Source organism: Oncorhynchus mykiss, chromosome 1 (assembly GCF_013265735.2).
Source record: "Oncorhynchus mykiss isolate Arlee chromosome 1, USDA_OmykA_1.1, whole genome shotgun sequence".
Classification (NCBI taxonomy): Eukaryota; Metazoa; Chordata; class Actinopteri; order Salmoniformes; family Salmonidae; genus Oncorhynchus; species Oncorhynchus mykiss.
This window is the reverse complement of record NC_048565.1, coordinates 44845504-44917592: the sequence shown is the minus strand read 5'-3', so window position 1 is coordinate 44917592 and position 72089 is coordinate 44845504. Positions and strand designations below refer to the sequence as shown.

The window sequence follows — 72089 nt, the reverse complement described above, 5'->3', positions numbered from 1 at the left end:
GGCACTGGCGGAGTAAATCTAAATGTGCCAGTGAGCCTGAGAAATGACGGAAGAATTATTCTGCCGAGTGAAATGTAATAAAGCAGTTTGAAGGATACTAAACCATAGCGGGGAATCCCTGGCATCTGGCACTGCGTGTATTCTTCATGTCACATTTTATTGCTATCAATTCATCATAAACTTGTATTTATATGAATGTTGTTATTCTGAGCAGTCTCAGCCACCAAGTGTTTTTTGTGTGTTTTTTTTAACATTTATTTAACTAGGCAAGTCAATTAACAACAAATTCTTATTTTACAATGACGTCCTACCCCGGCCAAAACCTCCCCTAACCTGGACGACACTGGGCGAATTGTGCGCCGCACTATGGGACTCCCGATCACGGCTGATTGTGATACAGCCCAGGATCAAACCAGTGTCTGTAGTGACACCTCTAGCACTGAGATGCATTGCCTTAGACCGCTGCTGGGAGCACTCGGGAGTGTTACCCTTGACTTACCAGTCATGCATTGATGTAATGGAACACTAAATCAGAGTTGCTCCTTAGTGGTCAGAAGGGGATGAGATGCTACAATAGATCTACATTTGGATGGCTTCCATCCGTCTATACCGGAATAAGACAAGATAATCTATAAAACAAACTATAAACCCAACCGTTTTGAGTGTGTTTATTGTGTGTTTCACCTCCTTCCTATAAAACTTTGCAAAAGAAAGACAAATTATACTAGCAATCCCTCTTTCCCTTAATCAGTCGTTAATGCATTCTATTTAATTATTTGGGATTTGGAAGCTCTGAGAGTGGCTCCATCCCGTTAATGAGAGAAGAAGTCGTATCTAATGGGAGAGAAGGTGGCCATAGGGCAGACTGGAACAGGAAGGGGAAATGAGGCAAATGGATGTGTCTGTGTGGCTGTCAGACGCCCCTAATTTGCTCCTGTGTGAATCTTGTGGAAAACAGAGCCTCTTTCCCCACTCTTTAATTAAGAGTAAGTGGCCTTGCAGTGCTCTGTATTCACACTCCATGATTATGTATTCTCTCAGAGTACAAACATCAACTCATGTTGCTCTGGCCAGCTTTATTTAATCATGGGATTTTCACTGGTCTGCTTGACACTTATCCTGTGCTTTCAACTGTTGCACTGAAATCTCCACAAGTGAAGGGCTGCTGCTGGGACTTAGCTGAACAAAAATGGAAAATGTAATTATTTTTATTTCAGTAAGTTGGACCATATTTGTCCTTAGGGGGTTGAAGAGCCTACAGGCACACAGTCAGATAGCAAAGTTGGGATTAACAAAGATTGTCTATAGATTTTCCAGGCCAGCCAAGAGGATGACTCTGTTCCAAGGACTTCTAGATTGTATCTCCAGAATGAGAAGGACTACTTTTAGTTAAAGACAAGGACACCTGACAAGGCCTCTCCCTCCGCAAGTCTAGTGCTGTTCAATATATATTGTAAGAGCACTGCATCAAAATCCCTCTACATGTTTGCGTACATCCGATGCTCAGCCCATGTTGGACAGCACGATGAATGCAATGAATGGAAACTAACAGTGGAACTCCTTTGCAGTCTGGTTCAAGAAATCAACCTTTCAGAAAATGCACGTGTAAAAAAAAACAATCATTTTATGCTATGGCTTGAATGTACTATCCTGCTCTCAGTCTCACATTCAGCTGTGTCTGTTCATACTTCACTAGGCACTAGAGTTCCCATGATATATTGACTTTGACAGGCCAACTTCCTTTAATACGGCTAATTAATTAGAAAAACAGTAACAGTGGTGGAATAATTTTAGCTCGAAATGGTGGGAATTACCTCTGGGAGAAAATTGTGATGGTCAGGTTATTACAAGGGGTTTTAAATACTGTGTAGCCATGGCAACAGTGTTATGAAACCAGAGTGCGCTTGATGGATGTGAGATTGGATGCAGGATTTGACATGTTGAGAGCCTGGGCACAGCTAGTTCCTATAGTACTTTTAACCACAAATGCAGTAACAATACTGAGGAAAGGAAAAACACAATACATAATATGTCAATTGACCAGGTCTAGAGAAGCCCTTACTTTTCTATAAAAGCAGTGGGGTTAGAAGAATTCATTTTCATACATATAATAGTGTTCAGATGATTATGGATGAAATTGCCATTGTGCAAAAATTGATTTTTCCTAGTGCATCACTAATACATCAATGCCTCTGTACACATTAGGGCAGTTGATGGGTTTTGTAATGTTAAATGGGAGGATTATTTTCTAAAATAGAATTTAAAAAGTCAAAATAGTCCTTTTCCTTGTTATATTCTGTCTGTAAGCCTCCAACTACCCTCGGGCATTTTAGACAATGGGATTCAAATTCAGGATGAATAATACAGATCCCCACACAGACAGTAGTTTCATCAAATAGGTCCTCACAGTAGATGGTGTTGTTCAAAAGGTTTCCCAACTGAGACACAGTTCACCTTGGGTAAGAGTTTATAAATACCATAAGTAACGTGAAGTAAGGTTAGCACAGCATCCCACTGGGAAAAACTGGTTGAATCAACATTATTTCAACAACCAAAAAATCTATGATGACGTTGAATCAATGTGGAAAAAATGATTGGATTTGCAAAAAGTCATACACTTAAGGGATTTTGTCTTTTTTTCACCCAACTTTTAACCTAAATCCAATGACATGGTGAAATGTTTTGTTGATTTCATATTAAATTCATGTTAATTGAAAACGGAATTGAATGTAAATCCAAACTAGACGTTGAACTGATGTCTGTGTCCAGTGAGATGTCACAGATGCTATCCTAATTTATTACATTAAATGATGTTCACTAAATAGCCTTTTGTTCAATAACTCAGACAGTGAACGCTATGGACTGTGAGCCCATTTAGTCCATGAGCCAGACCCCCAAATTTGGGCCGGTGAGCTCACATGGGCCAACAATATCTCATAGTGAATATCTACAGTGCATTCGGAAAGTATTCAGACCCCTTCACTTTTTCCACATTTTGTTACGTTACAGCCTTATTCTAAAATGGATTAAATAAATAAAAATGTCCTCATCAATCTACACACAATACCCCATAACAACAAAGTGAAAACAGGTTTTTAGAATATTTGGCAAATGTATAAAAAAAATATATACACCTTATTTATATAAGTATTCAGACCCTTTGCTATGCAACTCTAAATTGAGCTCAGGTGCATCCTGTGTACATTGATCATCCTTGAGATGTTTCTACAACTTGATTGGAATACACTTGTGGTAAATTCAATTGATTGGACATGATTTGTAAAGGTACACACCTGTCTATAAAAGGTTCCACCAGTTGACAGTGCAAGTCAGAGCAAAAACCAAGCCATGAGGTCGAAGGAATTGTCCGTAGAGCTCCGAGACAAGATTGTGTTGAGGCACAGAATCACCTTTGGCAGCAATTACTGTGAATCTTTCTGGGTAAGTCTCTGAGAGCTTTGCACAACTGGATTGTACAATATTTGCACATTCTTTAAAAATGTCTTAAAACTCCGTCAAGTTGGTAGTTTTAACATTGCTAGACAGCCATTTTTAAGTCCTGCCATAGATTTTCAAGCCGATTGAAGCCAAAAACTTTAACTAGGCCACTCAGGAACATTCAATGTCATCTTGTTAAGCAACTCCAAGGTACAGTATATTTGGCCTTGTGTTTTAGGTTTTTGTCCTGCTGAAAGGTGAATTTGTCTCCCAATGTCTGTTGGAAAGCCGAGTGAACCAGATTTTCCTCTAGGATTTTGCCTGGGCTTAGCTCTATTCCGTTTCTTTCTAACCCCCAAAAAACTCCCTATTCCTTGCCAATGACAAGCATACCCATAACATGATTCAGCCACCACCATGCTTGAAAACACGAAAAGTGGTACTGAGTGACATGTTGGATTTTCAACAAACACAACGCTTTGTATTAAGGATAAAGTCCATTTCTTTTTCTATTTTGTTAGTTTGACTTCAGTGCCTTATTGCAAACAGGATGCATGTTTTGGAATATTTTTATTCAGAACAGGCTTCCTTCTTTTCACTCTGTCATTAGGTTAGTATTGTGGAATAACTACAAAGTTGTTGATCCATCCTCAGTTTTCTCCAATCACAGCCATTAAACTCTAACTGTTGTAAAGTCACCATTGGCCTCATGGGAAAATCCCTGAGCGGTTTCCTTCCTCTCCGACAACTGAGTTAGGAAGGACGCCTGTATCTTTGTAGTGACTGGGTATTTTGCTACACTGTCCAAAGTGTAATTAATAACTTTACCATGCTCAAAGGAATATTCAATATCTGCTTTTTTTTGTCTACAAATACACTACATGACCAAAAGTATGTGGACACCTGCTTGTCGAACATCTTATACTAAAATCATTGGCATTAATATGGAGTTGGCCCTCCTTTGCTGCTATAACAACCTCCACTCTTCTGGCAAGGCTTGCCACTAGATGTTGGAACATTGCTGTGGGGACTTGCTTCCATTCAGCCACAAGAGCATTAGTGAGGTTGGGCACTGATGTTGGACGATTAGAACTGGTTTGCAGTCGGCGTTGCAATTCATCCCAAAGGTGTTCGATGGGGTTGAGGTCAGAGCTCTGTGCAAACCAGTCAAGTTTTTCCATACTGATCTCGACAAATCATATCTGCACGGACCTCGCTTTGTGCACGGGGGCACATGCCTAAACAGGAAAGGGTCTTGGAAGCACAGAATGGTCTAGAATATGCTGTAGCTTTAAGATTTCCCTTCACTGGAACGAAGCGGCCTAGCCTGAACCATGAAAAAACAGCCCCAGACCATTATTCCTCATCCACCAAACTTTACAGATGGCGCTATGCATTTGGGCATGTAGCGTTCTCCTGGCATCCGCCAAACCAAGATTCATGCCAGACTGCCAGATGTCGAAGCGTGATTCATCACTCCAGAGAAAGCATTTCCACTGCTCTAGAGTCCAATGGCGGTGAGCTTGACACCACTCCAGCCGATGCTTGGCAATGCGCATGGTGATCTTAGGCTTGTGTGCGGCTGTTCGGCCATGGAAACCCATTTCATGAAGCTCCGGACGAACAGTTATTGTGCTGAAGTTGCTTCCAGAGGCAGTTTGGAACTCGGTAGTGAGTGTTGCAACAGACGATTCTTACACACTATGTGATTCAACAGTCTCGTTCTGTGAGCTTGTGTGGCCTACCACTTCGCGGCTGAGCCGTTGTCACTCCTAGACATTTGCACTTCACAATAACAGCACTTACTGTTGACCGGGGAAGCTCTAGCAGGGCACAAATGTGACTCACTGACTTGTTGGAATCCTATGAAGATGCCACGTTGGAAGTCCCTGAGCTCTTCAGTAACGCCTACTGTCTACTGCCAATGTTTGTCTATGGAGATTGCATTGCTGTGTAAGATTTGATACACCTGTCAGCAACAGGTGTGGCTGAAATAGCCAAATTCACTCATTTGAAGGGGTGTCCACATACGTTTGTATAAATTGTGTAGGTGCCCGTTGCGAGGCATTAGATAACCTCCCTGGTCTTTGGTTGAATCTGATTGAGAATCACTGCTCGACTGAGGGACCGTACAGACACGGCAATTGGTACAGAGATGAGATAGTCATTCAAAAATTATGTTAAAATCTATTGCACACACAGTGAGTGAGTCCATGCAACTTATGTCACTTTTTAAGAACATTTTTACCTCTGAACTAAAATAAACACAACATTGTCAACGATTTTACTGAGTTAGTGTAAATTAATTAATTATGCCCTAATCTACACTACCAGTCAGGTTTGGACACCTTATCATTCAAGGGTTCTTATTTATTTTTACTATTTTCTACACTGTAGAATAATAATGAAGACATCAAAACTATGAAATAGCACATATGGAATAATGTAGTAACCCAAAAAGTGTTAAACAAATCAAACAAATATATATTTGAGATTCTTCAAAGTAGCCACCCTTTGCCTTGATGACCGATTTGCACTCTTCGCATTCTCTCAACCAGCTTCATGAGGTAGTCACCTGGAATGCTTTTCCAACAGTCTTGAAGGAGTTCCTACATATGCTGAGCACTTCTTGGTCAAATAGCCCATACACAGCCTGGAGGTGTATCGGGTCATTGTCCTGTTGAAAAACAAATGATAGTCCCACTAAGCACAAACCAGATGAGATGGGATGACGTATCGCTGCAGAATTCTGTGGTAGCCATGCTGGTTAAGTGTGCCTTGAATTCTAAATAAATCACTGACAGTGTCACCAGCAAAGCACCATCACACCACATCCCTGCTTCAAGATGGGAACCACACATGCAGAGATCATCATTTCACCTACTCTGGGGCCCCACAAAGACACGGCAATTGAAATCAATAATGTCAAATTTGGACTCATCAGACCAAAGGACAGATTCCCACTGGTCTAATGTCCATTGCTCGTGTTTCTTGGCTCAAGCAAGTCTCTGCATCTTATTGGTGTCCTTTAGTAGTGGCTTCTTTTGCAGCAATTTGACCATGAAGGCCTGATTCCTGCAGTCTCCTCTGAACAGTTGATGTTGAGATGTGTCTGTTACTTGAACTCTGAAGCATTTATTTGGGCTGCAATCTGAGGTTCAGTTAACTCTAATGAATTTAGCAGAGGTAACTCTGGGTCTTCCTTTCCTGTGGCGGTCCTCATGAGAGCCAGCTTTATCATAGCGCTTGATGGTTGTTGCGACTGCACTTTCAAAGTTCTTGACATTTTCCGGATTGACTGACCTTCATGTTTTAAAGTGATGATGGACTGTCGTTTCTCTTTGCTTATTTTAGTTGTTCTTGCCATGATATAGACTTGGTCTTTTACCAAACAGGGCTATCTTCTGTATACCACCCCTACCTTGTCACAACACAACTGATTGGCTCAAACACATACAGGCACACCTGTTAATTGAAATGCATTCCAGGTGACTACCACATGAAGCTGGTTAAGAGAATGCCAAGAGTGTGCAAAGCTGTCAAAGGAAAATGGTGGCTACTTTGAAGATTCTAAAATCAAAAAAATATTTTGATTTGTTTAACATGTTTTTGGATACTACATGATCCCATATTTGTTATTTCATAGTTTTGATGTCTTCACTATGATTTTACAATGTAAAAACAAAGAAACCCTTGAATGAGTCGGTGTCCAAACTTTTGACTGGTACTATATATATATATATATATATATATAGCCCATTGGGGAGATGCAACAGTGAGATAAATATATTTTCAACCCCCTTTTTCGATCTTGTCTCCTCGCTGCAACTCCCCAATGGGCTCGGGAGGCGAAGGTCGAGTTACGTGTCCTCCGAAACATGACCGGCCAATTCACGCCTCTTAACACCCGAGCGCTTAACCCGGAAGCCAACCGCACCAATGTGTTGGAGGAAACACCGTTCAACTGACGACCAAGGTCATCCTGCAGGCGCTAGAGCGCGATGAGCCAAGCTGGGCCAATTGTGCGCTGCCCTATGGAACTCCCGATCACAGCCGGTCGTGACGCAGCCCGGGAACAAACCCAGGTCTGTAGTGACACCTCTAGCACTGCGATGCAGTATCTTAGACCACTGTGCCTCACAGGAGGCCCGTGTTTATATTTTTCTTCAGTATATTTAGGCTTGTCATAACAAAGGGGATGAATACTTATTGATTCAAGACATTTCAGCTTTTCATTTTTAATTAATTGGTAAAAATGTCTAAACATAATTCCACTTTGGCCTTGTGGGTTATTGTGTGTTGGCCAGTGACAAAAAGGCTCAATTTATTCAATTTTAAATTCAGGCTGTAGCACAACAAAATGTGGACAAAGTCAAGGGTTGTGAATACTTTCCGACGCCACTGTATCATTGTAAGCTTAGATTCACAGATACGGGCTATATCTAAACAATAGTCGTAGTTGGTGCTTTCAAAGTTGGTTATATTATATATCATTTCAAATGTAATTTCATGACCTTTCATTTTTTTTATGCAATTTATACAGGTAAATATTTGTACCCTAGAGGTCAAAGGTCAAGGTTATTTTTTACCTGAACATTCCAAAAATGTGTCTGATAGCTGTGAATTAAGCTTTCCAGTGATATATGATTAAAGCGTATCCGTGAGCAATAACTTGTTGTATACTGACATAGTTTGTCACAGGGTAAAATCCCTATGGGGAAAATGAATGGGATGGAGGATGAAAGAAAGAGTGACAACACAGAGAAAGCTGCCATTGCTACACTGCTATCACACATTTACCAACTCTACGGACCTAGACCTTCAAGAAAATCACTATGAGATATCGTCGGCCCAAGTGAGCCCGACAGCCCCCCTGGCTCATGGACTAATAGATGCCTTACTGGTCAAAGACAGCTCTGCAGGACCATTGCTCCAATGTGTCCGTTGTGCTATATGGCAACCAAGACCATGGATACATCTATGTCTATGTAAGGGAAGGGAAAGTCATAAAGCAGACTGGAAGTAGTAGGCAGCATGGACATCAGTGTTCATTTACTCTGTTCACCTGTCTCTCCAACTGAGGAATGGAATGACTGGTCGCCCTTAACCCACACTCTGCCAATTGCTCTCGCAGCATGGAAATGATAACTAAGTACAGGGCATGCTACTGTCGGCAAGGTGTGCGAGTTCATCAATAAGTTGAGGTATTATATGTTGCGCGAGCAGGAACCGTTGCAACCCCCATCATGCGACACTAGTCATATGACAGTGAAAATAAATGACTTTGTGCCTTCCAGGTCCCATTATCTCATTCCAAATCAAATGGGCCACAGATGTTTTCAGGGAAAGAGATATCGCACTTCTTTTTGTCATGTTGTCAGTGGCCAATCAATAAATTCTAAATTGCAGTACCCATTGCTCAAGTTTACTCCGTGTCAAGTCCTTCACTCGAAGGAGTCGTGTTAGCATCGACGAGTCATTTCCCACAGAGATGTCACTTGAGAGGGAGCCTTACTGAGAGGGAGCAAAGAGCAAGTGTCTGCGGGGGGAAAAAAGAGACTAAAAAAATAACTTTTCCATAAAAGCCCCTCTGATCTGCTTTTCTTTTCTCTCAGATGGTTGGGGTTTATTTTTGGTCTCAATGTTTCTACTAGATATTTCCTTTGTACTTTATAGAATGATTGGGATCCAGAGTTGGGATCTCTGTGAGCTGAGGTTTTCTTGTTCTGCCTACTCAGTACATCCCCCTGGTATGTCATTGTTTGACAAAGGGAAGGAAGTGCTGCATTACAGGGTGGAGGCTAGTTCATAGCCAGCTTTGGCTCTACTCTGACCCACAGGCAGTGGATGGACTGACAGTGACAAGCTAAGGAGGAAGGTATGCTGTAAGCCACAGAAGAAAGCAGAAGAAAGCAGATCATAGAACGAAGAAGTCAGTTTGGCATGAGGCTTGTAAGAAGTGACTAAAAAGGTGACTAGGTCAGTTTTACAGATATATTGATATGATCATAATAAGATCTATCATAGCTAATGTGGAGCTGACCATTGTGTGAAGTGCCCTTAAACATGTTTGCCATGTAAGTAAATTACAGTTTTCAGTACACCTTGTAGTTTCCTGAAGTCATTCAAGGTAAAGCATCTGTTCCAAAAGCTTTAAAAAATCATTCAAGAATAAAATACCCTTTGGCCGACCTCAGATACAAAAGCTTTTCTCTCTGCAATGCAAAGGAACTGTCTAGAACAAAAAGTCTATAGATGGATTTCAGCACTAGTTGCTTTCAAGGGGACATTTTCCCATTACTACAATACAAAAGCCTGCTGTGACATGTCTGCTTTCATTTAAGTTTCTCTGTGAAGTATAATGCACTGAATGCTTTGGCTGCAGCAAATAGTTGTTCTATAGAGTAAATATATTGGCATACAGATGACTTACAGTGGGGCAAAAAAAGTATTTAGTCAGCCACCAATTGTGCAAGTTCTCTCACTTACAAAGATGAGAGAGGCCTGTAATTTTCATCATAGGTACACTTCAACTATGACAGACAAAATGAGAGAAAAAAATCCAGAAAATCACATTGTAGGATTTTTAATGAATTTATTTGCAAATTATGGTGGAAAATAAGTATTTGGTCAATAACAAAAGTTTATCTCAATACTTTGTTATATACCCTTTGTTGACAATGACAGAGGTCAGTTGTTTTCTGTAAGTCTTCACAAGGTTTTCATACACTGTTGCTGGTATTTTGGCCCATTCCTCCATGCAGATCTCCTCTAGAGCAGTGATGTTTTGGGGCTGTTGCTGGTCAACACGGACTTTCAACTCCCTCCAAAGATTTTCTATGGGGTTAAGATCTGGAGACTGGCTAGGCCACTCCAGGACCTTGAAATGCTTCTTACGAAGCCACTCCTTCGTTGCCCGGGCGGTGTGTTTGGGATCATTGTCATGCTGAAAGACCCAGCCACTTTCATCTTTAATGCCCTTGCTGATGGAAGGAGGTTTTCACTCAAAATCTCACGATACATGGCCCCATTCATCCTTTTCTTTACACGGATCAGTCGTCCTGGTCCCTTTGCAGAAAAACAGCCCCAAAGCATGATGTTTCCACCCCCATGCTTCACAGTAGGTATGGTGTTCTTTGTCCTCCAAACACGACGAGTTGAGTTTTTACCAAAAAGTTATATTTTGGTTTCATCTGACCATATGACATTCTCCCAATCTTCTTGTGGATCATCCAAATGCTCTCTAGCAAACTTCAGACGGGCCTGGACATGTACTGGCTTAAGCAGGGGGACACGTCTGGCACTGCAGGATTTGAGTCCCTGGCGGCGTAGTGTGTTACTGATGGTAGGCTTTGTTACTTTGGTCCCAGCTCTCTGCAGGTCATTCACTAGGTCCCCCCGTGTGGTTCTGGGATTTTTGCTCACCGTTCTTGTGATCATTTTGACCCCACGGGGTGAGATCTTGCGTGGAGCCCCAGATCGAGGCAGGTTATCAGTGGTCTTGTATGTCTTCCATTTCCTAATAATTGCTCCCACAGTTGATTTCTTCAAACCAAGCTGCTTACCTATTGCAGATTCAGTCTTCCCAGCCTGGTGCAGGTCTACAATTTTGTTTCTGGTGTCCTTTGACAGCTCTTTGGTCTTGGCCATAGTGGAGTTTGGAGTGTGACTGTTTGAGGTTGTGGACAGGTGTCTTTTATACTGATAACAAGTTCAAACAGGTGCCATTGATACAGTTAACAAGTGGAGGACAGAGGAGCCTCTTAAAGAAGAAGTTACAGGTCTGTGAGAGCCAGAAATCTTGCTTGTTTGTAGGTGACCAAATACTTATTTTCCACCATAATTAGCAAATAAATTAATAAAAAATCCTACAATGTGATTTTCTGGATTATTTTTTCTGTCATAGTTGAAGTGTACCTATGATGAAAATTACAGGCCTCTCATCTTTTTAAGTGGGAGAACTTGCACAATTGGTGGCTGACTAAATACTTTTTTGCCCCACTGTATATCACAGTTTCAGAGTTTTCCCATCTACTGACTGACAGGAGAACCAGGAGATAAGAGGGATGTACTGTATGTAGTATGTACAGTGTGATTCATAAGTATTCACTCCCCATTAGGTTTATTTACATTTTATTGTGTTAAAGTGGCATCAAAATTGATTTAAATGCTCTAATGTCAAAGTGGAAGAAAAATGCTAAAACGGTAATATACATTTACATACATCTTAGCCAAATACATTTCAACTCTGTTTCACAATTCCTGACATTTAATCCTAGTAAAAAATCCCTGCCTTAGGTCAGTTAGGATCACCACTTTATTTTAAGAATGTGAAATGTCAGAATAATAGTAGAGAGTGATTTATTTCAGCTTTTATTTCTTTCATCACATTCCCAGTGGGTCAGAAGTTTACATGCACTCAATTAGTATTTGGTCGCATTGCCTTTAAATTGTTTAACTTGGGTCAAATCGGGTAGCCTTCCACAAGCTTCCCACAATAAGTTGGGTAAATTTTGGCCCATTCCCCCTGACAGAGCTGGTGTAACTTTGAGCCTCGCGCTTCAGTGCTTAGTTGTTGCGGAAACTGACCCACTATGCTGGTTACTTTCTGCATCCTAAACATTCCCAGTGTCTGATATAAAGCAAAGTGAAGCAGGTGTTTCTCTAGTATTTTGCCTGTGCTTAACTCCATCCCGTTTATTTGTATCCTGAAAAATTCCCATCTTTGCCAATGTCAAGCATACCCATACCATGATGTAGGGGCAAATCCAACACAAACACAACGCTTTGCATTTAGGCCAAAAGGTGTATTCCTTTGCCATTTTTAAATTTATTTTCACTATGTAATTTATGTCAATATTTTGGAATCACTACATCCTTGTCAATCCATCCTCAATTTTCTCCCATCACAGCCATTGAACTCCATAGCTGTTTTAAAATCACCAATGGCCTCATGGTGACATCCCTGAGCAGTTTCCTTCCTGTCCTGCAGCTCAGTTCAGAGGGACAACTGTATCTTTGATGTGGCTGGGTGGTTTAATGCATCATACACAGCATAAATATTAACTTGACCATACCAAAAGGAATATTAAATGTCTAATTTTGTTATTGTTACCCATCTACAAATCACTGCCCTTTATGAGGCGTTTGAAAAGCTCCCTGGTCTTTGTAGATTCATTTGTGCTTGAAATTCAATACTTGACTGAGGTATGTATGGGGGACAGAGGAAGGGGGTAGCTCATAAAAAATAATGTCAACCCCATAATTTCAGAGTCCATGTAACTTGTGATTTCTTAAAGCCAAATGTAACACGTTAACTAATTTAGGCTTGCACAAAGGGGGTGAGTATTATGTTTTTGTTATTTCATTTGTAGAATTTTCTTTTCACTTTGACATTATGGAGTTTTGTTTAGATCAATTACAATACAATCTATTTCAATCCCATTTTGTAACTCTACAAAATGTGACAATTCCAAGACGGTGTATAGTTAACATACTCACTTGCTGTTATGATGTGCCGTCAACTCGATTCATAATCGGGCAAGTACCACGCACGCACACACAACCAAGATTTAAATGATGTATGTTTTATTGGAAGCCCTGTGGTTCTCCATTAAGGAGTATTCCTAGAGTGCAATATAATGAAGAAATGGTGTGTTCTCTGCAAAATACTGTGCAGCTGATGAGGATAAACACCACCACCTATAGTGCACCGAGCCATGAGTCACAGGGTACTGCTTCACAGCCTGAGACACCTGAAAATCAAACTAAATGGTCGTCATCAAAGCCTACATGATCATCGATGTCCACCGGCTGCACGAAAGGGATCAATCTCTGCTTGTTTGACAACACCAAAGTGGAAAGTGATGAGATGTGGTGAAGCTGCAGTGGACAGACTGGACTGCATCTATGGTTTGTTGTCTTGTAGTCTACTCAATTGTTATTAGACCAGGGTCACATGAGCTGCTCCTGCTGGGGTAGTGACACTCCCCAGCTAGCATGTAACGTTCTGAGAACCATATGTTCCCTTTCAGTCAACTTCAGTACAACATACGGGGAGTATGGGGAGTCACACTCTCCTGACTTCGGTAGAAGGAGCTACAATCACGCCTGAAAAGGAAAATGATGAACGTGTGGCTTGGATTAATTCCTTCAATTATTCCGAGGAACAATTCACGTTATGAAAACAAACCATTGGCACACGAGACCGTTACGTTGCGCCAACTAAACTGTCCCTTAGTGGTAAAGCGTGCTCACCCCCTGGACGTTGTGGGCTGAATTTTGTATGGTACTCATAAGTTTCTTAATCACAAACAATGAGCTATTCTTAAATTGCTTGACCTGGCTCTAGCAATTAGTTAGATGGCTATCAAATTGTATTTGAAACGCACACCTATTAAGACGAGGTGCTGGCTAGCGGAGTAGAAAACTTGAAAATAAAAGAGAGCCACACACTCTAGGAGCTCAGATGCAAAAATGTAATTACCAACGTTTTGACAGCCAAGCTGTCTTCATCAGGGTATAATCACAAACACTGCGGGATGACTCGTTTATATAGTTATAACTACTATTCCCTGGAGGAGGGAAACGAGGTACAACATACTATTGGGAGTCGAACTCTCGCAACTTTGGTTGAATGTCTACAACATGCCTGACAAGGCCAATGAAATCCGTGCCTCGCTGGAAGCCCCCCCCTTTCACAGGTGATAAGCGTGAGACTCTGATGAATTCCTTCAATTCAATACGGCTCTTCACAGAGCCCATGAACAGATGACACGTGGCTAAACAGCTGTTGTACTCAGTTTCCCTCCTTCAGGGACAGTAGTTATAACGCCAAGTTCCCTACAGCATGATCCAATCCACATTGACGGGCTGTAGTGGAATGGTCGAAAGCTTCAAGTTCCTCTGTGTCCACATCACTAACACGGAACAAAAACCGGCTGTGCGCGTGCGCTATCGTGGTAAAATGTATTTTGTCCCCCTACACCAAACGCGATCACGACACGCAGCTAAAATATCAAAACAAACTCTGAACCAATTATATTAATTTGGGGACAGGTCAAAAAACATTAAACAAGTATGGCACATTAGCTAGTTAGCTTGCACTTGCTAGCTAAATTGTCCTATTTAGCTAGCTAATTTGTCCTGTGATATAAACATTGAGTTGTTATTTTACCTGAAATGCACAAGCTCCTCTACTACACCAATTAATCCACACATAAAACGGCCAACCGAATCGTTTCTAGTAATCTCTCCTCCTTCCAGGCTTTTTCATCTTTGAATTTATATGGTGATTGGCATCTAAACTTTCATAGTATTACCATGACTACCGGCAAAACAGTTAGTCTTTCAATCACCCACGTGGGTATAACCAATAAGGAGATGGCATGTGGATACCTGCTTCTATAAACCAATAAGGAGATGGGAGAGGCAGGACTTTCAGCGCGATCTGCGTCAGAAATAGAAAGGAGTTCTATTTTAGCCCTTGGCATCGCAGACGCTCGTTGGCGCGCGCAAGCAGTGTGGGTGCAATCATTGAATAATATGGATTCCTACATTTATTTTGAGACGTGTCCGGTCTAGTCAGCATGTAAGGAATTAAAAGTACGTATCTCAGAGCATCGTAGCACCATTAGGTGTAAAAACTTTACTTATCCAGTTGCGGCCCACTTCTTGGAGGCAGGCCACTCGATTTCGTCTCTGCGTTATATTGGCATCGAACATGTCACCCTCCCTAGGAGACGGGGTGACCTTGATAATTTATTGTTAAAACAAGAGGCTGCCTGGATCTTTAATTTAAAGACTTTGATCTGAAGCCATTCTTGTGATTATTGTGACTTTGCCATTGTAATTGTTTGTAAGCTTGTGTAGTCAAATTAATCTAGGATCGTATGCTATCCATTTGTTGTTTGTATGCTGTTCTTTGTATGACATTTTAATATTTGATTATTAACCAATGATATTAGGCCACTCTTGGCCATGATTACAGACACCTGTGTCTTTTTAAAGCCATGTTTCTTAGAGCTTGGGTGACAGCAGGATTGTCCTATGGTTATTTTGCATACTACCTTCCCACAACTTTCTGAGAATGGTACAGGATAGTTGCTTTGCTTTGGAACATTCTTTGGAACTTGACAACAAACAAAAAACTTGACAAGTTCAAACATGGTTAAATTTTGATTGTGGTAATTTTCTAGGAACATTTTTGACATTGGGAATATTCTCATAGTTAAGAGAACGTTAAACAACATTCTTCTGTGGAAATGTCATTACTTCAGCATAATGTTTCCTACAGGTTTCCTCATGGTTCTATATAGTCATGTTCTTCAGTTGTTCCAAGAATGTTAAGAGTTACTATTTCCTGGTTGGTACTGGAAGCCATTTTAGGTTTCAGACAATTGGCCTGGTTTTAGAGGAGTACCTTGCCAGCAAGTTAACTTAGCTTGCTACTTTTTTAATCAAAGGAATTAGCTAAGTACTTAGATTTTTCAGAGCAAGAAGGGATTTACTTTGATGAATCCATTATGAATCCTGATTGATTATTTCAAGCTGCTCCTGATCGGTGACTCTGACATTGGAAAGTCATGTCTTCTACTCCGATTCGCAGATGACACATGCACAATCGGAGTAATACGAACTACAGAATTAGACAGAAACACCATTCAACTTCAAATCTGGGACACAGCTGGGCAGGAGAGGTTTCGCACTATCACATCCAGCTACTACAGAGGAGCCAAGGGCATCATTGTAGTCTAGACCAGGAATCCTTCAACAATGTCAAGCAGTGGCTATGCCAGTGAAAATGTCAACAAGGTGGGGAACAAGTGTGACTTAACCACAAAGAAAGTGGAGGAGTTTGCAGACTCCCTGGGCATCCTGTTCTTGGAAACGAGTGCCAAGAGCGCCACCAATGTGGAGCAGGCCTTCATGACCATGGCTGCTGAGATCAAGAAGAGGATGGGCCACGTACTCAAGATCCAGAGTACGCCTGTCAAACCTGCCTCGGGGGGCTGCAGCTGAGAGAGAACCCCACCAACACCTCTACCCCCACCTCAAGCACCCGCCTCTGGCCTGTCAGCCCCCTCCACTTGGCCCTATTCGCCAGCATGCCCCACCTACCTAGACTAACAGAAACCGAGAGGGTGGAAAGTCTGAAAGATTGTGTGTGAGGGGAAACAAAATGAAGTTGCCTGAATTTGCACTGCAGCCGCACTACCCAAAAAATAAATCATTATCTCCCCTCCCTTATTGCTCTGGTAATTGATGATTAGTACTTCTGTCTAGGCCATCTGTTTGCAGTCAGATCGACTGCTCCTCACTGGTCCCCTCCTAGAGGCTTTACCCCACACCCTTCCCTGGACCTCCTCAGAGACAACTGATTTTGTTTGCTCTCTCATGCCCGCACTTAAATGCCCCCTCTGTGTACAGGTTTATGAGAATGTGTGTGTGTATCTCACTGCATTCCAACTTCAGGGTTGGTCTTTGTGGTCAAATTCAATTATGTTTTCTTTTCTTCTGTCCCTCTTTTTTTCTCTTTGCTTTCCTTTCCTGTTGGTTTCATATAATATTTTTATCGGCATGTCTCTTTAAGGTGTTTATTCGCTCATATGTGTCAGCCAACTGCACAAGTCTCAGTCTTGCAAAAAAGGACTGAAAAATATATATACAGTACCAGTGGGAATTTCAGTATTTCAGCATAACGTTTCCTACAGGTTTCCTCATGGTTCTATTTCAAGTCATGTTTTGAAATTGTTCAGAGTACACAAACAAAACTTTTGTAACTTTTTCAGAGAAAGTTAAACATATACATTCAATTCTCAGCATCAACAAAACTCTCTATCCTCTATCTTGTTAAGTGGGTTCAGGTGTGTTGCCCACTAATTGGCCACACCTGATCTTAATGAGCGCTTGTTTCCTTTGAAATGGGGTCTGTTTGAATAGACTAAAATGAACAGATTTGTATGCATAAAAACATGGCATGCAAGCTCCATCCTGGACTAATTCCCTAGATAGAGAATGAACGATTAGTGTTTCTATGATTAATGCCTAAGTAAATTAATATAAATGTTTTCGGTGCTTGGAGTTCTAAAAAATGTAACTGAGTGGTCTTACTGCTGGCAATGTAATAAGAATCCTCCCATAAAGGCCATAAATCATGCGCTATGATTATAGTCAGAGTATGCAATGTAGGTCAAGTCACCAAAAGCGCAAACATTTGGTATGCATGGAAAGGATACACAACCTGATGGTCATTGTAAAGCAATGCATTTCCTTCTCCATCCACATTACCTTGTTTGCATCCTTCACATGCGCCGTTGAATGGCATTCAATGAATGGGGATGGCCGACGTATTACGAGCTCCTGGACAATTGTGCTAGTTTGTGTGGTTTATTTTTTGCGCAATTGTAATATATATATATTTTTTTACATAATGTTTGCGCCATCGTTTCAAAAGAGCCTCTGGACATCAGAACACCGATTACTCTCCTCGAACTGGATAAGGAGTTTTTCTTTAATGAGTCGGACGCAAATGATATACTGCTCCTCCAGGACAAGGTACAAATCGCTGTCATTCGTATGAAGAGGAGACGCAGTTACCGAGGTCGAAGAGCCTGGTGCTTGGCAAGACCGCGTCGGTGAGTGGATAATCCGCCTTTACCCCCGTTCTACTGGTGAACGTGAGAATAAACTGGATGAGCTCCTTTTGAGATCATCCTATCAATGGGACATTAATAACTGTAATATCCTATGTTTCACCGAGTCGTGGCTGAACAAGGACATAGATAATATACAGTTAGGTGTGTTTTCCATGCATCGGCAAGACCGAACAGCAGCCTCCGGTTAGACCGGAGGGGTGGTGTGTGTCTTTGTCAATAACAGCTGGTGGGCGATCTCTAATATATAAGAAGTCTCAAGGTTTTGCTTGCTGGAGTTAGAGTATTTCATGATAAGCTGTCGACCACACTATTTACCAAGAGTTCATCTATATTCTTCGTAGCTGTCTATTTACCACCATAAACCAATACCGCACTCCACAAGCTGTATAAGGCCATAAAGAAACAAGGAAATGCTCATCCAGTGGTGGCGCTCCTAGTGGCCGGGGACTTTACTGCAGGAAAAGTCGAATCCGTTTTACCAGCATGTCACATGTGCAACGACAGGAAGAAAAATGCAATAAGTGCAATGCCGACACCATCCCCACAGTGACTGTACTTACATATCCCAACCAGAAGTCATGGATTACAGGCAACATTTTCACTGAGCTAAAGGCTAGAGCTGCCACTTTCAAGGAGCAGGACACTAATCTGGACAATTATAAGAAATCCCGCTATGCCCTCCGACGAACCATGAAACAGGCAAAGTGTCAATACAGGACTAAGATCGAAATCTACTACACCAACTGACACTAGTCAGATTTGGCAGGGCTTGCAAATTATCACAGATTACAAAGGGAAACTCAGCTGCGAGCTGCCCAGTGACGCAAGCCGACCAGATGAGCTAAATGCCTTCTATGCTCGCTTCAATGCAGGCAACACTGAACCATACATGAGAGCACCAGCTGTTCCAGACGGCAGTGTGATCACGCTCTCTGTAGCTGATATGAGTAAGCCCTTTAAACAGGTTAACATTCACAAAGCCACAGGGCCAGATGGATTACCGAGACACGTACTCCGAGCATGCGTTAACCAGCTGGCAAGTGTCTTCACTGACATTTTCAACCTCCTGACCCAGTCTGTAATACCTACATGTTTCAAGCAGACCACCATAGTCCCTGTTAGGGATGGGTATTAATACTCTTACCGATACTAAAATTAAGAACAGAATTAACATTGCTTTATTTTATGAAATGTAAAATAAATCAAATTTACAGCAAAAGAAACAGCAATGTTTTGAACAAATCACTATAGACTAATGTTGTGATGATGGAAATGTAAAACAAATTTAAATAACATTTCCTGCTAAATAAAATAGTTGTGTAGAGCAAAACGGGTGGGGCATGCACGTAGGCTGCAAAAGGTCTAGCAGTTCTTCTGGAGAAAGATCAACATATTTGCCTTCTCTGCCAGAAGTCGGGACCTCTCCTGGCTTATTGTGTTCCCTGCAGTCAAATACCCTCTCGCTAGGGGTGGAGGGTTGAGCACAGAGGTAGCTTGTTGCAATGTTTGAGGGGCACTCTTCTCCCACATCACAGGATCTTTAGCCATGGGGATGGGAGGCAGGCCTTTATAGAGCTCGACCTCTGGGTCAACACACTCGCTAAGGGTGAGGGACGAGGTGTCCTGTTGGATCGTCAACCTCAACTCCCTGTCCTCTTCTGAGAACAGCTCTTCCAAGGCACTCCTTGTCTTGTACAATGGAGGGACTGTCTCCTCCATTTCCTCTCCTTCAGACTCCTCCTCCTGCTACTGGTGCGCTGTGTCTGTCTGCTCCAGCTCCTCTGACAGCCCTGGTGTTGCTCCTGTTACATTGGCCGCAACAGTTGCTTTCCTCAGCTTGTCCCAGGTGGTGTCACTCACCGGCCTCTCTATAAATCTGGGTCCGTTGTGGCCTCATGCAGGATGGCTTGAATGTCCTCATCCTGATAGCGCTCAGAGGTTCTCCCACACCTTCTCTTTGATGGTTGCCACAAACGTATCTTCATGCTTCACAGTGAAGTGTTCTTCCAGTTTGTGGAGGACGGGTATGATCTGTCCACAGTGGCATTCTTTTCACATGACACAGTGTGGATGTACGTATAAAGGATTCTCATGAGCTGGACAAACTCCTCAGCCTTATGGAAGTCCTTGTCCTTCAGACGGTCCAGGTTGTCCTTGGTCATTGCTTTTCGCAGTTGTGGGTCCAAGGCTGCTGCTTGGATCGCTGGACACTGATCCATGAATCTCTCTATCATTAGAGTTCTATCTGATATTGACATCAAGGATGAGTGAGTGATGCGGAACGCCTGAAACAACAACAACAACCCATTACAGCACACTTGAATATTGAATTAGATTGTTAATTGTGGGAATTTCTAAATAATACTTTATAGATTAAACTGGCTTCTTACCAAGGAGCTTCTGCTTTTCCTTCAAGACTGTTTTGGACATCAAGGATCTCTTGAACCACACGACTACTGCTCTAATTCGGGCTGCCCATTTATGAATGGAAGTAATTTTGTAGATTTTCTGCGCTGCCAGATTCAATGTGGTAGGGCACCACAATGCCTATTCCCCCTCAGGAGGCTGAAAATATTTGGCATGGGATCTCAGATCTTCAAATTTCTGCAGCTGCACCATCGAGAGCCATGGTTGGCTTAACCTGTTGCATTACCTCATGGTATGGCAACCGCTTGGCATTCGACCGCAAGGCGATACAGAGGGTAGTGCGTACGGCCCAATACTTCACTGGGGCCGAGCTTCCTGCCATGCAGGACTTCTATACCAGGCTGGTATAGGCCTGAAAATTGTCAGAAAGGCCCTGAAAATTGTCCGACTCCAGTGAGACTGTTCTCACTGCTACAGGTACTCTGCATTATTGGTTAAGGGCTCACGAGTAAGCATTTCATGGTAAGGTCTTCCTACACCTGTTGTATTCGACGCATGTGGCATTTGATTTCATCACTCACTCGTTTACAATAGGAAAAGTGAATGGGAAAATAAGTTTGAAGTTTCTTCACCTGTCTGTGTCTTATTTCAATTAACAAACGTGATAACTTGAAAGGCCTGAGTACTATATTTACTATATAAAGAGGCTTGAAAATACTTTCAACGATTTTTGCCCAGTTACTCACTATCCAATCCAGACGCAACTGGTTTCAAGTGGTCTTGTGATCTGCTACTGCTATCTAGTGGACGAACTGGGAATCAGACAGGGGATATTTACGTCAATGGATAGGTAGACTTCAGCTTTCTCATCATATGTATATCCTTTCTGTAAGAGAAAAAAAATTCCTGTAAGACAAAGTATTACGTTGCACAAGCCCTGCACTTTTAAAATGGAAAGACCTTTATCAGAATTCCACAATTACCTTTCTAACAGTACTAATCATGTGTTTGTAGGACTTATGAGTTTATGACTTTGAGGACAGTATACAATATTATACATTGTTTAGAAAATGCCACCAGAGGGTGTCAGAGTTGAACAGTTTAACCTAAAATAAGCTAGATGTGTTAACATTAACATTCCCAGAACAGGCAAAGTTTTCACTTCTGTTCAGAACATTAAAAAAAGTTAAGTTTAGGGCCTCCCGAGTGGCGCAGCGGTCTAAGGCACTGCATCGTAGTGCTAGAGGCATCACTACAGACCCAGGTTTGTTCCCAGGCTGTGTCCCATAGGGCAGTGCACAATTGGCCCAGTGCTGTCCGGGTTAGAGGAGGGTTTGGCCAGGGGGGCTTTACTTGGCTCATTGCGCTCTAGCGACTCCTTGTGGCAGGCTGGGCGCCTGCAGGCTGACACCGGTCATCAGTTGAACAGTGTTTCCTTCAACATATTGGTGCGGCTGCTTCCAGGTTAAGCAGGCAGGTGTTAAGAAGCAGTTTGGTGAGTCATGTTTTGGAGGACGCACCACTCGACCTTCGCCTCCAAGCCGATTGGGGAATTGCAGCGATGAGACAAGATCAAAATTAGGGAGAAAAAGGGGGTAAAATACCAACAATAAAAAAACATTTTGTTTTTACCAGTTAGGAAACTTATGGCGTCCTTCCCACAACCAACATGAAACCAAAAACTTATGTTCCAAGGTACCAAATGTGATTGCTGGGTCACTGTTCAATGGACTGTTGCCTCCTTAGAGAGTCCATCTTACTCCCACTGTCTGGGAGTACACAGATAAACATCCTGAGAAGATTGGTCATTATTCCCCAACTACATCATCTCACCTCGGTGAGACCAAGACCAACAAAAGTAACTTCGATTTTGAAAAAGTAATTGATCACTCTGAACTACATGAGCACTGAGCAGACGTTAGTGTGCTGCAACATTGAATTTGTAATGCATGTGTTCAAAACAATATCAGGCTGTTCAAGATTACAATGGACCAGTGACTGTGGTTAGTATTTGGCTAGGAGTAGTGAATGATTCATTATCCTAACCATAAGGACTTTCATATCATTTTTGGAGGTATTGTTGTAGGGCAGTATCCTGGATCAAACAGCAGCCATTTGTTGTAATTTGATGTCTCATAACTTTCTATATTAGTGCATTGATTCCAAAAAATATCTATGGGAAAATGCATGTGTTTATCTATAACAGGCTGTCAAGTGGGACAAATACTTTACTTGTGAATCTGTTGATTCACTTCTGAACTGGTTGGGAAAGCCAAGCTTTAGCAAGATGTAATTGTCTAATTTTACTTGTACAGAAACGGTCTTTGAGTAATGTGTTCTGTGTGTAATCGCTGCAGGGGGTGAATGTGTGACAAAGATGAGCATTGAAATCCCATTCAGTTTTGGGTAAAGTACAGAATCAAAACTGCATCCTCCATCTCTGTAAGGGGGGTTCAGATAACATACACATGTTGTATGTCCATGGACTTTCAGAGAGAATGAGACTAAAGTTTTGCATAAAGTATAAGCTGGCAGTGAACCAACAAGTTCTCCTGGGAGGTTTTAAGGCTCCGAGAACAGAAATTACAGGTTATTTTAATGTAACTAAAATAAACATTTGAGAACATTCTCTAAATGTTGTGAACATTTTGTTATGGTCATTATTGAACATTTTCTTAACTGTTCTTAGTGTTGAGGTTTTTCAATAACTTAACTTTCACTGAATTGAATTAGGCAAGTCAGTTAAGAACAAATTCTTATTTTCAATGATGGCCTAAGAACAGGGGTAGAACAGCTCAGGGATTTGATCTTGCAACCTTTCGGTTACAAGTCCACCGCTCTAACCACTAGGCTACCTGCCGCCCCACTGAATGTTTCAGTAAGACTTTGAATAGCACCTCCAGAGCACCTTTGCTCTGATAAGCTGGCTTTGTTTTCTTGGAAATGGATCATACGGTATAAATTGCCTTACATGACATGTGAATTGAAGCCCAAATTTAAAAAAATCTCTGAGCCGGACCACATACCCTCTCGGCAATGTCTATGCCCTTAAACGGGGGCTGAATTTCCTGATTTAGCCACGGTTTCAATTCTCCCCATTAGGAAATGTGACTGAATGAGATTTTGGCCTTGGAGGCGTGCTTTGATGTGGGTGTCGTTTGTGCGTGTTCAAACGTGGGAAGCGTTTGTACTTTCACTCTGCCAAAACAGTACACAGTTACAGTACAGTCACTCACCCTTCAAGATAACTTGAAATAGTCTAACCAGGTCTAGTGTCTGGAAATAGCCTAGCCTGGACTAGCTAGCAAGCTAGACAACTTATTTTGGCAATTAGCTTCAGCCAGCCAGTGTGCGACCGTGGCAAAGTCGGTTTGACTTCGGACTGTGGGGCTAGTGGTGACCGTCAATACATTACACAATGTAAATTGATTATGTCTCATTAAAGCTGCAATATGTAACATTTTGGCTGACCCAAAATATGTCTAAGAAGCAGTAGACCTCTTCTACGTGCGCTATTTCTATGCTTCAAGTTCTTAAGTTCAGTTTACTACTTTTACGGTTTTGTACACCAGATTCAAACAGCTGAAAATACAATATGTTTTATGGGAAATATATTTCACAGCGGTTTAGATGGCACAATGATTCTCTACACTATACTTGTTTGTTTTGTCAAAATTAAATTAGGTGAATTATTCAAATTTTAGCAAATGTTGGAGAGATTTCTGCATAGTGCATCTTTATATGCTTTCGCTATGCGTATATGCATTTGTAGATGGTTTGAGGTTAAGTCATTGAAATTTGGAGCTATGGACATTTTATTACCATGTAGATTGTGTCATTTTACTGATGGTCCCTAACAAGCCCTATAAGTATATCAAATATACTTTTATATTGACAAGATGGTCAACTGACCATTAACAATGGAAATGCATGTCCTCAAAGATGGAAGGCAGGCGAGGAGGCGAGCTCAAGTGAGACCATTCTACCTAATGAGTGGGCAGATACGCGTGTGAACAACAGGCATAACTCCGATATAAAGTCGTTGTTGTTTTTTCAAAGTTGCTGAAATGATACGTGTCCACGTACAGTACCAGTCAAGTCTGGACACCTACTCATTCAAGAGAATGCCAAGAGTGTGCAAAGCTGTCATTTTAAAAAAATGTTTATGTTATTTCACCAGGTAGAACAAGTTCTCATTTACAACTGCGACCCACTCATCAAGTGGCTACGTTGAACTTTTTTGTTGTTGGTTACTACATGATTCCATATGTGTTATTTCATAGTTTTGATATCTTCACTATTCTTTTAAAATGTAGAATACAGTAAAAATAAATAAAAACCCTCAAATGAGTAGGTTTGTCCAAACTCTGGACTGGTACGAGATAGATATATGGTCACATGATCTCGATTGTCAGGGCTTTGAGCAGGCCTACACCTTGCCATCTACTGGACAGGTTGTGGTACTACTTCTACACTGTCATAGGGAAACAGAAATGAGTTAACTGAATAAAAAGGTACAAGGATAAATTACCTTTATATCACGAAGTACACACATTTGACACTTCTCAATATAACTGACCACATACAATGCAATCAATTTAACATAATGAACCTATGGCTTTCAGACATAAGAACATTTGAAATGCCTTGCTTGTAGTGCCTTTCACCTTTGTAAATCCACCCTTCTGCCTGCCTGCTCAAGATTATCCATATTTTCATAAAAACCAACATCAAAACAATCCTAAATCACCTTCTGAAAAACGTAAAATAAATTTAATCCTGATTTTAAAGTCTTACTTTTCACTTAATTTTTACTTAAAGTCTTAATCTTACTTAGTCTCCTTTTCACTTCATTTCTCATGATTTACTTAAAAGGCCAGGTGCAGTGAAACTTGACTTTCCTGTGTTTTATGAAGTTGGAATAATACTGTGAAATTTTGAAAATGATAATGCCCTTTTAGTGCAAGAGCCTGTTTTGTTGGGATTGAGTTAAATTAAGCGTGCCAAACCTCTGCCAATAACATTCCCCACTCAGATGTTTGTGTGTTTTTTTTAACCATTTTAATTTAAAACAACCACAGTACGGTACTTAATTGTAACCCAGAAATTGATGTTAAGATAAAAACGGCTGCATTGGACCTTTTAAGGGGAGAGATGAGCATTCACCGCCATCTAGTGGAGTTGTTGGGAACTTTAATTATTCATATTTACCACAACTCAAACAAGTCTGTCTGCCTGTCTATTCAGATGTATGCATTGGGGATCAACAATGAGCAAATGAACCCTTGAAATCCCAAGTCTATTTTTCTGGGTTTTAAAGTCAATAGGAGACCATCTTAAAGTCACACTCCAGTCCCCTTTTCACCTGATTTACTTAAGGCACATCTCAATAGGTGGTCCAGGTATCCTCATGACATGAGGGGTGGGCCTTTCCTCTTTTGTTCTCTATTCCTCCTCTATAGACGGGATGGCTGACATCACCAACAAGATGCACAGGCTTTGATGGGTCTGGAAGCTATGCTTTGTTATGATTCTAAATGGTCAGATAGCTAGCAACAATGACAAGAAGCTGCCATGTGGGGAATTGTAGGTAGCTCGTTTCAGTTCTCTTGTTCTTGGATCCATGCATCTTGTTTTGAGGTCTTTTGATTCCATGTCAATGCTAATATGTCATTCGCTAGATAAACTACTAACAATGTATGAGAGAAGTGCTCATTGTGCAAATTAATTTGTTTTCAATAAACATTGAGATTAAATATAATTGACATGTCAACCACTTCTGTTTTGCCCCATAGTTTTGTTGCTAAACCAACACGTCTATTGTTCACGCAAGCAAAGGAGGACGCCGAAGGCAGAGGGCACCATCAGACCAACTCCTTGAATGGCCTACTACTTGAAGTTTGCAGTCTACAAATACACTATTTTGCTCAAAACATTTTGTTGTTACCATGAATTGTGTGTACATTACTGTATTTATATGTGTAATGTTTTCAACAGGGAAAAGTAAAACAAAAATAGCTGGAGTGCATCTTTAAAGGTGAGATTAGATTCCCGAATCCCTATCCAGAGGATCAGAACAAAACATCTCAGTTTTGAAATACCCAATTGAGATTTAATCTGATCAGAACTTTTGAAAAACTGTTCCCAAGGCCAAGTTTTACAAAAACTTTTCTGAATGGATTTCAACAATCGGATTGGAATAAATCTTAGAATTTGGTATAAAAAATAAAAAGGATTCAAATCCTTCGGCATTCGGATTTGGTCATCCAATTTGACTTTTAAAATCAGGATTAAATGTTTTTGCGTTTTCAAAACTCAAAAAAGGTAGTGATTACAATAGTTCCAAATCTTGATACCACTAGAAGGGTGGGTTTATACTGAACAAACATAAAAAGCTACAATTTCAGGTTTGAGTTAGTTCATATAAGGAAATCAGTCAATTGAGAAATTAATTAGGCCCTAATCTATGGATTTCACATGAATGGGAATACAGATCTCTTAAAAGGTTGGGGCATGGATCAGAAAACCAGTCAGTATCTGGTGTGCTGAGTATACAGGCCATGGAAGAACTGGGACATTTTCAGCATCCAGGAATTGTGTACAGATCCTTGCGACATGGGGCCGTGCATTATCATGCTGAAACATGAGATGATGGTGTATGAATGGCACGACAATGGGCGTCAGGATCTCGTCACGGTGTCTCTGTGCGTTCAAATTGCCATCGATAAAATGCAATTGTGTTTGTTGTCCGTAGCTTATGCCTGCCCATAACACCGCCATTACTGTTTTTATTTATTTAACCGTCACAACAATGACATCTGCAAACCGCTCGCCCACACACGACTCCATACACATGGTCTGCGTTTGTGAGGCTGGTTGGACGAACTGCCAAATTCTCTAGAAACGGAGGAGGCTTATGGCAGAGAAATAAATGAACATTAAATTCTCTGGCAACAGCTCTGGTGGTGGGGGGGCATCTTAAGTAGAAATAGAATAGAACCGGCATTATATTTTTGCTCTATTATAGTGGCCACTATAGCAGACATCGATCAAGTAACATCGATCAAAAATAACATTCACTGAGTAGAAAAATGTAATAACCCCCCCTCTCACACACACACACACACACACGTGTTACTGTCAAGTTCAACACGACAAAAGCAAAATCTTTGAGCTGCACTGCACATTATTCCTGTGGACATCTGTTCTACAATGTGTCAGCAGAGCATACCTTTTGTTGGCATAATTTAACTCTTTCAGGCAGAGAGTATACCTGGCATACCCCTTTTTATCCACTGTATTAAAAAATGAGGGAAAGTGTGGTGTTCCTTTCACCTCTATAGTGGCATCTAGTTTAAGCCAGGCCCAGCTCCACTTAACAGTTTAACAAGTAACGCCTCATTTTCACCTAATTCTCTCATTCTGAAAATTACCACATACCGTGGAGGGAAAACATTCATTCACAGATACAGTGCCTTGCGAAAGTATTCGGCCCCCTTGAACTTTGCGACCTTTTGCCACATTTTAGGCTTCAAACATAAAGATATAAAACTGTATTTTTTTGTGAAGAATCAACAACAAGTGGGACACAATCATGAAGTGGAACGACATTTATTGGATATTTCAAACTTTTTTAACAAATCAAAAACTGAAAAATTGGGCGTGCAAAATTATTCAGCCCCCTTAAGTTAATACTTTGTAGCGCCACCTTTTGCTGCGATTACAGCTGTAAGTCGCTTGGGGTATGTCTCTATCAGTTTTGCACATCGAGAGACTGAAATGTTTTCCCATTCCTCCTTGCAAAACAGCTCGAGCTCAGTGAGGTTGGATGGAGAGCATTTGTGAACAGCAGTTTTCAGTTCTTTCCACAGATTCTCGATTGGATTCAGGTCTGGACTTTGACTTGGCCATTCTAACACCTGGATATGTTTATTTTTGAACCATTCCATTGTAGATTTTGCTTTATGTTTTGGATCATTGTCTTTTTGGAAGACAAATCTCCGTCCCAGTCTCAGGTCTTTTGCAGACTCCATCAGCTTTTCTTCCAGAATGGTCCTGTATTTGGCTCCATCCATCTTCCCATCAATTTTAACCATCTTCCCTGTCCCTGCTGAAGAAAAGCAGGCCCAAACCATGATGCTGCCACCACCATGTTTGACAGTGGGGATGGTGTGTTGAGGGTGATGAGCTGTGTTGCTTTTACGCCAAACATAACGTTTTGCATTGTTGCCAAAAAGTTCAATTTTGGTTTCATCTGACCAGAGCACCTTCTTCCACATGTTTGGTGTGTCTCCCAGGTGGCTTGTGGCAAACTTTAAATGACACTTTTTATGGATATCTTTAAGAAATGTCTTTCTTCTTGCCACTCTTCCATAAAGGCCAGATTTGTGCAATATACGACTGAGTGATCATGGGCCTCTTGGCTGCATCTCTGATCAGTCTTCTCCTTGTATGAGCTGAAAGTTTAGAGGGACGGCCAGGTCTTGGTAGATTTGCAGTGGTCTGATAATCCTTCCATTTCAATATTATCGCTTGCACAGTGCTCCTTGGGATGTTTAAAGCTTGGGAAATCTTTTTGTATCCAAATCCGGCTTTAAACTTCTTCACAACAGTATCTCGGACCTGCCTGGTGTGTTCCTTGTTCTTCATGATGCTCTCTGCGCTTTTAACGGACCTCTGAGACTATCACAGTGCAGGTGCATTTATACGGAGACTTGATTACACACAGGTGGATTATATTTATCATCATTAGTCATTTAGGTCAACATTGGATCATTCAGAGATCCTCACTGAACTTCTGGAGAGTTTGCTGCACTGAAAGTAAAGGGGCTGAATAATTTTGCACGCCCAATTTTTCAGATTTTGATTTGTTAAAAAAGTTTGAAATATCCAATAAATGTCGTTCCACTTCATGATTGTGTCCCACTTGTTGTTGATTCTTCACAAAAAAATACAGTTTTATATCTTTATGTTTGAAGCCTGAAATGTGGCAAAAGGTCGCAAAGTTCAAGGGGGCCGAATACTTTCGCAAGGCACTGTAGTTGTTAGTTCGTTAACATTTCATTGAAATTGCCAGGTTCCAGTAAGCGTTATAACTTAAGGAACGGCAAGGAGTCGTATAACGTTACCAGTTCATACTATAGCGAATTGGTTGGGTTACTAACGTTAGTTCATCTGATGTTTTAACGTTAGCTGTCTGACTTCATTAGCCAGCTAATTTTCACACCATAAACTCAATGATTTGATCAGTTAAGTTGGCTAATGTTGCGCAACATTTCTCTGGCTAGCAAACGGATAATTCGATCCAGCCAGCAAGATACCTAACAATAACTGTTAACGTTACTTGTTCCACCACACTTTCTCCCTCACCTCAAACTTTACAAATGCCAGTTGTTTTTCGGATACAGGTCATTAAGTACGCTTCATCACCTCACCCCGTCTCCGTGGTCAGGCTTCTCACCTACCTCTTCGTTCTCGTTCAGGGGACCCGCTGCTGTAAACGAACTGGTAAACTAGTTATTAGTCTTTGAGACACCCCAATAAACTGTCTTTCCAGAGCGTGCGCTGATGCTGTAACTAGCAAGTTGACTGTCTTTTCTCCTCAGTCGCATTCTGTTGTGAACGGTTGGCTGAGCCTTGGAAACAGACAGCATTGCTCCAAACGCGCATCACTCGTTCGCATTCAGTCATCCAAAGCCCTCCGGCATTCGGAGCCTCTTTACTGTGTTGCCACCATGCTCGATGCTAGGAACAAGGACCGCTACTTAAATGCAAACAAGAAACAGGGTTTGCTTGAAATGTTAGACAGCTGGACAAGATGGAAACGGTCACAGTTACAGGGCGCACGGAGGAAGAGAGGCCACGGACAGACAAGAGCTGAATCTTCACTGCTTCACGAAACAGCAAGTAAGTGAAACATGTTTTGATTACCAGTAAAACAATGGGAACATATGTAAATGCCAACAAAATAATGTTTTGGTGTGTGTGTGTGTCAACTATTTAACTCTACTAGAATGCTTAAAAGGCCTCTACAATATCTGATTTGTTCTTGTGAATCCAAACACTGGACCCACAGATCAATCACCAGCCATAAAAGCATGACTGACATCACCTGCTGTTTACAGACGCATGCATAGTAGACTATAGGAGCTGATGAAAAGAAAGAGGTCAAATTATTATACATGGTCCACTTTATTTTATACGTTTCACTTGATAACACAAGGTCAGTCTGTCTACAGAAGGCCTGGTCAGGAAGCAGGTATGGTAGCAATAAGAACAAGTAAATGACAACAGTTCAAAAGAGAAAAAAAGGGGTGCAGAGCAGTCAGTTGGGGGAAAAAAAAACTGTCTGTAGAGAAGAGAGAAATGAGAAGGGAAGGGTGGAGGAGAGTTCAGGGGCCAAGAGAGATATATTTAACACTGTTCAACAAGCAGTACTTGAATTCAGGGGAGGGAGTGTCCAGTTGTTTAGCTTTGTGGAACAAGAGCCTAAAACAAGAGTCGGAAGAACATGTCCATCGTACAGGTCTTTTGGGGAAACTGTGGAATATGGGCCTGCCAAGTAACATCAAGCAGTTTAAATATTGAGAACAAAGATGGTGTTCATTATTTAAAAAACTAAACATAACATGCAAGCGGTTTCCCCTGACCTAATATCAAGCGTTGATCGTCCTCCTGTCAAAATAAGGTAGTGTCACTTCTTACAACAGGATTGGGTGGGCCTAAACAAATTGTCCATGCATCTGGAGAAATCACGGTTAAATACAAATGTATGGGCAGTGTGTGTGTGTGTGTATGCAACTCAACACTTCCAGCACCTGAACAAAAGAAATACTGTTTAAAAAATAAAAATCGGAATTGATGTCCTTTATTCCTATAGAACGCTCAATGGCTAAAAAATGTATTATAGCACAAGGGTGCTCCTAAACAAGAGATGAGCCGTCTTCATTCAGTTTGGTTCCTTTAAGTTACCGGTTGGGGTGTTTTGCGTCGCCATGTGTGGGTATGCGTGGGAGAAGGCTTGACTCAGTGCCCTGCCTCAGGGGTCGAAGATGGTCCCAATGCGTCACAGCATCAGCTTCCGGTCTGGGTGGTCAGCGCGGCCTGAGCGCTGGTGGCGTACCTCCAGGTGTTTGCTCTGGACACGGTCAAAGTGCTGCAGCAGGTCATTGTAGTCCATGTGGGTGTAGGTCGGACGCTTGGTGCCAACAGGCTTTGACTCAATGTACTTTGACTCATCCCTGCAACATAAAAACATACTTCCAGATAAATTATAACAATACATATGCATGGGGCACATCCGATGAGAAGTGTTAGGATGAATATTGTAATGGCCATGGTAATAGAATTCTGCACACCGTGGGCACACCACAATAACACAGTGTTTAGTTCTACTCACACTGTCCTCATAAGCTCTGGGTTAGGCACACAGCGCAGGCGGTGGGAGAGCAGCTGGAAGGCCTGGCTCTGGGGCAGCAGCATCAGCAGGCCGTACAGGGCCTTGATCAGGTATGGGTTGTTCTCCACATCCAGCAGTTGGAGACGCAAGTCTATAAAAACAAACCGTTGAGAGACCGGTTGGTTGGCTAGTGTGTGTGTTTGTAGTGCGGCTGAATCCCAAATCAGTACCTTCCCCTTCCATTTGCACATTCATGCACACATCTGCCATATGCACCAGTGTCCCAAAGCTGAGGGAGTGAAAATTGAGGGTGTAGGGGCTAATTACACCTTCCGATAGCAACTCAGCCTAGCCAGCAAGGCTGCAGGCTCCAGGGCAAAGTGCTTTCCCGATACACACAGCGATATGTTTGGAGAGGTGTGTTACGTCTGAGGCTTGACACATGTAACAACAAATACTGCCCAAATTAAATGTTTTAACTGTTACTGAGGTTTTATCTTGTAAAACAGAGGGAATTTGATAATTTGAACTTCATGCTTGTTTTATTATTGACATGTGGAACATGAATTGCATCATTTTTCACAAGTGTGTCCCAAAGTTGAAGGGTTGATCCCCCTCGCAACTCTTAAGTCGACCTCAAAAGTTCCATCAGAAACACATGAAAACAGAGGGCCATCCGTTTGAGTTGGTAGGGGCGAATGGGTGGTTTGGGATCGACTGTGTGTGTTCTGATCCGATCTGATATTGAGCTGTGGGACTCACAGGTAAAGATGGGGCTCTCGATCAACTGTACCAGCTTGTCAACTTCCATGAGGAAGTCTACAGTCACCTCCAAATCACCGCTAAATGGCTAACATTAAGGAAATATGGTATGCCATAATATACCAATAGGAATACACTACGAGGTGCAACAATGCTGATATGCAAAATGTATATCAAAGACAACCAGAAAGGATACAACTTTTGGATGAGGTCATAGGCATGGCGGTAGTTCTGGGTCAGGAAGCAGAGAGACACGGTGGCCACAGGGTTGTGACACCAGGAACGATACAGGCAGCAGAACAGGGCACAGCTCTCCTGCAGGGGGTGCAAAACACAGTTAACATGAGGATACACACAGCAGGGAAAACTATACCTCATTGGGTCAACAGGGTTGGGTTCAATTCCATTACAATTCTGCCCGTTCAAGAAGTTAATTAAAATTCAGCACATTTTTCAAAATGCTTTCATTTTTTAAATTGGAAATTTCCTGAATTCAAATGGAATTGGTGGTCAACCATACAGAGGAATCCCATTTCTCAGGCATTACCTGTGTGCGCAGGTCCTTGAGCTGGTTGCGCAGCTGAAAGAGCTCTGCAGAGGTGAGCAGGATGGTGTTGAGCGTCTGCACCATGGTGGATGCAAACTTCAGGTCCTCTTCTTTCAACAGGATGTCTGCCATGGAGTGGAATATGTTCTCTGCATGCAGAAGCAGACACAGCTGCCTGGGGGGGGGGGGGGGGGGGGGGTGAGTGCAAGGAGAGTGAGAGGTGATGGGTAACAAACAATCCCAGGGGGGTGGAGTAGTTTGAAAAATAAACAAATCCATGGTCTCGAGATACTTGGAGTTTCAGCAACAAAAAAAAAAAAAAATCACAGGAACCTGTGAGTCTATACCAATGTCGCAGGTCATTGATGCACATGTCACTACCTGATAATGAAGGCTCCTCTGTTCTCCAGCAGCTTTCTCTCCAGGCAGAAGCGCTTCAGGAGGTTGATCATGAACTTGTAGAAGTAAGAGTTCATGCTGGGGGTGGAGGGCGACGAGTCACCTATTTTGGAACCAGGGTTACAGGACATTAGGTGGGTGAGAAATAATGCATAATTTACTTTTATGCATCATACAACTGTTCCGGAGGCATTTTCTACTCACCCACGACTGTCTGTGGGCCTGCCTTGGCCCCATCAGGAACCTGAAGCTCCAGTTTGCTGTCAGAATTATCACAGGAGCCTGAGGAATCGGTCTGTCCTGCTGGGGATGACGCAATCTCAGCCAGAACCTCCAGGTCCTTAAGAATGACCTGAGTAATAGATGGGGTGAGGTTGGTTACTTTTGTAAAAGATAGTTCAGCCAAATTACAAATTGCTTACATCGTAAGGAAACCAGTCTATGGACAAGGCAAGTCAGCAATCAATGCTTTGGTTCTTTACCTGGCCAATTGGATTTGCCACAAATGCTCAAAAGTAAGCCGTTGAAACAGTGGCCAAGTAAACAAAACCAAAAGCATGGATTGCTGTTCAACCTTGTCCATAGACTGCTTGGATTAAGTATACCTTTAACATTAGTGAGATACTCAACTGGGGGTGCATGTAGTACTCACCTCATCAGACTCATCTGAGAGGGTCTTCAGCAACATGGGGAACAGACTGTCTGTGTGCCGGAACATCTACACGTCACAAAGGCACACAAATAGACACACACAGATCAGTGTGCTGATAGACATACTGTAAAACACTCCAAAGAAAGGAGCAGGATTGGTAATATGACCCACTTTGCGAGGTGTCTTGATGTAGAGGTGGTACAGCCACTTGAGCACAGAGATGCGGGTCATCATGCCGGTGGAGGAGTCATGCAGGTGGCGGTCCAACACCTGAACTATCCCATCAAGGTCAAGGGTCACCTGTGACCGGTCAGCACTGTTCAGGAGAGAGAAAACGGGTAAGAAAGGAAGTACACAAGACAAAGTTATGGGAACACACACTCCAAAATAGGTAACAGCAGATACTAAAAAGCCACAGAGGGAAACAGAAACAATACAGAGGAAGATCAAACACTGTAGAGGCCTTTGAGGCATGGTCAGGTATAACAGAGAACAGTAGACCCACATAAATGAGACATAGGTGTCGGACTGCACGACAGAGCTGGGCAATACAGCAGCTTAGCAAGTTAACATTGCTCTAGACTCTAGAGGACACAATGCACAAGCTTTCAGATATACAGCACAGCTAGGCTAGCAGGAACTATGGGAAATCTGGAGTTTATCTACAGTGCATTCGGAAAGTATTCAGACCACTTGACTTTTTCCACATTTTGCTACATTACAGCCTTATTCTAAAATTGATGAAATAGTTATTTCCCCCCCATCAATCTACACACAATACCCCATAATGACAAAGCAAAAACAGGTTAAGAAATGTTTGCACATATATAAAAAATAAATAATTGTATTCAGACCCTGCACTTAGTACTTTGTTGAAGCTTACAGCCTCAAGTCTTCTTGGGTATGATGCTACAAGCTTGGCACACCTGTATTTCGAGAGTTTCTCCCATTCTTCTCTGCAGATCCTCTCAAGCTCTGTCAGGTTGGATGGGGAGCGTTGCTTCACAGCTATTTTCAGGTCTCTCCAGAGATGTTCGATCGGGTTCTGGCTGGGCTCTGGCTGGACTGGGCCACTCATGGACATTCAGACTTGTCTAGAAGCCACTCCTGCATTGTCTTGTCTGTGTGCTTAGGGTCATTGTCCTGTTGGAAAGTGAACCTTTGCCCCAGTCTGAGGTTCTGAGCGCTCTGGAGCAGGTTTTCAGCAATAATCTCTGTACTTTCCTCCGTTCATCTTTCCCTCGATCCTGACTAGCCTCCCTGTCCCTGCCACTGAATAGCAAACCCCTACAGCATGATGCTGCCACCACCATGCTTCACAGTAGGGATGGTGTGAGGTTTCCTCCAGAATTCAATCTTGTTTCTCATGGTCAGAGTCCTTTAGGTGCCTTTTGACAAACTCCAAGTGGGCTGTCATGTGCCTTTTACCAAAGGGTGGCTTCCGTCTGGCCACGCTACCATGAAGGCCTGATATCTGGAGTGCTGCAGAGATGGTTGTCCTTCTGGAAAGTTCTCCCATCTCCACAGAGGAACTCTTAAGCTCTGTCAGTGACCATCGGGTTCGTGGTCACCTCCCTGACCAAGGCCCTTCTCCCCCGATTGCCCAGTATGGCCGGACAGAACGCTCTAGGAAGTGTCTTGGTGGTTCCAAACTTCTTCCATTTAGGAATGATGGAGGCCACTGTGTTCTTAGGTACCTTCAATGCTGCAGAAATATTTTTTTGTTACCCTTCCCCAGATCTATGCCTTGACACAATCCTGTCTCTGAGCTCTACGGACAATTCCTTCAACCTCATGGCTTGGTTTTCGCTCTGTCATGCACTGTCAACTGTAGGACCTTATATAGATAGACAAGTGTGTGCCTTTTCGAAATCATGTCCAATCAATTGAATTTACCACAGGTGGACTCCAATCAAGTTGTAGAAACATCAAGGATGATCAATGGAAACAATGCACCTGAGCTTAATTTCAGGTCTCATAGCATAGGGTCTGAAAACTTATTTAAATGATATTTAAATGATATATATATATATATATATATATATATATATATATATATATATATATATATATATATATATATATATATATATATATATATATATATATATATATATATATATATATATATATATATACATATATATATATACATATATATATATATATATATATATATATATATACACACACACATATAGTTGAAGTAGGAAGTTTACATACACTTAGGTTGGAGTCATTAAAACTTGTTTTTCAACCACTCCACAAATTTCTTGTTAACAAACTATAGTTTTGGCAAGTCTGTTAGGACAGCTACTTTGTGCATGACACAAGTCATTTTTCCAACAATTGTTTACAGACAGATTATTTCACTGTATCACAATTCCAGAGGTTTATATACATTAAGTTGACTGTGCCTTTAAACAGCTTGGAAAATTCTAGAAAATTATGTTATGGCTTTAGAAGCTTCTGATAAATTATGTCAATTAGCCTGAGTCAATTGGAGGTGTACCTGTGGATGTATTTCAAGGCCTACCTTCAAACTCAGTGCCTCTGCTTGACATCATGGGAAAATCAAAAAGAAATCAGCCAAGATCTCAGAAAAAAAAGTTGTAGACCTCCACAAGTCTGGTTCATCCTTGGGCGCAATTTCCAAATGCCTGAAGGTACCACGTTTATCTGTACAAACAATAGTATGCAAGTATAAACACCATGGGACCACACAGCCGTCATACCGCTCAGGAAGGAGACGCGTTCTGTCTCCTAGAGATGAACATAATTTGGTGCAAAAAGTGCAAATCAATCCCAGAACAACCACAAAGGACCTTATGAAGATGCTGGATGAAAACCAGGTAAAAGTAGCTATATCCACAGTAAAACTATTCCTATATCGACACAACCTGAAAGGCCACTCAGCAAGGAAGAAGCCACTGCTCCAAAACTGTCATAAAAAAGCCAGACTACGGTTTGCAACTGCACATGGGGACAAAGATCGTACTTTTTGTAGAAATGTCTTCTGGTCTGATGAAACAAAAATAGAACTGTTTGGCCATAATGACCGTTGCTATGTTTGGAGGAAAAAGGGGGAGGCTTGCAAGCCGAAGAACACGATCCCAACCATGAAGCACGGGGTGGCAGCATCATGTTGTGGGGGTGCTTTGCTGCAAGAGGGACTGGTGCACTTTCACAAAATAGATGGCATCATGAGGGAGGAAAATGATATGGATATATTGAAGCAACATCAAGACATCAGTCAGGAAGTTAAAGCTTGGTTGCAAATGGGTCTTCCAAATGGACAATGACCCCAAGCATACTTCCAAAGTTGTGGCAAAATGGCTTAAGGACAACAAAGTCAAGCTATTGGAGTGGCCATCACAAAGCCCTGACCTCAATCCTATAGAAAATGTGTTGGCAGAACTGAAAAAGTGTGGCGAGCAAGGAGGCCTACAAACCTGACTCTGTTACACCAGCTCTGTCAGGAGGAATGGGTCAAAATTCACCCAACTTATTGTGGGAAGCTTGTGGAAGGTTACACGAAATGTTTGACCCAAGTCAAACAATTTAAAGGCAATGCTACCAAATACTAATTGAGCGTACGTAAACTTCTGATCCACTGGGAATGGGATGAAAGAAATAAAAGCTGAAATAAAATCACAACTATTATTCTGACATTTCACATTCTTAAAATAAACTGGTGATCCTAACTGACCTAAAACAGGGAATTGTTACTAGGATTAAATGTCAAGAAATTGTGAAAAACTAAGTTTAAATGCATTTGGCTAAATTTGTTTGCTCTTGGTCATTATGGGGTAGTGTGTGTAGATTTGATAAAGGGAAAAATACTTAAAATAAGGCTAATGTTACAAAATGTGGAGAAAGGGAAGGGGCCTGAATACTTTCCGAATGCACTGTATGTGTCCGAACTGGCTCCATGTAAATGAATGAGCAAACATTTATCGTGACAGATCCTCCTCAGTTCCCAACGTTTATCTGAGCACAGACAAACATGTTCTAGCTTCTCTGCAGGTCTGTTCGTTCATTCCACCAAACTTACGACTGCAGCTTTTCCCCAATCCCCCCCGCCCCCTTCCAACCCTGCTGTGCCGTGGGAATTCTTCTCTCCTTCAGAAACAGAGGGACCCTTTTCTTCACAGCTAAGCATTGGTGGTTCAGTGGTAGAATTCTCACGCTGCCAGGCCCGGGTTCGATTCCCAGCCAATGCATGCACAACCTTTTTGGAGCTTCTATACTGAACAAAAATATAAACGCAACATGTAGTGTTGGTGCCATTTTTCATGCACTGAAATAAAAGATCCAAGGAATGTTCCATACGCACAAATTCGTTTACATCCCAGTTAGTGAGCTTTTCTCTGTTGCCAAGATAATCCATCCAGGTGTACCCTGTGCTGGGGAAAATAAAAGGCCACTCTAAGATGTACAGTTTTGTCAAACAATACAATGCCACAGATGTCTCAAGTTGAAAGAGCGTGCAGTTGGCATGGTGACTGCAGGAATGTCCAACAGAGCTGTTGCCAGAGAATTGTAATGTTTATATTTCTCTACCATAAGCAGCCTCCGTCATTTTTAGAGAATTTGGCAGCATGTCCAACCAGCCTCACAAGCGCAGACAAATCACAATAGCTTGAAGATTTTGCGAATACATGGCACCAGTCATGAGGCATGGCACAAGCATGACATATCGTCTCCATGCAACACAGAGACGTCAGGTCTAGTTAAAAACAAGGCTTCACTGTAAGTAATCCAATTGCTCAGACAAACTGGTAGGATTGAGTGGCTCAAAGTAAAGTTGTTGGCTACTGACTAGCATTGCTCATCATGCAGCAGGTAGAGCTTTTGTTCAAGCAAGAGAAGGGAAGCCTCCCACTGTGATAAGTACCTATCTGCAGTGAGATTCTCAATGTGTTTCATGCATAATAAGGGTTGCAAGGAGCAGTACGTCACTAAAGGTTGTACTCAGGGCTTTGCTGTAATCTAAGCATTGTATGGAGTAGGACACCACATTTTTAGAGGTTGAATGGAGTATACCACTAATCTAAGGGTTATAATACAATAATAAATACAGTCAGGTCCATAATTATTGGCACCCTTGAGAAAGATTTAAAAAAAAGACTTGGACATTTTATTATTACATAAATGCTCAGACAAAGATATTTGGTTTAACAAGTAGTAATACATTTAAAAAAAGATGGGGCAAAATTGTCACCATGATTTAATCCTCTAGCACCCTTCCAATTCTAATTTATTTAATGGGATTGGAGAACACATTGGGAGGGATCTTAGACCATTCCTCCATACAGAATCTTTCCAGATCCTTGATATCCTTTGTCTGCTCTTATGGACTTCCCTCTTCAATTCAAACAGGTTTTCAATGGGGTTCAAGCCCGGAGACAGATGGCCATTGCAAAATATTGATTGAGGTCAATTAACAATTTCTTTCAGTTTTGATTTGTGTTTGGGATTATTGTCTTGCTGGAAGATCCACAAGTGTCATCCTCCTGGCAGAGGCAACCAAGTTTTTGCCTAAAATGTCCTAATACTTGTTAAATTTCATGATGTTGTTGACCTTAACAAGGGCCCCAGTACCAGTGAAAGTAAAATAGCCCAATAACAAAGATCCATCATCATATTTTACCGCAAGTATGAGGTACTTTCTGCACATGTGAACGACCTGTTAGATTCAGTCTTATGTAGCAAAATAAGATGTAATATTTTTTGGTTATTAAAAAAAAAAAAAGTATGTTCCTTTTCATATAGGACAATCAGTATGAGTTACCATCGAGAGCATGCTTTTCACAAAAGGCTGTTCCCAATATGTATAAGAAAGTGAGGGGAGAAATTCTCCAAGAACTCAAGACATACCCAATTTCTCTCACAACAGATATTTGGTCTAGAGTAAACATGACCCCATACATGAGCCTGACTATTCACTACATAGCCAGTGATTGGTCTCATGCCCCATTGTCTTGAGACAACCTATATGCCAGAGAACCATACTGCGGACAACCTGAGTGAAGCTCTCCGGTCCGTGTTGGCAGAATGGGCATTGGATGAGAAGAAAGTGTCCTGTAGCACAACTGACAACAGGGCACACATTGTGGCCGCGGTGAGGCAGTTGGGTTGGCCATGGCTTAACTGCTTTGGACACAAACTGCATCTGGCAGTCATAGAAGGTGTTGTAAGTCAGAAAAAACACGCAACCCGGGCCTTCGACAATGTAGAAAATTGTAAAAATAAAGAAACCCTGGAATGAGTAGGTGTGTCCAAACTTTTGACTGGTACTGTATATGAAATTATGCCTATTGCATTCCAAATACAATTAGTCCTATTAATTGAATGATGTGCACATTTCATTCTATTAATTTTAGGCTATTTAAATCAAATACAACCTACAATTTTTGTTATCAAGATGTTGGTCCTAGATTAATAAATTGTATACATCAAATTATATGAAATGCAAGGGAATAAATATTTGAATCCTGCAGGATTGTAAAACACAAACAAAGAGTTTTGGAGCAGGTCCTGGCCATATGACGGGTATTGATTGACGATTGAGACCACAAGCATTTAGATCAGTCATGGCAGGTCAATGTTCTGCAAACGATCAATGCCGCACTGAAGCCTGTGCCTAACTTCACTGATATCCTATCTGGGGAGAACTGTGTGACAGTGTCGTCAGTCAAGCCCATTTTACAACTTTTAACAGGACACACGCAACAAGAGCTAACAAAAAAGAAAAAGCTAACAAAATTTTAAAAAAAAGATGGGCAGTGTATTGCAGGACAGTTAAGCTGCCCGTTGCCTATAAACGACTATTGTTTCAGTTCACTAACACATTAGATCTGGTAAAATTTTATTTTTTTTATAAAAAAAACATTTTGTTTTGCACCATCATCTTTGAAATGCAAGAGAAAGGCCATAATGCATCATTCCAGCCCAGGATATATTTTGGCCACCAGATAGCAGCCATGTGCAATTGTTTTAGACTGATTTCTGTTCAAATCTTTGTATCAAGACTGCCCAAATATGCCTAATTGGTTAAATAATACATTTAAGTTCATAACTGTGCACTCTCCTCAAACAATAGAATGGTATTATTTCACTGTAATAGCTACTGTAAATTGGACAGTGCAGTTAGATTAACAAGAATTTAACCTTTCTGCCCATAGATATGTCTTTGTCCTGGGAAATGTTCTTGTTACTTACAACATCATGCTAATCGCAGCCTACATTAGCTCAACCGTCCCGCCGATCCTGTAGAGGCTTTGAGCGCAATAGTTTTATTTTCCGTTGTGTCTTTATTTACATAATTATAAGTATTTTTTTATTCCTCACATGTGCTTTGGCTTTACATGTATTACTGTGTTATTATTCTTAATTGTTTTACATGAACTTAATAACCAACCCCCTTATAAACTAAAAAATATCTATGAAAATTCCTATTTGAAAGCCTAAGTAGCCTACGGGCACCATTTGTCGCAATGCTGATGTCACCATGCTGCTTTTTGTTGCCTTCAGTAAAAAATAGAAGACCATGAACAAAAAGTGTGTGTAAGCTTAAATCTTGGGCTCCCAAGTGGCGCAGCGGTCTAAGGCACTGCATCTCAGTGCAAGAGGCGTCACTACAGTCCCTGATTCGAATCCAGGCTGTATCACACCCGGCCGTGAATGGGAGTCCCATAGGGCGGTACACAATTGGCCCAGCATGGTCCAGGTTTGGCAATCATTGTAAATAAGAAGTTGTTCGTAACTGACTTGAATAGTTAAAGGTTAAATAAATAAAAATATATAAATGCTGGTGGTGTTTAGACTGCCCAGCTGATAATTGGCCATTTTAAATCGAAACAGGCAATTACACTGCGACAAATAGTGTATGCCTTTTTTCTATTTTTTACATCAATATAGTGGAATCACTATAATCATGTTTTGATTTCATAAGACATTACGGTTTGTATCATTGTTGCCAAATAACTCAATCATAAATATAACCGGTTTTAAATTATCACTTTTTAAGCTGAACGCAATAATGGCTACATGTGCAAACTAGCTCGGAAAAATTCAATTATATTCTTACAATAAAATTATAATATAAAATAAAGGCACTTCATGTTTCATAGGAAAGACCTTCCTAAAATAAAGTGTACAGGCAACTAAATTGATTTATTCCACTTTGGACTTAAAAGGTAGATGTTGCAAAAGCCCACATCAGCAGCTTGCATGTGTGGAACCCATTTATGTTAATTAACGGTCAATTACCGTGAGACCGACAGTTATTTGCTTCACAATCACTGGCTGACAATGTGACCGCAACAGCCCTAGCCCCACCTATCTCTTTAAGGAGTCAGGTGCGGACATATGCTAACAGATTGAGTACGGTAGTGTACTAAACAACCAAAGATTTAAAAGGTTGGTTTATACTAGGTCGACATGTCTGTACACAATTGTCACAGTGAAATCATGAACATTCTATCGTCACCTGAGAGCAAACTTTTCGTTGTCGTTATGAAAAAGTATAAAAAACACAAAAACAGGCTGCATGACAACAGCAGCCTGGTGGTCCAAAATAGTATAACTGGTGTATTTTAACACCAATAAACCAATCCATTTAAAATTATTTTTGTATATGTCAATCTAGCAAACCAGGCAACTTCCTAAACAATGTTTTGGTTCATTAAGTTAACTGGCTAGCCAGTTCAAATAATGACCATATCATAGCTGACAACATCTTAACTTTAGCTCAAATCACATCTATTTAAAAAACCCTTATACATCAGCATATGTCAAAGTGCTTATACAGAAACCAAGCCTAAAACCCCAAACGGCAAGAAATGTAGAAGCTAATTTGTATTCATTAGAGGAAAATAAACTCCCAACAAGTTAGTGGCGCACTAATTACAGAAAAGCAGGGCATTCTACCGGTGTATTTTAGAACTTGGACACTGTCTCGTTGACCTAACATTATATCCTCATTTGAATTTGGTGCAAGTCATGTTCTTCACATTACAGTCTCTGGTAAACACACACTATATCAAATCAAATATAAATTTGTCACATGCACAGGATACAGAAGGTGTAAACGGTACAGTGAAATGGTTACTTGTGTAGTGGAGTCTTCGCTAGCTAGCTAAACAATTACCCATTATCCCAACTCATGTTACTACCATGCATTCATCTGCTGGTAGGTGAAGCTAAGCAATTAGGTTCAATGTTAGCTAGCTAACATTGGGCTATAACTAGTAATGGCTTTCTGAGATACAAACAATATTACTACACAGATCATACACGTAATGTTAGCGAGCCAGCCAGCTAACATTAGCTAGCTAACAGTACGCATTAACTTCAATGCTCGCTAGCTGGACCCTTCACCGTATACATGGATGAACGCTTCTCCTTCTGTCAAGGAAGCCATGGTTGCACTTAGTTTGAAGATGTAATCCAGTGTTTTTATACAACAGCCTTTTGGGTGTTCTCCATCCGCATATTTTCAATCAAACGCCAGAATTTTCAACATCTCCTTAGATATCATACTCTGCTTCCACTGGGCCTTCCACTGATTTCAAAACTCGGTCCTCCAAAAAGTGGAGATTTGTGACACTTTTACAGTTCTTCGTGATATCTTTAAAAAAAGCATCATTAGAAAGGTTTATCTACACATACTGAGCAGCTAATGTTAGACAGAAGCATGCTACATGGCACATGAAAAGTTAAATGAAAGTTCACGTTCCAGAAGGCATTTGCCAAAAAACGCATTGATACCTCTCCTGTGACGTGCGACATACGCCTAGTTTCCTTAAGTCACATATGCTACTGTTTTTCAACACCAAACCCAAAACTGGTGTACGTGGTCAAAAAGCTCAAGTCATCTGACTTAATAATGTCCCACATTTTTTTAAGCATACAATATAGCTCAGTATTTGTATAATTTATTTTGTACAGCATTTTGACTCATCTTTATCAAGGGTGCCAATAATTATGAACCTGACTGAATATGTGATGGGTTGTATGGGATACATCCTAATGGTTTTTATAGACTACATCCTAAGGGTTGTCTAAGTACTTGGATAGTTGGAGGTGGACTGTGGTACTCTTCAGGCCAGGGCGATGTGTCACCGTGGACACAGTGGAGCAGAACAAGGATCTTTGGAACTTCTTACGAGGTCTCATAGGGAAGAGAAGGCTAACTTGTGGTTAATCACATATGAATGCTAAATGCAGGCTAAGTGTGGGCACACCGAGCAAAGGGAAATCATTCCAGCCGGTTGCCATGGCCACCAATACGTAAAATGTATGAATGCATGACTAAATCACTTCAGATTAAAGTGTCTGCTAAATGGCATATATTACTATTAAGACCAATGTGGATATATCTTATTTTCTAGGACATCTGCATTTATTCTGAACATGCTGCCAGTGAATATTGGGATGCCCACAGGGAAGATGTACATTTGAAATACAAATACATATTGTTAAATAAAATCTCACCATTTACAACTAATACAGCTGCAGAGGGCAGTCTATAAATTGATGAAACTGATCAAATGTGTAATTACCAGAGGTGGGACTAAGTCACTATTATTCCAGTCACAAGCAAGTCTCAAGGTCCGAGTCGAGTTCCAAGTAGAACAAGCAGAGTCTCGAGTCAAGTGCAAGTCGTGCATTCTAACAGCAAGTCAAGTAAAACATTTTTTATCTATACATGCTATGACTAGTTCAACTACCAATCTTTATGAGGCTACCAGACATAACTTTATTACTTTGTCTACAACACATAGATTGTAATAATTACATTTTAACAAATTCAAAATGTCAGCTTCATAAGTGAATTCTCAATTTCGACATACCAAAAGACCAGTAGCTAAGCCTCTACTAGTAATTGTTGCCTGATACCCCATTGCTGGTATGTTTGCAAAGTAAAGAGTTCATTTTTTGATTACCAAAATGTTTTGTAGCTGGATATTTACAGGAAATCAACTCTCCCTACAATTTGACGTTGGCTCTGCACCCGATCCTATTGCTGTACAGCAAATCAGCACTCTGCTCGCTAGCTCAGTGGTTCTAACTTTGACCCGCGACCCCCCAAAAAAAGCAGTGGTTCAAAGCTTGCGACCCCCCCCCCCCATATGCGCACACAATCACTTCTCAAAATGTAGCTGATCATTTTTGGATTCTGAAGCACAGGCATGCTTGAGACAAATTAGTACCATACCGTAGGCCTATATCAGAAACCCGATCAAATAAAATGTTATGTCACATGCTTCTGCCTAGAATTCGAGCATCCCGGGGTCGCCTCTTCAATGTTGACGTTGAGACTAGTGTTTTGCGGGTACTATTTAATGAAGCTGCCAGTTGAGGACTTGTGAGGAGTCTTTCTCAAACTAGACACTAATGTACTTGTCCTCTTGCTCAGTTGTGCACCGGGGCCTCCCACTCCTCGTTTTATTCTGGTTAGAGCCAGTTTGCACTGTTCTGTGGAGTAGTACACAGCAATGTACGAGATCTTCAGTTTCTTGACAATTTCTCGCATGGAATAGCCTTCATTTCTCAGAACATGAATAGACTGACGAGTTTCAGAAAAAAGTGCTTTGTTTCTGGACATTTTGAGCCTGTAATCAAACCCACAAATGCTGATGTTACAGATACTCAACTAGTTGAAAATAGTTCAGCCTCTCTCAGCCTATTGCAGACAGCCTGAGCACTGATGGAGGGATTGTGTATTCCTGGTGTGACTCGGGCAGTTGTTGTTGCCATCCTGTACCTGTCCCGCAGGTGTAATGTTTGGATGTACCAATCCCGTGCAGGTGTTGTTACACGTGGTCTGCCACTGAGGACGATCAGCTGTCCGTCCCGTCCTTAGGCGTCTCACAGTACAGACATTGCAATTTATTGCCCTGGCCACATCTGCAGTCCTCATGTCTCCCTGCAGCATGCCTAAGGCACGTTCACGCAGATGAGCAGGGCATCTTTCTTTTGGTGTTTTTCAGAGTCAGTTAAAAGGCCTCTTTAGTGTCCTAAGTTTTCATAACTGTGACCTTAATTGCCTACCGTCTGTAAGCTGTTAGTGTCTTCACGACTGTTCCACAGGTGCATGTTCATTAATTGTTTATGGTTCATTGAACAAGCATGGGAAACAGTGTTTAAACCCTTTACAATGAAGATCTGTGAAGTTTAGATTTTTACGAATTATCTTTGAAAGACAGGGTCCTGTAAAAGGGACGTTTACACACACACACACGCAGGGGTACAAGGTATTTGAGGTAGATATGTACATAAAGGCAGGGTAAAGTGACTAGGCATTAGAACTTGGAGGGAAGTATCAAGTTGAAATCTGAGCTATAGTCTATAAACATTAGGACCGGGACCAGTATCGTGATACTCATTAGTACCATGGCAAGGAAACAGAACACGAAGCGGATTTACCTTTAGGGAAAAAGCCTGAATGTTGGACCAACCTTATGTTGCCATCCAGAGTCAGTTATTTATTTTCCATGCTATAGCACACAATATTTTACAGTAGGTTTTTAAAGGAGCCAAGAGTGTGGTTGCTTTGTGTTGACATTAAGGAAAAATTGAGATTGAATCATCTGTGGATCTGTTGAGGCAGTACGCAAATTAGAGCAGGTCCAGGGTGTATGGGATGATGGTGTGTGTGTGTGTGATGACCAGCCTTTCAAAGCACTTTATAATTACAGATGTAAGTGCTACAGTCATTTGCTCCCGAGTGCCACAGCTGTCTAAGGCAATGCATCTCAGTGCAAGAGGCGTCACTACAGTCCCTGGTTCGAATCCAGGCTATTTCACATCCGGCCATGATTGGTAGTTCCATAGGGTGGAGCACAATTGGCCCAGCATCATCCGGATTTGGCCGGGGTAGGCCGTCATTGTAATTAAGAATTTGTTCTTAACTGACTTGAATAGTTAAATAAATAAGATTGAAAATGTCCGTGAAGACACTTGCCAGCTGGTCTACGCATGCTCTGAGAACGAGCCCTGGTATTCCGTCTGGCCTGGCGGACTTGCAAGTGTTAACCTGTTTAAAAGCTTTACTCACATCGGGAACGGAGAGAGATCACAGTCATCAGAACAGGGACTTTCATGCAGGACTGTTTTCCTTGAAGCGAGTATAAAAAGGCAGTTAGCTCATTTGGGAGTTCTGAGTCACTGGGCATCTCACGGCTGGGTATCCCTTTGTAAATCCATTATCTTCTGCAAGCCCTGACACATCAGAGGAGCGTAGGAGCCCGGTGTAATAGAATTCCACCTTGGCAGGTAGCCTAGCAGTTAAGAGAGTAACTGGAAGGTTGTTGGTTTGAATCTCCGAGCAGCCTACGTGAACAATCTGTCGATGTGCCATTGAGCAAGACACTTAACCTTAATTGCTCCTGTAAGTCACTCTGGATAAGAGTGTCTGCTAAATTACTAAAATGTATAGCGTCCTTTTGCATATTTGATGTCTCTGAATAAATAAATAGGCAAATATAGCAAATATAAAATGGTAGGCTATATGTAGACTATTAAAAAACATTTTTTTCCCCCATTCAGTTTAAACCTCACTTTGAAAACTAGCCCATCAGTTGCACAATTTTATTTTTTTTGCAAGTCGATGCTGCGGCTGTCTCTGGCTGAGTGAAAGCCACAAAATGAGTGACAAAACCTGACCAGATAATTTCAAGTTGAGTCTTGAAGCTCCAAGTCAAGCCATTTTATTTATCAAGCCGAGTCTGAAGTCAAATTTGTGACCTTGAGTCGGACTAGAGTCCAAGTCATGTGACGAGTCCACACCTCTGCTAATTACTAACTGCACAATTCAAATCACTTAGCACATACCTTGTGGGAGTGAAGAAGCAGATGTTGCTGAAACCCACAGACTCCTGTGACGCGTTGAGCATATCTGAAATCAGAGGTTGTTTAGAGTCAGAGCCACCAAAAAACCCTTTCAAGCTAAATAGTAGCCAATGTTAATACTGGGTGCACCACTACATGTAAATTATACATTGATTGTTGCCAGTGATCGCATTGAATGATCGAGAGCAATGTATTTACTGTAGCCTACAAATATTGTGCACTGGAAATCCATCAGAGGACAAGCTAAAAATAGACAATTCTGTGGGGAAATGCATTGTAACTTTAATTGAATATGTTCATGGTACAATTCATAGCAATGACAAATGTGTAACCCATTTATACAATTCCACTACCAGCGCAAAAGGAAATGCATGCATTGGCCGGGAATCGAACCCGGGCCTCCCGCGTGGCAGGCGAGAATTCTACCACTGAACCACCAATGCTTTACATGCTAGAACTTCCCTGCTTATGGCTTAAGGAACTGCATTCCACAGAATAATCCAGCCGGAGAGTGGCCACCAACCAGAGTGAAGGGGAGGAGCACAGCAAACAAGTGATTGAGCGTGTCTCAAAGCAGGACGGAGGACTTTCTCAGCACAGAGACTCAGACTGAATGAGCATGTATAACAATGGTACATTGAGAACAGACCCCTGGAGTCTCACTGACTTTATGAGTACCTTAAAATACTCCTGCTGTTGAGCCGCTGTTGGTCAGGGAGAGGGGTTAGTTACCAGTAGCTTAATGTGATAACTGGCTGATGGCTGCTCATAGCACATTCTTCATGTGCCACTTACCCTCACTCACCATAGCTGGCAGGCGAGGGGGCAGATCAACATGTGCAGGCGGGGGAAGGTACGGCTCAGAGCGCATTAGGAGAAGAATGACTCATCACCCGCCTCTCCGGCCAACCCCTTAGTGACGTGGCTCTCGGCCTCATTCAAAAGAGCAGGATACACCCTATCCCCATCTAAGCATGGGTGGTTCAGTGGTACAACTCTTGCCTGCTGTACAGGAGCCGGGTGGCCCGGGTTCGTTTCCCAGCCAATGCATAATACCTTTTTTAGAGCTTCCGCCTTCCGATAATACTGTATAAACCAAACATTGAAAAGGCATTCAAGGAACAATTGTGAAATATTACATATTTCTAAAGCTATATTCACTCCAAATGCTGTCAGTGATTTATGTCAAATACAATTCTTATCGGGCTAAACAGAGGCACAATTTTGATAGCATAGCTCTGTAGTACAGCTACAAGCAAGGATCAATTTGATAAGGTCACAGATGTGGATATTATTGGGTGTATGTCAATATGATTAGCTCCAATCTATACAGAAAACACTTTGAACCATAAACAAATTGGGCAAATAAATACAGAAAGACCGATATTGGTATGTATGTAAAGACACCAAATAGCCAATGTACCCAGATAAATAGGGCAGGATATGTGACAGTATGCATGAGAGTCAGGCATACATAGAAATGCACACAGGATAGTACTGGACAATAGCTTGCTAGCAAATGATGATACATCAGTCATGGGTCCACAAAATCATGCAAATGGTACTGAACTCAGTACCAAAATCATGTTTTGACATTGCAGTGGCTATTGCTGTTTTGGTTGTTTTTTTACTTAGCGACATTGCGGATATCATCGTTTTGGCTTTTAACTCTGATCTAACTAGCTGCATCTAATCCGGTGTCGGCATGTTGACTGACGTCCTAAATTCCCACGAGATACCGCGACAGTTTTCACACTCACGGATACGGAGCCTCAGAACTAAAATATCCGGGCACGGATTAGGAGCCACTCCCATTTTAAAACTAGATATTTTTTTCACTGGCCTACACACAATAACCAATGTCAAAGTGGTATTATATATATATATTTTTTTAAATAGGTCAATAAGTATTCAACCCCTTTGTTATGGCAAGGCACATGACTACCTCATCTCTGTACCACACACATACAATTATCTTGAAGGTCCTTTTTATTTTTATTTCACCTTGTAAGCTAGTTGAGAACAAGTTCTCATTTACAACTGCGACCTGGCTAAGGTAAAGCAAAGCAGTGCGACAAAAACAGAGTTATTAATGGAATTAGCAAGCGTACAGTCTAACACAATATAAAAAAATAGTCTATTTACAGTGTGTGCAAATGACGTGATGAGGTAGACAATAAATAGGCCATAGTAGCGAAGTAATTACAATTTAGCAGATTAACACTGAAGTGATAAATGAGCAGATGATGTGCAAGTAGAGATACTGGTGTGCAAAAGAGGAAAAAGTAAATAAAAACAATATGGGAATGAGGTAGATTGGGTGGGCTATTTACAGATGGACAATGTACAGCTGCAGCGATCGGTTAGCTACTCAGATAACTGATGTTTAAAGTTAGTGATGGAAATATAAGTCTCCAGCTTCAGCGATTTTTGCAATTCGTTCAAGTCACTGGCAGCAGAGAACTGGAAGGAAAGGCAGCCAAAGGAGGTGTTGGCTTTGGGGATGACCAGTGAGATACACCTGCTGGAGCGCGTGCTGGGTGTTACCGTGACCAGTGAACTGAGATAAGGCGGAGCTTTACCTAGCATAGACTTATAGATGACCTGGAGCCAGTGGGTCTGGCGACGAATATGTAGCGAGGGCCAGCCGACTAGAGCATACAGGTCGCAGTGGTGGGTGGTATAAGTGGCTTTGGTACCATAACGGATGGCACTGTGATAGCAAATTGGATGCAGTCTGAGTAGAGTGTTGTAAGCTATTTTGTAGATGACATCGCGGAAGTCAAGGATCGGTAGGATAGTCAGTTTTACTAGGGTAAGTTTGGCGGCGTGAGTGAAGGAGGCTTTGTTGTGAAATAGAAAGCCGATTCTAGATTGGATTTTGGATTGGAGAGGTTTAATTTGAGTCTGGAAGGAGAGTTCGCAGTCTAGCCAGACAACTAGGTATTTGTAGTAGCCCACATATTCTAGGTCAGAACCGTCCAGAGTAGTGATGCTAGTCAAGAGGGAGGGGTGCGGGCAGCAAACGGTTGAAAAGCATGCATTTGGTATAACTAGTGTTTAGGAGCAGCTGGAGGCCACGGAAGGAGTGTTGTATGGCATCGAAGCTTGTTTGGAGGTTAGTTAACACAGTGTCCAAAGAAGGGCCAGATGTATACAGAATGGTGTCGTCTGCATAGAGGTGGATCAGGGAATCACCCGCAGCAAGAGCAACATCATTGATATATACAGAGAAAGGAGTCGGCCCAAGAATTGAGCCCTGTGGTACCCCCATAGCGACTGCCAGAGGTCCAGACAACAGGCCCTCCGATTTGACACACTGAACTCTATCTGAGAAGTAGCTGGTGAACCAGGCGAGGCAGTCATTTGAGAAACCAAGGCTATTGAGTCTGCCGATGACGATGTGGTGATTGGCAGAGTCGAAAGCCTTGGCCAGGTCGATGAAGACGGCTGCACATTACGGTCTTTTCTGTTGGCCTTGGTTGGGGTAGCCAGGAGGAAAGCATGGCCAGCAGTAGAGAAATGCTTATTGACATTTTCGATCGGTGGTGACCATGTTACCTAACCTCAGTGCAGTGGGCCACTGGGAGGTGTTCTTGTTCTCCATGGACTTTACAGTGTCCCAAAACTTTTTTGGAGTTAGAGCTACAGGATGCAAATGTCTGCTTGAAAAATACTGACTGCGTGTATTGGTTCCTGACTTCCCTGAACAGTTGCATATTGCGGGGGCTATTCGATGCTATTGCAGTATGACAGGATGTTTTTGTGCTGGTCAAGGGCAGTCAGGTCTGGAGTGAACCAAGGGCTATATCTGTTATTAGTTCTACATTTTTTGAAAAGTGCATGCTTATTTAAGATGGTGAGAAATTACTTTTAAAGAACGACCAGGCATCCTGGACTGACGGGATGAGGTAAATATCCTTCCAGGATTACCGGGCCTGGTCGATTAGAAAGGCCTGCTCGCAGAAGTGTTTTAGGGAGAGTTTGACAGTGGTGAGGGGTGGTTGTTTGACCGCGGACCCATAGCGGATGCAGGCTATGAGGCAGTGATCGCTGAGATACTGTTTGAAGACAGCAGAGGTGTATTTAGAGGGCAAGTTGATCAGGATGATATCGGAGGGTGCCCATGGTTACGGATTTGGGGTGGTACCTGGTGGGTTCCTTGATGATTTGTGTGAGATTGAGGGCATCTAGCTTAGATTGTAGGACTACCGGGGTGTTAAGCATATCCCAGTTTAGGTCACCTAACAGAACGAACTCTGAAGATAGATGAGGGGCAATCAATTCACATATCAGTCGAGCACTGAATTTCAAAACAGATTCAACCAAAGGCCAGGGAGGTTTTTCAATTACTCGCAAAGGGCACCTACTGGTAAATGGGAGAAAAAATAAATATATAATAACAACAGACATTGAATATCCCTTTGAGCATGGTGAAATTATTACACTTTGGATGATGTATCAATACACGCAGTCACTACAACGATGCAGGCATCCTTCCCAATTCAGTCGCCAGAGAGGAAGGAAACCGCACAGAGATTTCACTGAGGCCAATGGTGACTATAAAACATAATTTAATGGCTGTGATAGGAGAAAACTGAGGATGGCTCAACAATGTAGTTACTCCACAATACCAACCTAAAATGAAAGAGGGAAAAGGAAGCCTGTACAGAATATTCCAAAACATGCATCCTGTTTGCAATAAGGCAACAAAGCCAAACTGCAAAGAAAGTGGCAAAGAAATTAACATTATATTTTGAATTCAAAGTGTTATGTTTGGGACAAATCCAACAAAACACATCACCAAGTACCGCTCTTCATATTTTCAAGCGTGTGGTGGCTGCATCATGTTTTGTGTATGCTTGTCATTGGTAAGAAGTAGGGAAGTTTTTTTAGGGTAAAAAAAAAATCAAAATGAAGCAATAAGCACAGGCAAAATCCTGGAAAACCTTGTTAATTCTACTTAACAGATACTGGGAGACAAATGTACCTTTCAGCAGGACAATAACCTAAAACACAAGGAAAACATACACTGGAGAAGCTTACCAAGACGACACTGAATGCTCATGAAAGGCCTAGTTAAAGTTATTACTTAAATTGGCTTGAAAATCTATGGCAAGACTTGAAAATGGCTGTCTAGCAATGATCAACAATCCACTTGACAGAGCTTGAAGAATCTCAAAAAAAGAATTAATGTGCAAATATTGTACAATCCAGGTGTGCAAAGCTCTTCAGAGAAAAAAAAAATCAACTGTAATCGCTGCCAAAGTGAATTCTAACATGTATGGTGTGAATACTTAAGTAAATGAGATATGTAGTTAAATTTGCAAAACTTCTTAAAACATGGCATTAACTTTATCATTATGGCGTATTGTGTGGAGATGGGTGAGGGGGAAAAAAATGTCATCCATTTTGAAACCAGGCTGTAACAAATTGTGGAATAAGGGGTATGAAAACTTTCTGAAAGAGCTAAATGTCCCTCAGTCTTCTGAGGTCAGAGCAGAGGACGACAATACTACGGGGTCCGGGGAGCAGTTGTAGTAGAGGATTTGGTGCATTGCTCAGAGGAAAAACGGCAGGCGAAGGCATTTAAGATTTTACAACAGGACCGTCACAACCCTAGTCAGTTCTCCTCTGTGTCTTTCTCACTTACAACCCCCGAGCGCCACCCCCTGCTATTAAAACAGCAGGGGGCGGCTCAATCACGCAGGAAGAAAAAGAACAGCACCAATCAACGCGTAGGCTCAATTTCTGTGTGAATACTGCATTTTTTTTTTTAACTACTGTTGCACGGTATTTGAAACTTCAGTACTTTTTCAATTCTAGAAGAATGACTACAAAATTGACTATGAGCAGGGTGATCAGAAGAGGAAAAAGGTCAACATGTTGACACTGGCCCAGACCTAAGGTTAAAAAATAATATACAAATAAAAATAAATATATATATATTTTTTTTTTAATCGCCTTTTTCAAATTGAATCACAGCAAAGTGCTGTAAACAATAACAGGACTCCTCCCTGTTCACCTTGGAATTTACAACCATCCTTGTCATGTAGGCCAATTTGGACAACTTAAAACGAAGCATCAAGTGGTAACTTACCGTTAGTGTCCCCCTCTGTCTTTGGCGGGCTGTCTTCTCTGGGTTGGCTGTCACCGCTTCCAGTTTCTTCTTCATCCTCATCATCTTCAGGGGTCACCAGCTTCATCAGGCTGTGGTTACAGGCACTGGCAGCTTCTTTGGTGCCTGGACAGGATCGATGAAGGACACAAACCTCCCAAAACAGAGCTATGGCGCCATCTGGTGACCAGATTTTATAAGCACTTGCTCGTGCTACTCCTATCATACAGTACAATACACAACCACGTTGATCTGTGATAAAGGCCTAATTGTTACCATTCTTTGCTAACATCAAGTTATACATTCCATCTGACACCATGATGTTTCTATACTAAGCTTATGATGAAGGATACTCTTTTTGCGGTCGTCGTAGGACAGGCAAGGCAGGACAGCAGTCAGAATGCCAGAGGAGTAGGGCAGGACCACCCTCCCTGCCAGCTGGATAAACTCCCTCATCCACGTCATGGCTGTCAACTGGATTAGGTCATTGGCTAGAAGGACAGAAAGAGAGTCATTCTGGGGTCGGGTGGGGACTTTGATAAGATAGAGAGAACTTGGAAATGGTTCTGTGATAACTTGTTAAACTTTCAGGTGAATTTCAAATCATTCCTGAGCTTTCAACCTTCATTCTGTTAGGGATAACTGTGACTAAGTCATAATTTTGTATAATGGATAAGAAAAACATAAATTAAACAGTCAATTTAAAAAGAGAAGATAGTCAAAGCAATGCCATTAATATCAGATGTCATTGCAGCATTAGAGCAGATCAGTTCTCATTTCCCCATTGGCTAATGAGTCACACTAACCCTGTGATGGTTATAGTGTGATGAAAACTCAATGCTGGGTTCCTCTTACACACACTAAGTCCAACTACCATCTATGGTGCTGTTTATCGGTTTTCCATTAAAACACGTAAGAAACAATTATAAAATTCCCTGTCAATTTACAATGCAGAATAATGGTCCAATTACACAAGCATTACCGCTTGGGGAGGGCAATTAAGTTATCTACCGCAACCCTTTACAGACATAGAACACAGCTACAGTAACATGTCAATAGAGACAATTGATAACTTTTCGGACAAAAAAAAAGTACCACATCAGGTCTGGTGCCTTTTCAGACAGTATAATTCTGTTCCGGCATAAAATGTTCTGTATTTTTTCCCCCTAACAATAAACATTGCTAATTGATGTGCTGCTTTGTTGTTTTATGGTATGGTAGCTAGATGTGTTTTATTTCTACTAAATGTCTTAGTAAGTCACGATATTTAAACTTTAAAGTACTTTTTTTTAGTAGAGTGGTCAATGCTCAGGCAAGCAGGCTGCACGCAATAGCTCCCGATTGTTTGATTGACAGTTCTGGTTGCCTAATGATCGATTTTAGTCCCGTTTTGAAAACAGCATTCCTTTACAGACAAGTAAAATATCAGTTCATATCACCAGATAAGATTGTGTTTCTGCATTTTTTTTAAAAACAACCTGGTATAGCCTACACTAACAGAAAAACATGCGGTTGCACTTTCAAGGGGCCACATTACATTATGTCTGAAAAGCATTATCGATAAAGGCTACCGGTAGCCTGCTGTAATTTAATTTTTGGCAAAAACAAAGAGTAGGCTACGCCATGCTCGCAAAGACTGGTCCAAAGACATCCGTGCCATGAATAGGTTAGGATATTCTACACGCAACAGACAGAAGACACACTTGAGTCATTAGTGAAGACAGAGCAGGCAGGCCAGTTAGGGAGAGGGGCAGAAGCATGCTCATATGTTTTGGTAATCTGAATCTCACAATGTCTCGTCTTGCAAAACTCTTCCTCTGGTTTTATTTGAATTACACAAATTCCCCAGGCCTTTATAGCCTATAACAGAGAAAATATTATTTTGTGATAACTGAACTGTGATTTTAATAAGTGTGTGTGGGGGGGGAATCCCAACTTCATCTTAACGTTTAAAAGTTCACACCCCTAGTTAGGCTACTGATGTTGTCATCACTTGACCGCCTGTCATGCTGACAGTGTGCTTTTGTGGCTGGGCTATTTTATTGTTATAAAAAGAAGCTGTTACCGTGTTCCAACACATATGCTTTCTGTTTCATGGTTGTAACGAAGGCACTCCACAAATAAAAGTGATTAAACACTTGAATTTGTGGTTGACATACAGCCTACAGCAACAAATTTAAATGCTATTGTGTTATCTGAAATACAAATCGTATTTTAATAATACTTAAGACCTTCATAAAAACACCCAAATAATTTTGTGATAGCATATATGAAATCTATTTATTATACTGTCAGAATGACTGCTCATTAACTTGAAGGGGAGTCCCTCCAGGCCTAGCAGTTGTAGTGTTAAACCCTAACAGTTGCTTACACATCAATCTAATGACCTATTCCTGAAATTCCACTTTACCAGTTTAACTCAAAGATTTAATGGATGGATCCCAATGTGAAACTTACTGAGTTTGGACTCATCAGAAACCTGGCAATGGATGACCAGGATGTTGGCCATCTCTGCAAACTTGACACTAGAGGGAGTCTTCTTGATCTCCTTCAGGAACTCGCCCAAGACAACTTCACACCTGAAAGACAAGAAACAGTCACAGTTTCCTTCCTAGAGTACAGCAGACTGAGGAGGGGAGAACAGCGGGTTTGGACGTGCGAAGAGAAAAGAGGAATAAAGGGTTCTTACGTCCTCCGAATCTCTTTGCTGCTGTCCCCTAAGATCTGGAAGAGTCCATCAAGGATTTCTGGTAGGTAGTCCAGGAGGTTGATGTCCGGAACAGATTCCAGAACTAATATCTGTAGCAAGGGAGAACCAGAATAACAACCTCAGCTGCTATTAATACAACTACCAGTGTATAAGATTTTTCATAACACACTTTTAGGTGGGCTATAGGATAGCCAAAAAAACTCATTTTTAACAACCTTTAAATGGCTATTAAAGAATGGATATTAATTCATAAAGAGTGATGAATAATGATATTGCTGTAAAAGTATAGAAACAGGTCTTATTCTGCTCATCAATGACATAAGTTTTAATGTGACATGGCAATCGGTTGTACTCACCCAGGATATGATGAATTGACGGGCATACTGGTTATTGGAGTAGATTCTCTCACGCAGCAGGGGGACAAACGCCACCAGGTCAAACTTGTTACTCTCCGTCACAATGTCCTGTGAAAGCAGAGAAGGGTCATTGTTTTGGGGGTTCATGACCGAACTCGTCTCTTACCTTAGCTGCCGTTCATGTATAACTGTTTGTCACTTCAGCTATTAACCAATCATTAACCACCTCATCTAGCCAAAGCCCCTTCTAAACTGACATTAAACTTCCAGGAAATGTCTCAACATGGTTTTTACTGGAATCTCACCTTCAACAGTCTGTCAAGGAGTTCAGAGCCACTCTTCACATTGGGGTCAGGATCTGCAGCAAGCTGGAGTAGAGAGCACACAACATCAGAGGTAGCCTTAAGACATGTCTTCTGAGAATTAAGACTCTGGTTACCTTGCTGAGGCCGTCGAAGAGCACGTTGAAGTGGGGTAACACAGCTCCCCTGGCCACTTTTACTATGTTGTAGAGCGCCTCACAGGCATAGTACCGCAGTCTGCTGTCTGAATCATTAAAGCAGGTGAGTACAGGCTCGATAAGCTCCTTCAGGTACAGCCCAGAGTCCTGCAAGACGCACCAAACATTAGGGATGCAATCTCAACTTTTTTTTAAATTACTTAAATGCAGTCTTCTCAAACATGTATATTAAGTAGATGCATTTACATGACATGCTGACACGCTTACAAACATGTAACTTGCTGGAATGGGGTTAACAAAGGCATAAAAAAAAACAAGAATGAAACAGCAAACAGCAAAACAACCCTGCGTAATGTACAATGTATTACAGATCTGTGTATGGGTGCCCAGAGGCTTTACCTTTCCCAGGGCAATGGAGCATGCTGCCAGGCCGATGAGGCCTCCTTTGCGGCTGTGAGGGTGCTGGGACAGGGCGAACTCTGAGGCCAGTATCTGGATAACATGTCTAATCTGGGTAGAGTTGTTCTGAGCCACAAACTCCCTCACCAGTCTGTGGATTAAGGCAACAGAGAAAGATTATGTTCATGAACATAAAAGAAACAAATGTCTAGCAAGATAAGACACACGAAAATCAGAGTAGTGTTCAATCTTGGGGATACACATGGTGTGCAATGCAGCATTTGGACCAACACATTAGCCTCCACTGATCAACTTGGCTTACTCATAAAAAGGCGTTGATGAGTTTAATCAAGAGTGTTATTACTTGGCTAGAACAAAGCCTGCCCACAGTCTGTCTCCAGCCATCAACTTATCATACAATGCAGCAACATAACCCAATCAGGGGCCTGTGGCAGGACCACCTAATGCTCTATAATCCTTTCCCATTTTAACTTTAGTGTCACATGATGCATCTTACATGTCCCAAGAATAGAAATACAAGAACAAGTCAGTATCATGTGCCTGAAAGAAAGCAGGCGTCCTAATTTAATTTCACTTAAAGGCCTCAACTTTCAAAATACAGAACATTTCAAATGATAATTTGAAGGCAGTGGGACACATTTCACATGGTTTCTCAGGAGATTGCTTACCATGTGCAAACCCAGTTTACTTGAAATTATATGGAGTGTGTGAAGTGATGGTCACATTACCGTACAAACCATTATCACTAGCCGACTCTTACAAACGCTGCCAGTCATGCACAGGCATGAGACAGACGAGTAGTCATTTTGGAAGGCTATATATTATCCCCTACAAACACGAAACAAAATACTTTCACCAGAATGATGTGCAAGAACGACTCACTTTTCAATCTCTAGAGCAGCAACCTTCCTCTTCTCGTACAGTTTGTCGTTGAGTGCTCTGACAATATTTGGGGTCAAAGGCGAGAAGTCTTTCTCGGTGTTCATTTTCAGAGGCTTTAGTGGGGAACTTGACAGTTCGGTTAATGATAAGGGGAACGTTGTTTCATAAACTCGCCCTAAACTATTCCAATAACGACGCAAATCCCTTACAGAAAACAACCCCGATACCAAACCTGGGAATAGCAGACTTCGAAGCCTGGGATAACCTGTCACGACGGAGCGTGGCAAGATGATCGTCGCAAAGATACCTATTGATAATATGCAGCAATCGTTCCTAATAGACTTGCTCATGTAGCCATATTTCCTGGCTCACATGACTTCCTTGAAGGGCGGTTAGTCAAGCACCGATCTGAAGATCTGTTTTGAACGTCACGTGCAAATGAACGCGAGAGGTGGGGAGCTTTAACATCAAGGCTGGGTTCAGCACGAAAAAAAGTAGTGGAACGTTCAATTAAACGGAAACGTGCTAAAGATCAGCTGAAAAACGGGGAGGGGTTGGGCTTGATTTAAAAGTGCACCGCTGTCATTTAAAAACGTCACTAATTGCTGCAAGTTACGCCCAAACAGAAGCGTTTTGGGGGAAATGTGTCGTTCAGTACAAACCGTTCGGGAACGTAGCAAACGTTCAACCGCAATGAATGCACCGCCAGAATGACGTCTACATAACGCACATGTAAAAATTGAATTTTTTTAAATTACCATTTGGAATGGGGCATCACTTGTGGGAAATAAAGTATCACTGTTGCAGAAATGCGTAGGCTAGCTGCTTTTAGCAATGCTTGTATTTACACACCAACGTTGCCGGAAGTTAATTTTCAATTTTGTCGAATGTTTGGTCCGTATACAGTCGGATTTTTTTAATTAACGTTCATGCAATGTATAATTACACAATTTCCACACCTGGGTCTGGTGACCCATGCAATTTCTCAGCGATGTCAAATCAAATGTTATGTCACATGCGCCGAATACAACAGGTGTAACCCTTACAGTGAACTGCTTAACGTTACTTACAAGCCCTTAACCAACAATGCAGGTAAGAAAGTATTTACTAAAATCAACTGAAAATAAAAAGCAAAAAAAGTAAGTTCCTTTCTGCTTACCTCGTGTTAAAATATGTCCCCCACAAGTTGTTTTTTGTGCAGGTACGGACCACATGCAGGACTTCTTTTGACATGAGATAAACTGAGAGAAAAGTAATTGACGTTCTCAATTTTCCCCCTGCATAAGGAAACCTACGGACAAAACGATACAACTCTAATGCTCGCTTCTTTTTTTAAACACACAAACTGCTCGAGAAAATACTAATAAAGCACTTACAGTTTGATGCCCAATTTACGATGGATAACAGCGTTTCAATACAAAATGAGTTATGCAGGAGGTTGGCTAACACCTGAAATGTTCATCAAAATGGAGGAAAGCATATGTCGGGAAAGAGCCACTAGGGGGTGCTAGGAGGTAGGCCTATTCGCTCAGGTGACTTTTAAACAGCTGTTTTTTTTTTCATACAGGCAATCAGCTATAGGTCTGGTAATCACCGGTCTTGTCCTTTCGATGAGTTGAGTGTGATTGATGATGCTACGGTTTTTTTGGTCTTCTTCAGACAGGAAATTGTTACTTTGACCTTTTTTAAAGTTAATAAAAACGAGATTGCAATAACCGATGGCTCTCAAGTTCAACTTGTTGTGTTGATAATGTTATGCTTATATTAACAATTACGAACTTTTATATCGCCTTATCAATTAAATGTTGCATGAACATTGTACATGTTCTGAAGGTTAATGGATGTGACATTTACTAGATATTTTTGGTCCTCGTGGTCATTTTCTGCTGTGTCCGCGATGGACGTTTTCGTTTTTTCTTGGAGAGATTATTATTTGCCTGAATTTTAACATGGGATCGTTATATATGGGATTGTTGACAGTATTTGCTCGACTCATGTCACACAGTGCAAGTGTTTGATATCCAGTGGTGTAAAGTACTTTAAATAAATATACTTTCCCTGACACCCTAAAGTAGCCATTACATTTTAAATAATTAGTAGGACAGGAAAATGGTCCAAATCACACACAAATCGACAGAACATCCGTGGTCATCTCTACTACCTCTGATCTGGCGGACTCACTAAACACAAACGCTTCGTTTGTAAATTATGTCTGTTGGAATGTGCACCTGGGTATCCGTTTAAAAAAAAAAAAATGGTTCTGTCTGGTTAGCTTAATATAAGGAATTTTAAATAATTGATACTTAAAAATATTGTAGCAATTACGTTTACTTTTGATACCAAGTATATTTAAAACCAAATAATTTTATACTTTAACTCAATTGTATTTTACTGGGTGACTTTCATGTGAACTTGAATCATTTACTACTAAGGGATCTTTACTTTTACTCAAGTGTGACAATTGCGTACTTTATCCACCAAAGTTGATATCCCCCGACAAACGCAGCTGAAAATGTGCTGTGGGCTACTATGGAGACCTGTGACAAATGTACGTTTTTTTGCTGTCAGTAGACCAATAGAACTAGAATAGTTCTGTGTTGGAATTAATGTTCTTAATTGTATGAATCCCTCCTTTTAATTATGCAACCATATGTCATGTGTGGAAAAGCCATTACTATCATGTTGATTGACTACTATTAAGCACCTGTGCAATTGAACAATTAGTCTTTCATTGCCCACAAGGATGCACTGTCTGGCCTCCTATACTAAGTGCATATATTAAAGTTTCCGTACATCACCTGTGGTGGTGAACCCCCAGGAGGCAATGTTCCCTCTAAACTAGCTCCCCCGGGACTGCGGTGCAGAATAACTATCAATTCCACGTAGAGAAGCACGAGATTGAACTTCACTCAATTTTCTAGAACACTAACTATCAACGTTTCCCTTTACTGGTTGAAATTGTCGATCGAATCAACACATTGGCCGCTTTCAATGCAACATACAGAAACAAAACGAACTATGCAAGACTTAGTATGCAAAACTAACTATGAAATAGGTTGTGTTGTAGGCATTACGCATCGTAGTATGATTCTAGTGCGCATTGACAGGCACGCACGACTCAGGCCCTGTACTCTGCACAGACCACTGCGCCATAACCAATCAGACCTGCAGTATGCCTATATGCAAATAGACCATTGCCATACATGGGTGAGAGACATTTATTTTGAACTGGACTGTTTACAGAATGAGCAGTTGTGAGTAGATGTGCTTGTTTTGAGATCAAAGCCGTAGCGACATGTGCACATTTGTACATATCCTTTGCTAATTAGTTACTTATTAACCCAGTTATATATCATTTGTAGTCAGCAATGGGGGAGTCATTGCTTCTTGCAAGAGCACAAAACAGGTGCATTTCTAGACATCTTTGAAAAGACAGTATGTTTTGTTTGTTTTTTGTCTTAAAGGGGCAGCATTGTGTTATGAGGCTTGAATAAGCTACGTAGCCAATAGGCAGAGGGTAGCATAATTTGTCTGATTCTCTGTAATAATGGTATGGGAATAATTATGCATTTTATTTTGTAAAGTGGCTTCTTGAATCAAACATTTTCAGTCACCTCCTTGTCTGAAAGACAAGTGGGTAAATAGGTTCATGTCAAGCCCTACATGTTTTTTTTCTTTCAAAAGTCTCATGAAATGTTAAGATGGTACCGACACAAGGCAGCTCCGCTTCTAGCTCCTAAGAAACTTTGCAGTATTTATCTTTTTTGTGTGTTATTTTTTACATTATTAGCCCAGAACGTTTTTGTGTTACATACAGCCGGAAATAACTTTTAGATATCAGAGCGGCGGTAACTCACCAGCATTACAACCAGGGATACGACTTTCCCGCATTCGATACTTTGTTCGTACCCCCAGGGCAAACGAACTGGATGTTCCATGACACCGCCAGCGGAGAAAAGGTATTCTGAGTGGACTTCTAGTCTGAGGAGGTGGGCACACCATCAACCACTTCAGAGTATATTACTCGCTAATGTTCAGTCTCTGGACAATAAAGTAGATGAGCTCAGGGTGAGGATCTCCTTCCAGAAAGACATCGGTGACTGTAACATTCTGTTTCACGGAATCATGGATCTCTCCGGATATACTGTCCCCGTCTATACAGCCAGCTGGGTTCTCAGTACATCGTGCAGGCAGGAAGAAAGAACTCTCCAGGAAGAAAAAAGGTGGTGGTCTATGTATGTTTCATGATTAACTACTCATGGTGTGATTGTGATAACGTACAAAAACTCAAGTCCTATTGTTCACCCGACCTAGAATACCTCACAAACAAATGCTGACCGTATTACCTCCCAAGATGATTCTCTTCGGTTATAGTCACAGCCGTGTATATTCCCCCTCAATCCGATACCACGACGGCCCTCAAGGAACTACACTGGGCTTAGTGCAAACTGGAAACCACATACAGTTGAAGTCGGAAGTTTCCATACACTTAGGTTGGTCAATAAAACTAGTTTTTCAACCACAACACACATTTCGTGATAACAAACTATAGTTTTGGGAAGTCGGGTTAAGACATCTACTTTGTACATGACACAAGTCATTTTTCAAACAATTGTTTACAGGGGGATTATTTCACTTATAATTCACTGTATCACAATTCCAGTGGGTCAGAAGTTTACATACACTAAGTTCACTGTGCCTTTAAACAGCTTGGAAAATTCCAGAAAATTATGTCATGGCTTTAGAAGCTTCTGATAGGCTAATTGACATCATTTGAGTCAATTGGAGGTGTACCTGTGGATGTATTTCAAGGCCTACCTTCAAACTCATGGGAAAATCTAAAGAAATCGGACCAGACCTCAAACAAAATTGTAGACCTCCACAGGTCTGGTTCATCCTTGGGAGCAATTTCCAAATGCCTGAAGGTACCACCCTTCATCTGTACAAACAATAGTACGCAAGTATAAATGCCATGGGACCACGCAGCTGTCATACTGCTCAGGAAGGAGACGAGTTCTGTCTCCTAGAGATGAACATACTTTGGTGTGAAGAGTGCAGTTCAATCCCAGAACAACACCAAAGGACCTTGTGAAGATGCTGGAGGAAACCAGTACAAAAGTATCTATATCCGCAGTAAAACAAGTCTATATCTACATAATCTGAAAGGCCGCTCGGCAAGAAAGAAGCCACTGCACTGGGTTATAATCCTGCCTGTTTGGCCCTGTCCGGGGGTATCGTCTGATGGGGCCACAGTGTCTACCGAACCCTCCTGTCTCAGCCTCCAGTATTTATGCTGCAATAGTTTGGAGTATTGCTCCTGTCTATCCGGTGTCTTTCTTTCTTTCTTAGGACCTGAGCTCTAGGACCATGCCTCAGGACTACCTGGCCTGATGACTCCTTGCTGACCCCAGTCCACCTGCTCGTGCTGCTGCTCCAGTTTCAAGTATTCTGCCTGTGGCTACAGAACCCTGACCTGTCCACCGGACGTGCTACCTGTCACACACCTGCTGGTTTCAACTCTCTAGAGACAGCAGGAGCGGTAGAGATACTCTGAATACTCTGAATGGAAAGCCAACTGACATTTATTTCTGAGGTGCTGACCTGTTGCACCCTCTACAACCACATTTGAACATCTTGGCCATGTTCTGTTATAATCTCTACCCGACACAGCCAGAAGAGGACTGGCCACCCCTCATAGCTTGGTTCCTCTCTAGGTTTCTTCCTAGGTTCTGGCCTTTCTAGGGAGTTTTTCCTAGCCACTGTGCTTCTACACCTGCATGCTTGTTGTTTGGGGTTTTAGGCTGGATTTATGTACAGCACTTTGTGACATCAGCTGATGTAAGAAGGGCTTTATAAATACATTTGATTGACTGCTCCAAAACCTCCATTAAAAAAGCCAGACTACAGTTTGAAACTGCACATGGGGACAAAGATTGTACTTTCTGGAGAAATTCTCTGGTCTGATGAAACAAAACTGGAACAGTTTGGCCATAATGACCATCGTTATGTTTGGAGAAAAAAGGGGGAGGCTTTCAAGCTGAAGAACACCATCCCAACTGTGAAGCACGGGGGTGGCAGCATCATGTTGTGGGAGTGCTTTGCTGCAGGGGGGACTGGTGCACTTCACAAAATAGATGGCTGCATGAGGGAGGAAAATTATGTAGATATATTGAAGCAACATCTCAATACATCAGTCAGGAAGTTAAAGCTTGGTCGCAAATGGGTCTTCCAAATGGACAATGACCCCAAGCATACTTCCAATGTTGTGGTAAAATGGCTTAAGGACAACAAAGGCAAGGTATTGGAGTGGCCATCACAAAGCCCTGATCTCAACACTATAGAAAATTTGTGGGCAGAACTGAAAAAGTGTGTGCGAACAAGGAGGCCTACAAACCTGACTCAGTTACACCATCTTTGTCAGGAGGAATGGGCCAAAATTCACCCAACTTATTGTGGGAAGCTTGTGGAAGGTTACCCGAAACATTTGACCCAAGTCAAACAATTTAAAGGCAACGCTACCAAATACTAATTGAGTGTATGTAAACGTCTGACCCACTGGGAATGTGATGAAAGAAATAAAAGCTGAAATAAATCATTTTCTCTACTATTATTCTGACATTTCACATTCTTAAAATAAAGTGGTGATCCTAACTGACCTAAGACAGGGAATTTTTACAAGGATTAAATGTCAGGAATTGTTAAACTGAGTTTACATATACCTTAACCAAATACATTTAAACTTCAACTGTATCCTGAGGCCGCATTTATTGTAGCTGGGAATTTTAACAAAGCAAATTTGAGGAAAACACGACCAAAGTTATATCAACACATTTGACTGTAGTACCAACGCTGGAAAACGCTCAACCAGTGCTATGTCCCATTCCAGGATGCCTACAAGGCCCTCCCTTTGGCAAATCAGATCACGACTCCATTTAACTTCTCCCTTTCTATAGGCAGAAACTCAAACCGGAAGTACCCATGCTAAGTTCTATTCAACGCTGGTCTGACCAATCGGAATCTATGCTTCAAGATTGTTTTGATCACCCGGACTGGGATATGTTCTGGGTTGCCTCTGAGAATAACATTGACATGTACACGGACACTGTGACTGAATTCATCAGGAAGTGTATAGGGGATGTTGTTCCCATTGTGACTATTAAAACCTATCCAAACCAGAAACCGTAGCTAGGTGGCAGCATTCGTGCAAAACTGGAAACGCTAACCACCACATTTAACCAAGGTAGAAAACAACACCTCTACTTCGCTGATCCTCAACACAGGGGCTCCACAAGGGTTTGTGCTCAGCCCCCTCCTGTACTCCCTGTTCACCCATGACTGCGGAGCCACGCACGCCTCCAGTTTGCGGACGACACAACAGTAGTAGGCTTGATTAACAACAACAAGACAGAATATAGGGAGGAGATGAGGGCCCTGGCGGAGTGGTGCCAGGAAAATAACCTCTCCCTCAACATCAACAAAACGAAGGAGCTGATCGTGGACTTCAGGAAACAGCAGAGGGAGCACACCTCTGGACTGCAGTGGAGAAGGTGGAAAGCTTCAAGTTCCTCGGTGTACACATCACTGACAATCTGAAATGGTTCAAACACAGACAGTGTGCTTTTAACCTCGAGGCTAAATAAATTTGTCTTTGCCCCTAAGACCCTCACAAACTTTTACAGATGCACAATTGAGAGCATCCTGTTGGGCTTTCGGGCTGGTACTGCACCGCTGCAACTGCATGGCTCTTCAGAGGGTGGTGGATGCTATTTATATATTTAATTCCATTCCTTTACTTTTAGATTTGTGTGAATTGCTAGATACTACTGCACTGTTGGAATTAGGAACACAAGCATTTCGCTACTCCCCAATAACATCTGCCAAATATGTGTATGTGACCAATAACGATTTGATTTGAAATGTAGGCCTACATTGAACACCACACATTGGCTGCTACTGTAGGCTGAACAATATAACATATTTTTCCATGTTAAAATGTTATGGGATGGATTTTATATATTTAGACTTTTACATTATGATCAAATAGCCAGTGTGTTAAAACAAACTTAAAGCTGGTACAGCCTCAGTGTTCACAGTAAACGCGTGCCAGAAGTTGCACAGAATTTTCACAACTTTCAAGTTTGTGCTCAGCAGATGTTGGAGACAGATTTATAGCAGTGAATGTAATCTATTAATTTACTGTTTATAGTATTTGTAATAAGCAGCCATATCTACCAGGGAAACTAATTGTTCTCACTTTATGATAGAACATTCAGATTTGTCTGCCTGACTGTGGCTCTCTTTACTTGAATTTTATGATTTTCTTGTGATCACAACAAAACTACTTATTTTGGTCAAATAGAGACAATATTGTGCTTTCTTTGAAAAAAATGGGCCTGGCTGAGAATAGAACATTCCGTTTTCTGCCTAAGTGTGGCGCTGTTTACCGCAATTTTCTGGAATATCTTGTGACCAGAACTCAACAGAAATATAAGTAAATGGTGTTTCTTTAAAAAGATGGGCCTGGCTGACGGACTCTTTCCTCACCTTATTCTCATTGTGGTTATCCATGGTTGTTGGTTATTTCCCAGGTAAAGAAGTGAAAACTAGACCAGGGCTGAAGCAATAGACTCTTTATTTTACTCAAATACAGATTTAATTAAATGTTGTTTCTTTGAAAAGATGGACCTTGCTGACTTAAATACATTAAGGGGAAATGATCCACAGACAGGCTGATTATCTTTCTGCACATCTCTTTATTTACAATGCTGGCCACCATGGTTAACACATTTAATGCTACCAGATTTGACTCAGAAAAGTAACATAAGTAGGCCTACAGTATCACAGTGAGGTCAAGTGTGTGTGTGTGTGTGTGTGTGTGTGTGTGTGTGTGTATTAGTCAGATTATCCATCATCCACAGCAACACTTGATGACTCTACCCCCAGTGCATGTGGTGCATGTGGTGCCATGCTCTCACTAGCCCTCATCTTTTCCAGAGGGCCTGAGGCTCTTGGACCGCAACTGAGGACTTTGGGAGAAAGACAATGTACATACAGTGCCTTGCGAAAGTATTCGGCCCCCTTGAACTTTGCGACCTTTTGCCACATTTCAGGCTTCAAACATAAAGATATAAAACTGTATTTTTTTGTGAAGAATCAACAACAAGTGGGACACAATCATGAAGTGGAACGACATTTATTGGATATTTCAAACTTTTTTAACAAATCAAAAACTGAAAAATTGGGCGTGCAAAATTATTCAGCCCCTTTACTTTCAGTGCAGCAAACTCTCTCCAGAAGTTCAGTGAGGATCTCTGAATGATCCAATGTTGACCTAAATGACTAATGATGATAAATACAATCCACCTGTGTGTAATCAAGTCTCCGTATAAATGCACCTGCACTGTGATAGTCTCAGAGGTCTGTTAAAAGCGCAGAGAGCATCATGAAGGACAAGGAACACACCAGGCAGGTCCGAGATACTGTTGTGAAGAAGTTTAAAGCCGGATTTGGATACAAAAAGATTTCCCAAGCTTTAAACATCCCAAGGAGCACTGTGCAAGCGATAATATTGAAATGGAAGGAGTATCAGACCACTGCAAATCTACCAAGACCTGGCCGTCCCTCTAAACTTTCAGCTCATACAAGGAGAAGACTGATCAGAGATGCAGCCAAGAGGCCCATGATCACTCTGGATGAACTGCAGAGATCTACAGCTGAGGTGGGAGACTCTGTCCATAGGACAACAATCAGTCGTATATTGCACAAATCTGGCCTTTATGGAAGAGTGGCAAGAAGAAAGACATTTCTTAAAGATATCCATAAAAAGTGTCATTTAAAGTTTGCCACAAGCCACCTGGGAGACACACCAAACATGTGGAAGAAGGTGCTCTGGTCAGATGAAACCAAAATTGAACTTTTTGGCAACAATGCAAAACGTTATGTTTGGCGTAAAAGCAACACAGCTCATCACCCTCAACACACCATACCCACTGTCAAACATGGTGGTGGCAGCATCATGGTTTGGGCCTGCTTTTCTTCAGCAGGGACAGGGAAGATGGTTAAAATTGATGGGAAGATGGATGGAGCCAAATACAGGACCATTCTGGAAGAAAACCTGATGGAGTCTGCAAAAGACCTGAGACTGGGACGGAGATTTGTCTTCCAACAAGACAATGATCCAAAAGATAAAGCAAAATCTACAATGGAATGGTTCAAAAATAAACATATCCAGGTGTTAGAATGGCCAAGTCAAAGTCCAGACCTGAATCCAATCGAGAATCTGTGGAAAGAACTGAAAACTGCTGTTCACAAATGCTCTCCATCCAACCTCACTGAGCTCGAGCTGTTTTGCAAGTAGGAATGGGAAAAAATTTCAGTCTCTCGATGTGCAAAACTGATAGAGACATACCCCAAGCGACTTACAGCTGTAATCGCAGTAAAAGGTGGCGCTACAAAGTATTAACTTAAGGGGGCTGAATAATTTTGCACGCCCAATTTTTCAGTTTTTGATTTGTTAAAAAAGTTTGAAATATCCAATAAATGTCGTCTTCATGATTGTGTCCCACTTGTTGTTGATTCTTCATGTTGTTCTTCTTGTTTGAAGCCTGAAAAGGTCGCAAAGTTCAAGGGGGCCGAATACTTTCGCAAGGCCCTACCTACCTGTTACTTTAAAGTCTATAATTAACCTATGCCCATTAACATTGGCTGCATATCCATTGTCTTTCTCCCAAAGTGTGGCCCTGCACAATTCTTCTCATCTCAGAGATTTAACAATGGTAGCTCAAACCAATGCTCTCCATGAGGAGAGGGATGGACAATTGGTATTCAGCCATTGATTTCAGTTAACTTCACCTACAGATGTAATGTGTCCCAAATGGGCACTAATGCTGACCAGGGCCCATCGGGGGAACAGTTATTTTTATTTATTTAACTAGGCAAGTCAGTTAAGAACAAATTCTTATTTTCAATGACGGCCTAGGAACAGTGGGTTAACTGCCTGTTCATGGGCAGAACGACAGATTTTTACCTTGTCAGCTCACAGGTTTGAACCTGCAACCTTCCGGTTACTAGTCCAACGCTCTAACCACTAGGCTACCCTGTCGCCCCATAGGGGCGCATTCCGCCTCTTGAGCCCCACCCAGCCTATTGTAAACCATTTCACCATCCCATTCCCCCAGTTAAGCAAACAAAGGATGTGGCTATAATTGATGTAGTAAATTACTTTCCTGTCAATTACTTTATTTATTTTTTATTTGCTTTATTGTTTAGGTGTGTGTGCCTTTTTTTTTGAAGGTTTAATAAATCCTTCACTCAGCCAATAAATCCATATTTTCATTAATGGAATATTCAGACTGAACAGTCATATCATGAGATTAATTAGTTGCATTGCAGAAGTGTGTGGTGTTGCCATTCTGTCACGCTCTGACCATAGAGAGCCTTCTTATTCTCTATTTTGGTTAGGTCGGGTGTGACTAGGGGGGGTGTTCCTATCTAGGTTGTTTGTTTCTATGTTGGCCCGGTATGGTTCCCAATCAGAGGCAGCTGTTTATCGTTGTCTCTGATTGGGGATCATATTTAGGCAGCCATTTCCCCACTGTGTTTTGTGGGATCTTGTTTTTGTGTTGTTGCCTGTGAGCACTGCATTTACTTCACGTTTCATTTATTATTTTATTGTTTTTGTACGTTTCACTCAAATAAACATGTGGAACCCAGATTACGCTGCGCCTTGGTCCGAATGTTATTTCGACAATCGTGACACATTCAGCCATATCTAGCCTCAGTATGGAATAACTGATCACTGACTAAATACTTCAGCCGTAGGAAATCATTGGGGAAAGAAGTCACACTTCCAGTTTGCACAAATCTTTATTTGACTTGCTGTAATACAGATATAAAGACCATATAAAAGCATACATTCAATCTCGAACAATGTCTTCATTGTGTCTTAATTGAAAATGAAAGCATAGTCTTCCTTTATTTACCATTTCAATAATATGCAAAGAGCAACACCAGTATAAATGGCCAGCAAACTCTGACAATATCCACAATGACTATAGAGATGGCTTTTCATAAAGACGTCATGGTAAGTAATGGTATTCAAGTTTTTGGATGTGGGCAGTGAGTGACTTGAGGGGGAGAAAGACCCGGTGTCTCTGGATCCTTTCTCCTTTGTGTATTTTTCATGTCAGGCAGGCCCATCTATTTACACCATTTATTTAAATCTCTAGTTGAGTAAAATACTGTAAGTAGTTTTGTTCTGGTCACTAGATAATCCAAACAATTGCAGCCAACACCGCTACACTCAGGGAGAAAACGGAATGTTCTATTCTCAGCCAGGCTCATCTTTTCAAAGAAAACACAATTTAATTATCTCTATTTGAGCAAAATAAGTCGTTTTGTTGTGATCACAAGAAAATCCTAACAAATCAGGTAAAGAGCGCCACCGTCAGGCAGAACAATCTGAATGTTCTATCATAAAGTGAAAACAATTCGTTTTCCTGGTTGTTTGTTATATGGCTACTACTTATAAATACTATAACAGCAAAGTAATAGATGACATTCACCGCTATAAACCTGTGTCCATATTAATCGCATAATTTACACAGACCCACCGCGGACCTGAAAAGGCGTCCCATGGTCTGTTTTGTGAACGAGCTCAATGTATTCCAAACACTGGTGGTCATCGAATGATCCCAATAATATGGGTAGTAATCGATGCCCCCTCTAGTATGTTCTATTGCAAACTGTCTGGGACTCGTTGTATTTTCCCTGTTCATTACTCAAAGATATATGCCTTATTAAGTCAAAGACTAAATGAACTGCAATACACTGGTCTCAAATATATTAGCATAACTAGGCTACACAGAACCACGGCGGACCCATAGTAAATCGAGAGACTTTTTACCATATTAAAATGTATCCAAGCGCAACATGCCTAGTTCTGCCCACTGAAGCGTGGCTTATTAAATAAGCGCTCTTATCGTCATACCAAAAGATCGAGTTCTCACCATACCGGCTGCACTGTGCAAACATGGTTTAGCATCGTAAGTGAAAAATACTTGAA

General features: G+C 41.5%; 1 protein-coding gene, 1 non-coding gene and 1 pseudogene across 4 annotated transcripts; 1 reads left to right on the top strand and 2 right to left on the bottom strand.

The window, feature by feature from the left end:
• Positions 1-15981: 15981 nt before the first annotated feature.
• On the top strand, positions 15982-16917 carry LOC110520774 (annotated as a pseudogene).
• A 13717-nt stretch (positions 16918-30634) lies between these two features.
• vac14 (vac14 homolog (S. cerevisiae)) lies at positions 30635-60685 on the bottom strand. 3 transcript variants are annotated; one of them, XM_036978252.1, is made up of 20 exons: positions 60403-60685; positions 60186-60267; positions 58124-58274; positions 57704-57871; positions 57570-57632; positions 57265-57372; positions 56888-56997; positions 56656-56777; positions 54552-54689; positions 54181-54324; positions 48063-48126; positions 34392-34536; positions 34221-34286; positions 33773-33920; positions 33551-33671; positions 33170-33344; positions 32819-32937; positions 32623-32702; positions 31861-32011; positions 30635-31702 (listed from the first exon to the last, which is right to left on the bottom strand). In XM_036978252.1, the coding sequence occupies exons 2-20, from the start codon at positions 60257-60259 to the stop codon at positions 31528-31530; spliced, it is 2322 nt and encodes a 773-aa protein (XP_036834147.1). In that variant the 5' UTR covers positions 60260-60267; positions 60403-60685; the 3' UTR covers positions 30635-31527. The 3 variants fall into 3 exon arrangements, with proteins under 3 accessions (XP_036834147.1, XP_036834145.1, XP_036834141.1); XM_036978250.1 differs by having other exon boundaries at positions 60186-60317; positions 60403-60683; XM_036978246.1 differs by lacking the exons at positions 60186-60267; positions 60403-60685 and adding an exon at positions 59027-59503.
• trnag-gcc lies at positions 48453-48523 on the bottom strand. The gene has a single exon. It is a non-coding gene; the product is annotated as a tRNA-Gly (tRNA).
• Positions 60686-72089: the final 11404 nt, after the last annotated feature.

Bases quoted from the DNA above. Each gene is read 5' to 3' on its own strand.
- vac14 (XM_036978246.1), bottom strand. From the start codon at position 59,376: ATGAGCAAGTCTATTAGGAACGATTGCTGCATATTATCAATAGGTATC. The intron at 56,998-57,264 runs GTGAGTACAACC...CCCTTGCTACAG, and splicing joins GTCAATTCATCATATCCTGG to ATATTAGTTCTGGAATCTGT. The intron at 32,938-33,169 runs GTAATGCCTGAG...CACCCCCTGCAG, and splicing joins TCAAGGACCTGCGCACACAG to GAGAGCTGTGCCCTGTTCTG.